The sequence below is a fragment of the Arvicola amphibius genome, chromosome 5 (genome assembly GCF_903992535.2).
Source record: "Arvicola amphibius chromosome 5, mArvAmp1.2, whole genome shotgun sequence".
Classification (NCBI taxonomy): Eukaryota; Metazoa; Chordata; class Mammalia; order Rodentia; family Cricetidae; genus Arvicola; species Arvicola amphibius.
Window position 1 is genome coordinate 19780449 of NC_052051.1, and position 71228 is coordinate 19851676.

A 71228-nucleotide genomic window follows, 5' to 3' on the forward strand; every position below is an offset into this window, starting at 1 on the left:
AACTCAGCACTTTTTCAAATTGTAGATGGTGGTGGTGCCACCTGCCAACAACCCTAACCCAGCACTGAGATTGGAGGGGGAAGGTCCAGGGTCTGAAGCCAGCTTGGGCTGCATAGCAAGACCTTGATACATGACAGGGCGGGGTGAATGTGGCAGACTCTCCTGAGAGTCTCTGGGGTCCGAGTAGGCATCACCTCGGGCCAGAGTACACCATGCCTTTTCAGATAAATCTGGTCCTTTCCAAAATCAGCCCTCAGTCAGTTTAGAGTTCACTACACATTTGCATCTGTGTCATTGTGGCTCTCTCAGAAAGCCACCAGGTGGCACCAGAGGACCTGCTGGCTCACTAGCCTATTCCCACACTGAGGGGAGCTAGTATCGACTGAGGGGTAATTCCTTACTTTCCAGTGTAGCTCAATACTGTAACCTCCCTACTTTGGGGGCCAGAACATGGGAAAGGACGCCAAGAGCAGGAGGCAAGTCTTTGCCAACACTCTGATCAACTACATCCCAAAAACACACGACCAAGAGACAAGAGCAAAAATGTCAACTGCATCGACCAACAGGGAAACACAAATCAAAACTGCTAGTTTGGCTTCCATTAAAAAAAAAAAAAGAAAAGAAGAAAAGAAAGAAAGAAGAAAAGAAAGAAAGAAAGAAAGAAAGAAAGAAAGAAAGAAAGAAAGAAAGAAAGAAAGAAAGAACTGGTGAGGATGTAGAACCAGAGCCTGGGCCTTCCTGTGGGATGTAGAGACGACGGCTGCTCTGCAAACAGCTTCCTCAGACTTGAAGTCCAGTGCCCACCAGCAGCCTTGAGTATTCCTAACAGCTGAGCAGAGGTGACCTCCGTGCCCAGCACATTGACAGAGCACGGTACAGCCGGGTGTGGTGGTACCACATATCTATCTATAATCTTGCATTCTGGAAGCAAAGGCAGGAAGGTTGCTACAAACTCAAGGCCAGTCAGCCAGGTCTACATAGTGAGTTCTAAGCCAGCCAATGACTGCCAGACCACTCAAGAAAAAAAGAAAAAGAAGGAAAGGAAGGGAAGGAGGGAGGGAGGAAGGAGGGAGGAGAGAGGAGGGAGGGAGGGAGGGAGGGAGATGTGAGACAATACAGACAGCTCAAGATGCCTTGCCGCCTGTGACATCACAAACCCAAGGACATGACATCATGCTAGGTCAAACAGGCCACTTACAAGATAAGCACCACATGATCTACGCTACTTTCACAGGGTACCTGGAACAGTCAAGATCCACAGGAGCCCTCCTTCCTCCCTCACTGACAGATGGGCTTACTTGGTGAACCTTTGTCGATGTCTCCGGGGTTGGGGGAGAGTTACATCCTCTTGTATGTTTCCTTTGCCGATGTCTCCAAGGTGGGGGCAAGTTACATCCTCCTGTATGTTTAACCACTTCCCACCTGGCCGCCTGCTCTGACAAATTATCAGCAGGAGAGGGGACAGAACACAATGTTTCTTCTTTTGAAGCTCTGAAGGCCAAGGTCCTAGCACCCTCTGAACTGTGTGAGACACAGGGAAATGTTGCTGCTTAGAAGGGAACCAGCTAGGGCTTAAAGCCCACAGTATACATGTTCTGGGACGGGGCAGGATTCCCTAAGTGCCATATGGAGGCCAAAAGGTCACAGGCATGTGTCACAGGGGACAAAACTAGAGAGCTCATGGCTTAGCCCCCTAGCCCATCCCTTCCCTCAGCTCCCAATCTTCTTCCATGTTCACCAACACCTAAAACGCAAGCAATCCAGCTTACTGAGTTTCACTGTGTGAAGTCCCAGGCTCGCCTGTCCAGGACCCTTCACCATCCACCTGACTCCAAGGCAGTCCCGTGACCTTGCTGCTCGGGCTGTCTGAACTGCAGACCGAAGGAAGACCAAGATGGCCCCTGCTTAGCCCATCTCTAGCCCTGGATGGTGCTGGGAAGGCTGATCCAGACTCCTCCAGCCATCCTGCCAAGCACAGCTGATGACTCAATAGGAAATGCCTTAGGAACTCATGGGTCGGACACCAGGGTCCCCCCCACACCCCACCGTCCCTTCAGGCCGGCAGTTTCTCAGTCCCTGAAGACTGGAGATAGATTACTCAGAGCTAAATGAGGCAGTAAGTAGGTTGTGTGGTGGGTACGTCATCTAAGTGCGCTCAGGATCCCTGGGATCCAGACATCCGGATTCTGATTCTGTGCTGCCATTAGCAGCTCTGGCTGGGGCTACCGGGCTCAGTTCTTCAGTGTGTCTGAGAGCTAAATTTCTTACCAAGAACCTATAAAAGAGGGTGCTTAGCAGGGTGTGTGGTGCATCACCTGGAAGGCTGAGGCAGGAAGACTGAGTTTGAAACCAGCCTGAGCTGTGCAGTGAGAGCCTGGGCACAGGGGAGGTGGCACTTGGCAAACGGAAAGTCCTTGGGATGGACTCTCCTCCATCAGTTCTGCAGAGTGGCCTGAAAAGAGCGTGGCGCCAACAAACCCACAAAACAGAAGAAAAGGCCGGGCAGTGGCGGCGCACACCTTTAATCCCAGCACTCGGGAGGCAGAGGCAGGTGGATCTCTGTGAGTTTGAGGCCAACCTGGTCTACAAGAGCTAGTTCCAGGGACAGGCTCCAAAGCTACAGAGAAACCCTGTCTCGAAAAACCAAAAAAAAAAAAAAAAAAAAAAAAAAAAAACCCAGAAGAAAAAAAACATTTCTGGCCAGGCTTCCTAGTGGGAAAGTTCCCACAAAGGAAACAGTAAAAGGACTGGGTCTCAAGCACCACTATCCATTCAGGACACGCACCAGGCAGAGGATGGGGGTGGGTGGGGTCTTTCCACTCCTGAGACTCAGGATGACCACTGCCACAACTTCAACACCACCTTTTGAACATTCGAGGCGGTCACAGAACTGCCACATGTGCAGAAGAATACACACTACACCAATAACTTCAGAGAGTTTTTTAAAGAAAACAACAGAGGCTTTCACGTGCCGAGAGAAACACCTCATGCTGTCCACTTCCAGCCTCCAGCTGTCTTCCCACACTGCCAAGGAAAGCGGTACCATAGCTTGCCTGCGGTTCTCATGCCAGAGGCCACTCTGTCCTTCACTGAGGGAGATCACCTGCTGTCCTCTGCTGTGCTCCCAGGAGAAATCCAGTCCGTGGCCAAACAAAGCTGGTGGACCCAGGGAGTGAAGTGGGGTACTGTCCTTGTCCCAGATACTGCCTGCGTCCTGCGTGAAGCACACAGCCATCTTGGAGTCCCCTCCGCTAGGCCTGTTCACCAGCTCCACTTCCACTGGCCCCGGAGCCCCTCCCAGAAGTCTGGGTCTCTGAGGCACGTGAGGCCTGTTTAGGCAGGCGGATGGGGACGTAGGTGTTGGAGGCACAATGCTCCTTGAGGTACTCGCCCCCCTTTTCTTCATAGTCCTTCCTGGTGACCCAGGCTCCACTGTCTTCCAGGTGATCCAAGGCCCAGTCTCGGGCACCGTACCAGGCATCCAGCACTGGGTTCGAGGCAAGCTGAACCTGGAACAAGAAGCAGAGGCACTCTGAAAAGGTATCTCCTACCAGAGCTCTAGGCCCAAGGAGGAAGGTCCTGCAGGCTCAGCCACACCCCATTCCCACATCCTCAGAAACTTTCAGAAGGGCCCAGGTGAGGCTTCCATTGTGTGGAACAGTCCCTGCATCCTCCAGACAAATCTAAGCCTCTCAGAAAGAGCACACAGTTGCACAGGCACAAACTCACAGGTCTAGCTTCTCGACAAAGACAGGCCATTCCAGGTCAGAGGGGACAGCTGCCAGGCCCCTGCTCTGTGATGCTGATAATCAAAAACTATCGAAATACAGGGGTGACCTGGATGATGCAGGGCAGCACTGACCGTGGCAACAAGAGAACTTGGGAGACACTACGGCAGAGCAGAGTGACCAGGCACTCTCTGATACTGCCAATGTCCTAGCAGAGCAAGGCTGGAGTTAACAGCCACAGGAGGCCCCTCAACTAGCCTTGCCCGATCAGTCACAGTAAAGCCCTTGCTCTGAACAGGTCTCCTATTTTGGAGTCTTTATCTCAATTCCCATCTGCCAACCATAGTTCTCAAGCTTGAGTGGTGGATCTGGAATTTCTGGAAATGAAGCACAGGCCACCCACAGCAGCAGAGGTGGGCACAGGCTGCGGGCAACAGAGGCAGCACAGGTGCAAGCCTGGAGCCTTGGCAGGGTGGCACAACTGGGAGATGAAGTATGATGAACTCCGTGCCATCCTGGGCAAAAAAGCAAGACCCAGTCTCAAAAAAGAGAGAGAAGGAAGAAAAGGAGGGGAGAAGGAGGAAAAAGAAAAAACGAAAGGTAAATGCAAGCTTGGGCATGAGACTACCCAGGCTGCCACACAAAAGACCTATGCATAGGAGACTTGCTATCTGGTAAGATGAGAGCCCTGCTCTGGCGAGTACAGGCCTGGCACTCTGCCTGACACAGTATTCAGTAAGTGGCAGCTACTGTGACTATAAAAACTGCAGTGCCACCAGTGTCCCAAGAGTGCTACGCAGCTATGAAAACAATGGCTCAAACCGATAAACTGTCACAATAATCTCAAAGTGGAAAAAAAGCCACAAAACAAGCTATCACTAATCTGTTTGGTTAAAATTATAAACATGACAAGAATATGTCCTGAAAATAGACAAATAATACTGGTGACAAACACTACTGAGTCCACAATTTGATTTTGTTAAAGATTTATTTATGGGGCTGGAGAGATGGCTCAGAGGTTAAGAACAGTGTCTGCTCTTCCAGAGGTCCTGAGTTCAAGACCCAGCAACCACATGGTGGCTCACAACCATCTATGAGATCTGATGCCCTCCTCTGGCCTGCAGGTGTACATGCAGACAGAACACTGTATACACAATAAATAAAATTTAAAAAAAGATTTATTTATCGCATGTGTGTATGTGTACCATATACATGTCTGGTACTCATGGAGGCTGGAAGAGGCACTGGATCCCCAGAAACCTGACCTACAGACAGTGGTGAGCCGCCATGTGGTGCTGGGACCCAAACCCAGGTCCTCTGCAAGAGTAGAATGTGCTCTTAACCACTGACAATCTCTCCACCCCTACAACCTATTTTCTTTTTTTCTTTTTTTTTTTTGTTTTTTTGAGACAGGGTTTCTTTGTGTAATAGCTCTGGTTGTCCTGGAACTCGCTCTGTAGACCAGGCTGGCCTCAAACTCAGAGATCCACCTCACTCTGCCTCCCAAGGCATGAGTCACCCACCACCTACTGGCCTCTATTTTTTATTTTTATTTTGGCTCATTTAAACTGTCTGATACTTAGTAATGCTTTAAAATGACTTAAAAGAAACATGACTGGATTGTGGCTGACTGGCAGCTTGCCTACACAGCAGGTACGTGGCTCTGGGCTCCGCCACCAGCACCACAAAAATAACAAATATCATAAAACAAGCAAAAGAAAAAATATACAATTTGTCCTGTTTGTAAAAAATCTTTCTCTTTCTCCCTCCCTCCTCTCTCTTAGCTTTTTGAGACTGAGCCTATGCAATCTAGGCTGACTTGAACTCACTGGTTATGCGTATAGGCTGATCTCACACTATCTTCCTAAAATGTAAATTAATCGCATGACTCCCCAGCTCAGCCTCCTTCCTATTCCCCCATGACCCAAATAACAGCTATCCAGAGAAGAGTCAACCAAGCACACTCCTGGTACTCCAGAAGAACCAGACCCTGTCTGGAGATCAGTAAACTATCAGACAACACGCGCCTCCTTGGGAGAACTTAGGATGCTCTTGCTGTGGTTGATGAGAATCTTCCTATGCTGAGGATGCTCTTCCAACTTCAGTATATGCTCAATCTTGTCGACTAAATGGAAGAGCAGAATGACACACAAGCAGGATTTCCATCCAGAATCCGCTGACTGTGGCTTAAAGACAAGGCCAGTCGCTGAACCTCTGTAATGGGTGACAGACTGCAGAATCCCGGTCACCACTCATCATCAGCCAGTGGCTGGACGAAATCACAGTGGGCAGGAGACGACACAGAGCAGCATAGGTACCTGGAAGGAGGACTGGAAGGGCCTCATCTCTAGCAGCTCCTTCTCTATTCTGGCCTTCATGCCCGGATACATCACGTTCCCACCAGTGAGGAAAACGTTCTGGACCAGGGTATCCTGAACAGCTTTTGGGTACCTAGGAGACAGAAAGGATACTCCAGCTTGGCTGCTGGAACACGCTGTAGACAGGCCAGGAAAGGTAAGTTCTTGGTACAGCAGTCAACTTATCAGTGTCTGCGTGACAATTAAAAGGATAAACCAGTATTCTGCTCTTCGTGCACAGCTCCACAATTCGCGGTCCATAGATTAGAATGGTTTTGCTTTTGTAACACTTTTTTTTAAGCCTTTTATTAAAGTTGGGAGGTAGGGGAAAAAAACCCACAGGGCAGGAAAGCTGTAAATCTCAGCAGCTGCCTGGAGAAGGGAGATAGAGGAGAGGAAGAAGTCATGCCTGCTGAGAGAGTCAGCTGGAGAAAGCCAGGACAGTCTTCAGAGAACAGGGAGAAAGCCCAAGGACCAGGGCAGCCATGCTTAGGATCACAATAGCCACTGCTCCAACCTATTGTAACCAAAGCAACCAGAGTGCAACAAACCACACACTCCACCTGCCCAATCGGAGTGAAGAACACTCACTGTGGGAACCGCCTGCACAAGTGGCAGGCACATTCGTATAGAAATGTAAGCGCTATATAAACATGTGCCTACAAGAAGAGGGGAAGAACTGCAGTATTTGTGGAGTGATCTAAAAATCACTGGTCTTGCTGGGTGTGGTAGAACACATTATTAATCCCAGCATCAGGGAGGCAGAGGCATGTGGATCTCTGAGTTTGAGGCCAGCCTGGTCTACAGAGAGAGTTCCAGGACTGCCAGGGCTACACAGAGAAACCCTGTCTTGAAAAAACAAAAATGGAAAAGAAAAGAAAACAAAACACTAGTCTTGGGGCTGAAGAGATGGCTCAGTGGTTAAGAGTCCATACCACATGCACACTGGTTGTTAAGAGACCTGGGTTCAATTCCTAGCACTCACATGATAGATTACAACTATCTGTAGCTCCAGTTCCAGGGGATCCAATGCCACATACATACATGCAGGAGAAACACACAAATCTAAGACTACACACTGCTTTTGCAGGGGACTCAAGAGGTCCCTGCACTCATGTATACATATCCCCCCCCCCAATAATTTAAAAATTAAACTTAAAAAATCACTAGTCTTGCTGGGTATGGTAGTATACACTTATGATCCCAGCTTCTCTGAAAATCTCAAGGTCACTGAGTACATAAGGAGCCCCTGGCTCAACAAATACCTAAGTCAAACAGTCACTGGCTTTTAACAATGTCAAGTTTCACATGAAAGCCAGGGTGCACTGTCTCTGTTGCTCAGACTCAAAGGTTAAGTTTGCAGAGCTCACAAACGGGGGGAGTTCAGACCTGTCCTCCCTGCAAGCCCGGGTCAGAGCAGACTACCTGAGTAGAGCCAGCGATGGAGAGAGCTACAGATCTTCCCATGCCCATCAGTCACCTTTCCCAGGCAAAACCCAGGAAGAGGCTCGGGTGAGGATTGGGTGGTCCCCCACTGACCTGTCCAGGACGTAATGAAGGGTCTCTGCAATCCCCGCCTGCTCTTCTCCTATGAGAGATGGCTGGAAGATAATTTCCGGAGCACGAATCCTTTCTGTCCCAACGAAGAGCTGATGATACGCTGCCAAGTTAAACACGGGCTTCAAACCCAAGGTTTAAGAGATGATTTTAGGCCATAATGACAGTCCCCTCGGCTATCAGTTCTCTCAGATTAATTCTCCAGCCCAGCTTCCCTGTCCAGGTTGGAACCACCCCGCTTCAGCTCTCTTCACTTCAAGACCCTGCCTTCCACCTTTGCTCAACCTCAGAATGACAAATCCCTACACACTGCTGTGCCCAAGCTGCAGGCGGGACTCTGGAGAAGAACAGTGAAGAAGCCCAGACGGGAAGATCTTGTCTCTCCCCATCCTGGTTCGGCACCTCCTCCCTCCCACGGCTCTTGTACAGTCAGTTTATATTGCCACCATCATGACAAGAGGCACAGATCCTAGCAGGGATGATAATACTGGCTAAAATGTAAAGGAAACCACCGAGAGCCAGTCTGTGGGTCTGGAGACCTCAGTCACTAGACAGATACCTCTGCTATCAGTCGCTCACATTCAGGGGGCCCTGCGCTGGCCCCTCCAACAACCACCAGGGAAAGCCTCTGGCTGACACTGGGAGTACTGGTGCCCTTGCTGAAGCACAGCTGCGGTTTGCAAGGCTCCCAGAGGAGCAGCCTGGGCCGGTCACGTATGTCAACAACTTCACAATGCATGTGTGGTAGCAGTGATCAAACCTGGACTGCGGGGACTGGCTTCTCCACTTCGGGTGCTTCCTCTGAGAACAAGGGCTCGAAATCATTGATACTCTCCACATCCTCCAGGGAGGGCTCCAGCTGTTCCAGGTCAGGAGTCTGAGGACAGAACACAGCAGTAATCAAACAGTGGAGAAACTGGTCGCCAGCAAATCTCAGCTCTGATTCTACCCTGAAAACGGATGGGGTCTCAGCCAGCATTCCAAACACCTGTCTGAAAACTAAACACTCCTCAGAGCAGTTCACACTGGAGGGGGTGGGGATGTTGAGTTAACAAAAGGCTAAACGACGGCCAGCAGGACGGCTCAAAGGGTGAGAGAGCTTGCCACCAAACTGACCACCTGAGCTCAATCCCTGAAACCTACAAAGGGGAAGGAGAGAATTAACTCTCAAAAACTGTCCTCTGACCTTCACGTTTATGTGCTACAGCATGCAAACACACACACACACACACACACGCACGCACGCACGCACGCACGCACGCACATGACCACACAACAACAACAACTTAAAAACAACAAGGTTAGGTGTGTCAATCCCATTACTTGGGAGACAGAGGCAAATGGAGTTTGAAGCCAGCCTGGTCTACAGAGCGAATCCCAGGACAGCCAGAGCTGCAGCATGAGAGCGAGAGAGAGCGAGAGAGAGAGAGAGAGAGAGAGAGAGAGAGTTAACAAGTCCAAGGTCTAGTCCGCATAGCATTCTCATGGATAATCCAGCATTAACAGCATTATCAATCCAATGGATTGCTCGGTGGGAAGAACACACGAGAAGATGCTGGTGGAAACTCCAGCTGCATCACTGGTTCAGCCTCCATGCCACAGCTGGAGTGCCCATACCTACCCACTTCATTCTAACTGAATCACACTGGTGGGAAAGACTAAGGGCAGAACAGGTCAGCCAGTGTCACGGCCACCCTTACCCAGGACGGGGACTCTAACTGCTCTGCTCTCTGATGCTAAGGGGTCTGCTGCATCTGTGGTGACGTAAGCTCTCTGCACACTGCGAAGATGCGTCTGTTTCACCTCACTTGCCTAAGGCACCTTCTGATTGGTTTACTAAAGAGCTAAGTAGCCAATAGCGAGGCAGGAGAGGATAGACAGGACTTCCAGGTAGAACTGAGAACTCTGGGAAGAATCTGGGAGGTGAAGGATCACCAGGGAGACTCAGAGGAAGCTGGGCATAAAAGTACTGAAGAGAGGTAACAAGCCATGTGACAGAATATAGATTAATATAAACAGGATTAATATAAACTAAAGTTTTAAGAGCTAGTTGGGAACAAGCCTAAACTAAGGCCAAGCTTTCATAATTAATAAAAAGTTTCCATGTCATTATTTTTTTTAAATATTTATTTATTATGTATACAATATTCTGTCTGTGTATGCCTGCAGGCCAGAAGAGGGCACTAGACCTCACTACAGATGGTTGTGAGCCACCATGTGGTTGCTGGGAATTGAACTCAGGACCTTTGGAAGAGCAGGCAATGTTCTTAACCACTGAGCCATCTCTCCAGCCCCTCCATGTCATTATTTAGAAGCTGGCAGTCCAAACAAAGAACCACTATATGCATCAAATTTGCTAGAGAGAGAACAACGTGTGTGTGTTTATGTGTATGCACACGCATGCAGGTCACTGCACATGCATATGGCCAGTGAGAGACAGAAGTCTGGTGTCTTCCTCTACTGCTCTCTGTCTTACTTTTAAAAAACTTTATGTGTCTATGTCTGTGAGGTTGGGTGTGTGTGTGTGTGTGTGTGTGTGTGTGCAGTACCCAAGGAGCCCAGTGGCATCTGATTTCTGGGAGCTGGAGATACAGGCAGTTATTAGTCACCCAATGTTGATAGTGAACACTGAACTCAGGTCCTCCGAAAGCTCTTAGCAACTGAACCATCTCTCTAGCCCCTCCACAGTACTTTTTTCTTCCTTTCTCCTTTTTTTTTTTAAGGGTTTTTTTGTTTTGTTTTGTTTTTTGTTTTTTTTTTTTGTTTTTTTTTTCTGAGACAGGGTTTTCCAGTAGCTACAGAGCCAGTTACAGAGCCAGTCCTGGAACACATTCTGTAGATCAGACTGGCCTGAACTCACAGAGATCTGCCTGCCTCTGCCTCTCCCTCTCCCTCCCAAGTGCTGGGATTAAAGGTGTGCACCACCACCGCCTGGCTTTCCATTGTACTTTTTGACAGTCTCTCCCAGAACCTGATGCTCCCTGGTTTGGCTAGACTGGCTAGTCAGTGAGCTCTGGGGATCCTCTTGTCTTTGCCGCCCTAGAGCTAGGATTACAGGCACACTCCATCACGCCCAGTCTGAGTACTGGGTATCCAAACTCACTCTTCATGCTTGAGGGATCAATGCCATCTCCCCAGCCCCCTAAAACAAGCTTTGAAACATGTCTGAAACCTCCTCAAGTCTATAGAGACTTCCTGTATGGCCCCAGAGCAAGACAAGATACAGAAGTACTGAGATGAGATGGGGGGATGCTGGAAGCACAGCACATAACTATCTGCTAGAAAATCTACAGGTAAGAAACAAAGGGAAGCAGGGCCCCAACTGCCGGGAATCCCATTTCAGCTGCTTGTTTTTCCTTTGGATTCAAAATCCATTGCCTGCACCTGACCTGTGACACTTTCAAGTCTAACTACCAAGTTAATAGATGAATGTGCAACAGACGACACAGTTTTGAGTTCCAGAAAGCCAGCTCTCATCTGAACATAGCATGCAGCCTGGAAAAGCGAATGAAAATGCCCAGTGGTTCAGTAGCTGTTGGTCTGGGGTGCCTGGTGACAGTGAGGGAAGCAGAGGTCCCCTCTTCCCTAGACTGTAGCACCCAAAGCAGGCCAGTCCCACACTTATGCAAAGCAGTGTTCTCAGCGAGCACTGCTCAACAGAATACCGAGGAACTCTGCATCCTACTGTATCACCACTCAGCCAGAATTTCAGTCTTATGTAAGAAATAAATGCGCCCTTCTTGTTAGCATGCAGTTTTGTTTTCATTTAGCAAGTGACAAAACTGCACCTGTATACCTGGGTTATGCAACAATTTCTCTGGATCCAGCCAGGGTCATAAGCAGAAAAGGATTTAAAAGGCTGCCCTATAGCTGTCAGTGGGCAGGGAGTGCAAGGCTGAGAGTTGACGCTACAGTGACACTCCATCTGGGAGCCTGTAAAGCAAGCTCCACATTGTCGCAGACACAGCTGTGATGTCACTGAGGAGCACTGCCCTATCTATACCCAGCACCAAACGGCACTGACCCTGACTTTTCCACAGCACCGTATCTTTCTAAAAATGCCAGTAATGAAGAGTTTAAAGCAAGCAGCCTTGATGGCTGGAGAGGTAGCTTGACTGACAGAGTGCTTGCCAAGCATTCTACCAGCCCCAGATTAGACTCCCAGGACCACATTAACTGGACACGGTAGCAGTTCACACTTAGAGTCCCAGCACTGGGGAAGTAAAAGCAGGCGGACCAGGAGTTCATGGTCATTCGCAACTACACAAAGGTTCAAGGCCAACACAGGCTGCTATGTGAAATCCTTCTCAAAAAGAGAAAGTGGAAGGCTGCAAAGATGGCTCAGGGAGTAAAGGCACTTGTTGTCCAGCCTAAGGACCCAAGGAGAGTCCCTCCCCAGGCCCCAGTCACCTCTGGCTTGCTGTCTACCACGTCCACCTCGAGGCTGGCTTCCGCTTGAAGGATTTTCTGCTTAGCCTGCTCCACTGCCAAGGTGAGCTTCTGTATGTAGGACTGCAGCTCTTCTGGGGAGTCCATGTTCAGCTCTATCAGAGCTTTGTGGAACTGGTCCATCTGGCCGTCCTCTAGGAGCTCCTGAAACCAGAGCAGGCACAGTCATCAACCTGGAAAAAAAAGCTCAGAAGCCAGCAGAGAGGTGTGGGGTGAGGAGGGGAGAGAGAGGAAGAGAGAGAGAGAGAGGGAGAGAGAGAGAGAGAGGAGAGGGAGAGAGAGGGAGAGGGAGAGAGAGAGAGAGAGAGAGAGAGAGAGAGAGAGAGTGTGTGTGTGTGTGTTCATGGGGCTCCCTAGCCAGCCCCCAGCAGAACCACCCCTCCTGCTCCCACCCCAGGCTCACACCTGCCCTCCTCTCCGACTGTCTTGGACTAGCTAGCACTGCTTCCTGGTTTGAGCACCATCTAGTAAGTGAAAACTAATCTACAGTGAGAGACAGCACAGACACGGCCACCTTTGAGGGGAAGGAGTCACTGAAGAGATGACGGTAGTGCTACTCCTTGGCCTGAGAGCTGCAACACGCACAGTGTCACTTTGTGAAACTCACTGAGATGCCCGTCCTAAGATCTGTGTACCACACAGGCTGCGCTTATGTAGAAAAGTTCGAAAACAACAAAACAAATCACTAAACAGAGCTGGAGGCAGCGGTCTGCACAGACCACCTGCTTTATGCATGTTGATTATCTTGATGACTCTGGACTCTGGGCTCTGGGCTCCAGTTCCAAAGGTTACTTAACGGCCACTGCACATTACAGCCAAGGAAACCAGAGGGAAGAGAACATTCTGGAAGCCCTGCTGCCATCACCTGCACATACAGCAGCCGCTCCAGCCGCTCCTGGTCCAGCTGCAGCTTCTCCTCCCGACGCCGGGCATTGAGCTCTTGCAGCCGTCGTAGCTGCTGCTGCCGCCGCTCCTGCTTCTCCTCAGCCGTCAGTGTGCTGCCCAGGAGCTTGCTAGAGAACGGGAGCTGCATCTTGTGGACATTGTTCTCATAGTAATCAGGACACCGCCACTTCTGCAATTCTTCAAAGAAATGGTTTGGGGGCTTTAGGGAGCCAAAGCCCTGTTAGCAGTGAATTAGAAAGTCGAGGCCAGGCACAAGTGACACTAACACACTCAGAATGCACGGAACCAAACGCAGCCGTAAAACCCGGGCACACAGACCGCTCTGAAGGGCTCCAGACAGAAAGCACATAGGAGGGAAGCTGCAACATCCAGAGTTTAAGTAAATCTGTTAAACACACGAGGCTAACTGCCTCATGAATCACTTATATGAACTAAAAGTAATAAAAACACTATTGTCTGCTGGGCTTTCAGTGGTCACAAGTTCAGCACTTTGACATAAAACATAAAGAAGTCTGCTGCTAACATTGCTTCCCTGAAGTTATCAATACTGAGTCTACACAGATGAGAAAAAGTTACACTCCTAGACTCTAGAGTAACCACCGAAAGAACACAGCCCGGCGGAGCGTGGTGACACACCCTTTAACTCCACCTTTTGCCTCAAGGATCTCTCAGTTCAAGGCCTGCTTGGGCCATATAATGAGTTCCAGGCCAGTCAGAGCTGCACAGTGAGACTCTGCCTAAAAATAAAATAAAATGGAAATCCAATAACCTAAAAGTCAGAGAGAAAGAGAAAAATTAAAACAGTAGTCCTAAATTCAAACACAAATGGTCTTCGCACCCACAGAGTGCTACTGAGAAACACAAGGTCTGGATGCCATCCTTGATGGAACATTTAGTATATCACGACCACTACAAGCTCATCTGAATTACACAGATAGAGAACAGAGCTAAAGGGATGCCAGCAGGGAGTGGTGGTGCCTGCCCCTAATCCTAGTACTTGAGAAGTAGAGGCAGGAAGATTAAAAATTCAAGGCTATCCTCAGACATTCAGGGAGTTCTGAGAATAGCCTGAGCACATGAGACCCTGTTGCTAATTAAATAAATGGAAAGATAAACCATATAAATCCTATTAAAAAGAAAGCTGGATTGTCTTTAATTTATTTATATTTGTTTGTTTTGAGGCAGATCTCACTATGTAGCCCTGGCTAGTCTGGAACTTACTAATAAACGAGGCTGGCCTCACACTCAGAGATCCATTTGCCTCTGTCTCCTTAGTGCTAGATTAAAGGTGTCTCACCACGCCCTGGCAGAGTGACTCTAAATGTTTGAGTATGCTTCAAAGAAAAAAATAAATAAACTGCTAGACTCAAAAAGGGACACCAATAATGATAAAAGGTCAAGGGACTGGAAGACGTAACAATGTTAAGCACGCAGCTAACAAGACAAAGCCGGACAACAGCAAACACTGACAGACGGGGGCTGGGGACAGCTCAGAAACAGAGTGCTTGCCTGGCATCGTAACATCGGGTCCTCAATTTAAAAACAAAAACAATAAAACAACGGACAGAACTGAAAGAAGAAATAGAGATACCCATGATCACACCTACTGACACCAGTACACTCTTCCTAATTATCAACAGAACTAGCAGAATGGGGTATCAAGGCTATAGCAGTGTTGACTACCATCACCATCAGAGACCTGAACCCTGCCACGCAGCAAAGCAAATGCCCTCAAATATGACTACATGCCGGGTCACACAATAAACAAGCTTAGCTGACATCAAATAACGTGCTTTCACCATAGTGGAATTAAACCAAAGATAAATCACAGAAAGGTGTCTTGCAACATATTTCTAAACAATCACTTAAAGAAGCAATCTTGAAGAAATTAGAAAATATTAAACTCAACAAAAATGAAAATCTATCAACATTCATGGGACACAATCACAACAGCAGTGCCGAAAAGGGGAATTCACAGAATTAAATGCTATTAAATTTATTTTATGTTATGTGTAGGAATGATTTTTGCCTGCATATATGTCTGTGTGCCACATGCATGCAATGTTCATGGGAGCCACAAGAGGGCATGAGATCCCCTGCATCTGGAGTGACAGGGTTGTAAGCTAGGATTACATAGTTACTTAGTGAGACCCTGTCTCATAAATAAAAGCAATAAATAAATAAATAGATAGATAGATAAATAAATGCTAACCTAGTATCAAAGTATAGGAAGGAAAGGGAACCCACAACTTTCTTTCTATGTCTAGCTCCCCAACTTCTTTGTGCCTCATGGACCACAGGTGCTTAACAAAGGTGTTCTGAACACACAGCTTGTAACCACCACTCAGCTACCCCATCACAGTTAAGATGAACCTCACGATTGGGAAGCTGAGGCAGGAGAGTCGCAAGTTTGATGTCAAAATGGGGGTACATGGGGAGACTGTCCAAAAATACAAAAGATTTTAAAGAGAGAGAGAGAGGAAAAAAGGCAGATTGTAAATTTTATGTTCTATGGTTTCTACCACAATTAGGGTTGGGCTTTGTTTTTATTTTCTTTGCTGGGTTTTCTGCGTACTTGTGCGTGGTTGGTTTTTAAGTTTGCCTATTTGTGTGTTAAGGACACTGTGCACACGTCTGATCCCCATGGAGGCCAGCAGATGCCCTGGAAGCAGAATTAGGTACGGTAGTGAGCCACTATGTGGGTGCTCCAAACTGAACCCAGGTCCTCTGCAAGAGCAGCAAGTGCTCTGAGCCAGCTCTCCACCCTCCAGGTTGGCTCCTTCTGAAACAGGGTCTCACATAGTCTATGCTGGCCTCAAACTCACCGTGAGGTAAAGATGACCTTGTATGTCTGATCCTCCGATCTCACCTCTACCTTCCAGTGCTGGGAAGGCCAACTCTGCTAACGTCTGATTCATTCTAAGCTAGGGATGGAAGCCGGGACAGCAAGTACTCTCTACCACTGAGCTACATCCCCACCCTCAATCTTTTCAACATTCGTGTATATGTGAGGCGTACACATGAGGTCAGAGGACAGCTTGCTAGAGTTGGTTCCCTCTTTCCACTTTGTGGGTTCTGGAAGCAAGCACATTTACCCAATGAGCCATCTTCAAAGATAATGACATCTGGGTGTGGCAGTACTCTTGCTACCTTCTACCACTCTGTCCTTAGAGTAGACCAAATAAGCTTTCTGTTCAAAGCATAAAAATTAAAAAAAAGGCATTATACTATTTTTGCCTTTCCAAAGCTCTGCAGTGGTCGGCTGAAGGCCAGTATCTTTAGTGACTACAAGAAAGCCCAGTCACAAACTGTGGGAAAGAGTATCTTACTAGAGCTACTAACCACAATTCTTGGGTTTTATCTGAATCATTTACATTTGTAAGGAAAACATTATTTGTCACATTTGTATAATAAGCAATATAGTAACCAAAAGAACATCAAAACAAATACAATCAGAAGTTCAGGATACTTAGAGGCCGAGGCAGGAACAGGAGGCTACACTGGAGCAGTGGCTAGTCTGGACTATGTAAGGAGACTGCCTCAAAAATAAAAACTCAAGATCTGTTGAAACCTGAGAGCTATTCTTACATCACTCTAAGGACGTTGGCTAAAGCAATTTCAATTGATCTCAAACCTTTTTTTGTTTTGTAGAGACAAGGTTTCTCCTCTGTGTAGTACTGGCTGTCCTGGAACTCACTCAGTAGACCAGGCTGGCTTTGAACTCAGAAGTCCAACTGCCTCTGCCTTCTGAGTGCTGGGGTTAAAGGCGTGCACTGTCATGCCCATCTGGTCTCAAACTTTTTAAGGTGGCACACCGTCCTCCCTCTCTCAAAAATGCTAACTTTTAAAACAAGCTGAAAGCTATACCAGAGGCACATTATAAAGCTATGGTGTGTGAAGGGAACCTGCTCATGGCAATTAGTTCACTGGCTAATCTCACAGAGTGAACAGCAAAAGGGGAGATGGATGCTGGGCAAGCAAGGGCCACACTGGCAACACGCGAAGAACCCTCAAAGGTCAACAGAGCTGGAAAACTGGAGCAAGGTCCCCTGTATCACCTGCCGCGTAGTCCTCAGCAATGTAGCTATGCTCCTGTAGGATCTCCTCCATGCGGCTGAGCGTGATGGCTGCCAGGTGCCCCGGGTACTTCAGCTGGAGGAGCCGCTGCAGGTAGCCAGCCGCCTGACTTCCTCCAAGATTGATGCGCTTGCAGTTTTTGGCATCCAGCCTACACCAAAGTAGGAAAGAACAACACTGAAAGTATGTACAGCATAAAAGACAAAATGTGGAATATCTTGGGGAAAGCAGGGGAAATGAATGCAAAGAGGCAGAATAGTGGAAGCTGGGGCACCTAAAGCTCACATCAGCAAGAGTCCCTTGGTGCATTACCAACGGCCAGAATCCCTACCGCACACCCAGACACGTGGCCCTTTAACTTCTGACCAGAGTCTCAAGGTGGCTTACGCCTTTAATCCCAGCATTTGGGAGTTAAGAGGCAGGCAGATGTCTTAAATTCCAAGCCAGCCTAATCTACATAGTGAGATCCAGGACAGGTCAGCCAGGGCTATACAGAGACCCTGTCTTGGGGGGGGGGGGGGGGGGGAAACCAAGAAAAAAAAAAGACAGTTCAACAGAATAAACACACATTCCAAAGCAAGATATTGATAGTGGCTCAGCTTGTACCTCTGGGAGGTGGGTGGTCCTAGAGTCAAGCAGCCTACAAGTAACAGGGTCAAGCATGCCAGTTCCAAGGGCATTTTATTAGATGTGTAAGCACATGCAGGGGCATGAGTCTCACTTTCGCAGGGCTGCAAATCCAAGCATCCAGCTCTGGAGGCAGAACTGCTGCCTGTGGTACACACTACTTTATATAGGAAACCTTTAGGGTCACAAAGGGAACCTCATCTCACAAGAGAAAATAAAACTAAACTCTGAGACAGGAACAGATTAGAACTACCTGCCTTTTATTCAACTCTGAGAATTTCCACAACTGCCTTTATGGGTTAGACAATATAACCGAAAATAAAGAGTTTACAATGCAAATATTCTTAATTAAAAAATGACTCCAGAAGCTGGGCGTGGTGGTGCACGCCTATAATCCCGCCTATAATCCCAGCAGCAGAAGCAGGCAGAGTTCTGTGAGTTCAAGGCCAGTCTGGTCTACAAAGCGAGTTCCAGAACAGTCTGTCCTAAAAAACAAAAAAATGACTCCAGAATACCAAGATGATCTAAACTAAATGTATTCAAGAGACAGTGAGATTGCTCTGCTGACAAAGGTGCTTGTTGTAAAGGCTGAGGGCTTTGAGGTTCAATCCCTGGGACCACCTACCTCTGCCTCCCCAATGTGAGGATTAAAGACATGTGCCACCACTGCCGGGTTAAAGAGAGAAATAAATATATTCAAATAAGGTACTCAAAACATGTTTACTGCTCGAAAAACCATAAATAAAAAAGTTTACTGAATGTCTACTATGGGTAGATACTGTGCTATTTCCCATAAATAAGAATTATAAAATTATATAACTGTCAGTTGGACACTTGAACTCCCTCAAGGAGGCCCCAAAGGACAGGTAAAATACCGTATGAAGCCACACACTGATGTAGGTCTGAGCTAAATTCAGTTCAGGTTATCTAGCGCCTGACAGACATTCCCAATAGGTATCTTTCCATTCCAGTTTTCCAGTAGGTCCTCAATCAAGGCTTCTTAAATGCCACAAGCACAACTCACCTTCCTTCCAAGACGGGTAAAATGTGTGTACACTGGTAGCCGGATGAAATGATGAGGCCGTTGGAAAGAGCATTCTTGGGCATGTTGTGGTAGAAGCTGAAGAGGCTGTCTATCCCATAGGCAACCTTCGGGATCCTGTAGCACTCAAAAAGGAGCTCTGACATCATTTGGCGCGAATAGAGTGGGTTGCACACGGCCTCTGTCAAAACTATGGGATGATCAACGCAGCCCTACTTTGAAAGAGAAGCACAAACAGATGAATGACGGCAGAACATGCATGAAATACAAAAATAACCCCAAATCCAAGCTGCAAGGCTGAATTTGTTTTAGAGCTCTAATTAAAAACCTAATGGGGGCTGGAGAGATTGGGAGCAGTGGACCCAAGTTTGTTTCCCAGCACCCTCATCAGGCCCACTCTGAACCACCTGACTCCAGCTGCAGACGGTCCCAGACCTAAGGCTGGTACACAAACACACTCGCACATACAATTTTGAAATAATTTGAAATAAATCTTCAAAAAGGTGATCAAAACCAATTATAAGGCACACATTTCAGTTTTGGAAAGCATTAAGGTATAGTCAATTTAAGCTTATTGTTTGTTTGGGATTTCTTTGTTTTTTGAGATAGGGTGTTTTGGTGTAACAGTTCTGGCTGTCCTCGAGCTCACAGCGATCTGCCTGCCCCTGCTTCCGGAGTGCTAACATTAAATTAGGTGTGTGACACTACTCCCCGCTCAGTTCAAGCTTATTAGGCCAAACTGTTAATAATCACGTGAGCTCTATCTTCAAGTGTACCCTCACACCTTAACTCCCAGCACAGGGCAGACGCACGGAAGCGGTTAGTACTAGACTGCCTGGAGTGACGTCCCGCCCAGCCCGCAGTCACCTGCGAGGAAACTCCCAGATGCTGGAAGCTATAGTCCAGCAGCAGTTCCTGCAGCTCCAGGTTGACCGGCACGTTGCGGTCGAAGGGAGAGCGCAGCATCCAACGCAGCGGCTCCAGGCTGCCCAGCGCGTTGCCCACCTGCGGCCCCGACCCGCCGCGCGCCCCGCCACGGCCGCGCGCGCACACGGCGCGGAACTGCAGGCGAGGCTCGGGGCCCGGATCCGGCCCGGGGCACGCCCACCCGGCGCGAGCCTGGAATGATCCGTTGTCCAGCACCAGCGGAACCGGCTGCGAGCCGAAGGCCACCGGCTCGGCCTCCAGCACCGGATCCGGAGCAGCGCGGGCATCTCGAAACCGGAACACATTCGTCTCCATCTTGGCCAGCGCCGGCCCCGCCCCGACGCCGCGTGCGCCACGCAGCCCCTCCCCTGTCTAAATTCAGGGGCCCCCAAGTGTCTGGAAGCCTCCTCCTTATTCAAGGAGCTGGTTTTTGCACCAGATTCCTTCTTGGCGATCCAGAACCTTCTGCGGGCCTCTGAGCTCTGTTGGTCCAGGACGGGAGCCCTACGCCTGGTCTAGGTCGTCCCCAAAGGCCTCCTGTGGCCACGCCTCTTCGTGCTAACTGGCTGGCCAGGAGCCCCGCCCCAGTTGTGTGCCCCGGGGGGGGTGGTCTCTGCGTGACCACGCCCCCTCGCGCTAATTGGCTGGCCAAGGCTCCGCCCCCACCTTGCTGCACTCCGCCCCCCCCAATTCTTCCACCTCACCTTGCTTTACCATATTTAGCTAATCTCCTTTTCCTTTCTTGTTTACTTATTTATTGAGTGATGGGTGTGGGAGCGTGCCAAAATGTACCAGTGAAAGTCAGAGGAAAAATGTCAGGAAGTCTGTTTTCTTCGCCCAGTAGGTTTCAGGGATGGAACTCAGTGCCTTCTCAGACTGAGCCAAACTCCAAGCTATAGGGTACTTAAGTTTCTTGGCGTGGCGTGGCGTGGCAGGTCACAGTGCACATTAATTGACTTTGTAAAACGTCATCAAGCTGTCTACTTAAGATTATGTATTTAAGTAAGTATATTTTACTAAACAAAACCTACAAATATATTTATTCAATTCCCATGGGCTGTCCTCTCAGGAAGACTTTAAATATTGAGAAAAGGGCTGTTAATTATTGATTGATGTATGATACATACACATATGCTCGCTCTTTCTTCCTTTTACTGCTCTAACTATCCCATGTGGTCATCTTATTAGATGTAACCTTGTCACCAAGTTCTGGCAACCAGGGTGGAGGGGAGGTGATGTGACTGACTCAGCACCAGTTTTAACAGACATGCACTAGGCATGCTCTTCTTTGCCTGCGTTCCTCTTACTGCAAGTTAAGTGGATCCCATTATTAAGGACCCCACAGCTGTGGTTTTTTGATAGCTGAACCCCAAACTCTCCACCAATTTTCTTAACATCCCTCAGTTATTTCACACACATAAACGAAAACAAAAAACAAAACAAAACAAAAGTTTCAGGTGAGGTGCAGTTGTTGGTGCACACCTGGAATCCCAGCGTGTCAGTGGTAGAGGTAAGAGGTGAGGAGTTCCAAGCCAACCTTATTTGCCTGGTGAGTTCAAAGTCAGCTTTGACTACATAATAACCTTTTCAAAAAATAAACAAGTCATTTAATACACAGTAAACCATGGCATTGTTTCTGCTTCCTTCCTAAGTCCCTAGCAGACTGCTCCAGCCTGGTCACAGGCCCCTGTGGCTATAGCACGGCTGTCAGCCTGAATTCTTGATTTTCCATCACGTCACGGTTCACTGAATGTCCACCCCATCTTGTCTTGTGTGGGATTTCTCTTAGTCACTCCCTTTACTTTCTAACCTGGTTTTAGTAAGAGGAAGGGATTGCTTTGGTTGTTGTAGGTTTTGTGGGGAATTTGGGGTTGATTTGGTTGATTGGTTTTCCATCTTTTTGTTTTTGTTTTTAGTCTGGTCTTGTTTTGTATCTCATGCTGGCCTTCTGTTTCAGCCTTCTGAGTGTTAGGGTTATAGACCTCTCTCTCTCTCTCTCTCTCTCTCTCTCTCTCTCTCTCTCTCTCTCTCTCTCTCACACACACACACACCAGCTTACTCCTTTGTTTTGGGGTGCATGCTCTAGCAACTTCTGGGATACAGCAGAGGGTATGAAAGGTAATTTTTTGAGACCAGATCGAATAAAATGTATTTTATCCCATTGTCTGATTGAACATTTGACTGAATTCCTGCCAGGCAGAGCTCCATCCTAGGAGGTTGCCCTCAAAGGCTGCTGACTGCCCACCGCTCTGCTTTCTGGAACTGCTGTTTGAGGGAGAGAGACCCTGCTTACCACTCCAACTCTCTTACTCTTCTCTCCTCTTTCCTCGAACAAGTACTTATGCGATGACGACTCCCGTTTTCAGTTTTCTTGATGGCTATATTTTCTTTCTTTTTTAAAGTTTAGCTCCACGTTTTAAAAGTTGTTTCATTTTCCATGACATTTTAAGAAACCAGAGCAACCCACTGTGTGGCACATACCTTTAATCCCAGCACCTGGGATGTGGAGGCAAAAGGGTCTAGAGTCTTAGAGTCATGGCCAGGCTGAGCTACACAGGGAATTGGAGCCAGCTGAATTATCTGAGATCCTGTCTCCGCCAACTTTTTTTTTAAAAAGCATTTTTAAAAAGAGAAATAAGTAAAAAGAGAGCCAACAAGATGGTGGAGCAGTTAAAGGCACCAACACCCTGACAACCCAAGTTCGATCCCCAGGTCCCACAGGGTGGATGAGGAGAACTGACTCCTGCAAGCTGTGGTCTGACCTCCACATTTCACATGGCTTGCAAACACACACACACACATGCACACATATGCACATGCACACACACACACACACAGAAAGAGAGAGAGAGAGAGAGAGAGAGAGAGAGAGAGAGAGAGAGAGAGAGAGAGAGAGAGAGAGAGAGACTTAAAGCTAAACACAGTATCGCTGAAACCCAGGTTGTAGCTTGTTTCATTCTTGGGCCATCGTGCATGCTTCCCATTTTCCAGGAAAAGCACCAATTTCTTGTACACTCATAGGTGCCTGCAGGTTTGACGGATGTTACTGGTTCAAATTCCCTGGCCCTTACTTCTGTTTCCTTACTGAGAACCTCTCAGGTGACTCTCTTTCCTGCCCAAAGTCTCCCAGTTTTCCTGAAAGTGCCTGGGTGACCTTCCAGATGTGCCCGCCAACAACTCTCTTCCTGAAATCCTTGAGGTCCTCTTGCTGTCTGTAGTTCTCGACCTTCCTAATGCTGTGACCCTTCAGTGTAGTTCCTCATGTATGGCGATTCCCAATCACTAAATTGTTTCATTACTACTTCGTAACTGCAATTTTGCTACTGTTATGAAACATAATGTAAATATCTGATATGTGACCCCAGAGGGGTCACAACTCACAGGTTGAAAACCACCGCCTTATGGAGACTTCCAAGTTTCTCTATCAGCACTGTTATCCTTGCAAGCTAATGCTCTCTCCTCTTTGATGTTTGTTGCTTGGGAGACCCAAGCCAGCATTTACTGTATGGTAAGGACTTAGGCTTAACAGCTTTGTGCTTAACAACTTCGTGTTTTTCTATGTAGCCCTTCTTTCTAGGGCCAGCCACACTATTTTTTATACCAAATATGCCATCCAGTACCATGTTGACTTTAGAATGTCCCCACTCCACACCTTCCTTTCCCACTGCCTCTCTCCCGAGAAGCATTTCTCTGCCAGGAGGCTAGACCACAACTTCATGCAAATCAACTAGCCACAGTCACACCACCAGAAGTCTTAGCCAGAAGCCTGGCCAGGGCGTGTGCTCCAGCTGCAAGAGAGATGTCATCCACCTGGCTTGGGAGATGAGCAGCACCTTCAAAGGTTGACACAGTGAGACAGCAGATGGCAGATGCCTCCCCTGTAGAAGACATACAGCCATGCTTTGTAGCCTTTAATTCTAGATTCTAGAACCTTCCCTAAAGCTTCTAAACTAGCATGTAGCAAGTCCCTAAATTACCACCTCATACATTTGCACCTTCACTAACCTGAACCCGGAGAGCCCCTCCTCTAAGGTCACTAAAGGAAGTCTTTGCACTGTGGGTTGGTGTTAGATCTCCTATCCTAGCTTCTCCCATGCTGATTAGCCAGTGTCCCTAAAAGCTACTGCTGAGAGTTCTCTTGAATTCTCAGTTGCCATTGGGAACCTCGTGAGCTTGAGGCCAAATGATCTGGTTCTCATTTTAGTCTCCGGGGCCTGTGCCAAGGCCTCTGTAACAAATGCCACTGGAGCCCTGGAAGGTTCTGCTAGGCACCGCCACCTAGGACAGCGGCACTTTGGCTCCTTACTGTTGATGCCTGGGCTCCGTATAACAGTTTCACTGGAAGTACCCAATAGTTACCACTGCTTCCCGGAACCTCCAGCTGGTGAAGGCCCAAGGATGACAATTCACACCCTCAGCTCCTCAAATATGCTCACTGGGGAACCTCTGCAGCTTCCGGTGGGCTGAACTCCAGGTTCGCAAAGGAGCACACCTGCCTATGATGGTCTGTGAGTTGATAATCATTTTCTGTCCTTCACTTCTCCGCTGTGCCACTGTCTCCCTAGCATTGACTCCCACATGTGCTGCTCCATTCAAAGACTTCAAATGTGACCCCTGCATCCTGGTTTATTGCAGAAGAACCCCGACTCCGGGCAGCCAAGCTTCCTGTGCAGTTGAGCTGCCCTTCTCTTTCCATCCCATTCTCCTTCATTTCTGGGTATTCTCCCCATTCAGCACCCTCTTCAGAGGCAGGCCCCGTTAGAACACCCCGTTAGCAAGCCCCTGCTCCACTGCTCTCTGAGAAGCTTCTTGGGTTTCCTTACCTCTGTGAATCAGGGATAAAGGATGTCCACACCTCCATGCCTGTCCCAAGGTGACATTTGTTCAGGGAAAAGAAACAGTCTTACCACTTCTTCCTTGAAGCCTGTTCCTCAGTTCCAGCACATCAGCCTATTTTAATTCCTACCTCTCAGGCTCCTTTTCACCAATCTCTTCTCTTCTTCCTTCGCCTGATCTTTAATTACTATTACCCAAAGGCCCTTGCCTAGGATTTTTGTTTGTTGTTTTTACATACTCCACTGGCTGATCACATATTTGTTTTCCCATAGCTTTGATGTAACAATGGTGCTGATAATCTTTGTAAATACAAGGATCTATCTATTAATTTACAAAACACATTTAGGTAAATTCTGTGTGTGATCTGTTAGTGAAGATGCAGTAGGGATCCAAGCAGAGAATACCTTCCCTGGCAGTTTACTATGCTTAAAGACTGTCGCCATGAAAGGGGTGTGGTGGCACATATTTGTTATCCCATTGTTCAAGATGTGCAGGCAGGGGGAGTTCAAGACTAGCCTTGGCTACATAGCAGGTTTAAGCCAGCCTGGACTAGGCTAGATTCTGTCTCAAATACTAAACAAGCCAGGCATGGTGGTGTATGCCTTTAATTCCAGCCCTCTGGAGGCAAAAGTAGAGAGGTAGCTTTGAATTCAAAGCCAGCCTGATCTGCATAATGAGTTCTAGGCCAGCTAGGGCTACACAGTGAAACTTTGTCCAAAAAAGAAAAAAGATGAAGAAGGAGAATGAGAATGAGAATAAGGAGGAGGAGGAAGAGGAGGAAGAGGAAGAAGAAGAGGAGGAGGAAGAGGAGGAGGAGGAAGAAGAGGAAATGGCAGTGGTTGCTATGGCTGCATCCTCCCATTTTCTTTCTTTTCATCCAGTGATCTAGCCACTAATCCTTTCCTTGGCTCCTCCACTGACTCATTTATCTGTCTACCCATCCTTCCTTCCATTCGCTCATCCACTTACCCATCTGCTCATTCATCCAATCACTGACATTTATGGAAGCACCCACCCACTTGTCCATCCATCCATCCATCCATTCATCCACCAACCCACTGCCTCAGTCTTCTTCATGCCAATGGTCCCAAGTCAATGACACATCAGGAAGAGGGGAGAAATTATAGTGGTTATTATCTCCGAACATCTGGGTGGAATGGGGACAAGTCTTTAAAGTACTTCCCATTTTATTCTGCTTTTTCCAGCCTAGCCAGAGTCTCTGAGTAGATACCTTGGGGGTTGGGGTGGGGGTGGTGGCACTACATTAGATTAAAAGTCTTGTAAATAAATGTCTTGCCTTAGATTTCCACAAAAGCAAACTGAGACAAAGACGCAAATGCAATAAATTTGCTTAGAGATCCCAGGCAGTCAAATAAAACATGTCTGATGAGCTACCAGATCCTTCTGGGATCTCTTTATAAGAGAGGTCTCAAGTCATTCCATCAGAGGACCAGAGACAGGACTCTGTAACTGGCTCAGTGTTGGAAATAACTCCTCAACTCCAAATTGTGTCTCCCAAGGTATCCTAGAAAGCCTGCAGGGAGAGAGGATGGCAGTTCAGGGGAGGCGCTGGCAGTGGCTTGGTGACGGTGGAGTTCTAAGGATGCACAGCTTTTGGTGACCTTGGGTGCATCCACCAGATGAAGGGATGACATAGACAATTGCTGTAGAGAGAGAGAGTATCTGTTCGGTTTACTGCTGTATCCTGGGGGATAACACTGTAGCAGGCACTCCATAGTTAGTAAGTAAATCCCTGGCAACCCCTGAAGCAGGAGCTATGCCACCTTGGCAATTCCTTTCATGTGCCCACCCCCAACCCCGCCATGCTTCCCTCACTAGACCAGAGGCTGCACCTGCCATTTCTCTTACAGTATCCTCAGTTTCTACGCTGCTCCCACCCCACCCATGTAGTTGGGCCCTCAGCACCGCTGATCATCTTCCTGGGTGCCTCTGGACAGAAGCCTGTTCCCCTTGGGGCCCCACGATGGGCAGAGGCACCCATAACGTCACTGTGGAATCCCTTGTTGACTTGGAAATGTTCAAGCCAGGTCTCTGGAGAGCTTTCCATGGCTTAGTTGTTCCCCTTGGACCTGTTTGGCTCCCTTCATCCCTCTAAGGTCTTTGAACAAGGAACATATCAGTCTCTGGGATAGGATGCAACATACAACAAAATACCCCATACTAGAGCATCAAGAGTTTGGCGAAATAAATCACCGAAGGCTCACTTTTGACAAACGATACTGAAGCAAAGCACTGGGGTGGGGAGGGAGAACAGAATTAACTCCAGGCAGTGAGGGTGGGTGAGAAGCAGTGGGAACTCGGAGACAAGCATCAAAACAGTGAAGAAGAAAGCCTCCTTGAGGGTCAGCAGCTCACGCTCTGACCACTGGGGAGGTGAGCCAGGGTCACTTCCAGACTCTGTGGCTGGCAGACATGGTCTTTGTGGTTCCTAAAGGGCACAAGACAGGTACACCAACTTATCTCTGCAGCAGATAGGGGCAGCTTATTAGAGTTAACAACACACGAAGTCAAGGGGTCAGGATTCGCAATAGGAACTGTTGGAAACCCTGGGTGTGTCGGGGTGGGGCTGATGCAGAGTCTTCATGTTCCTAGGCTGCTCTCCTAGGAAGCAGACAGCAGGGGTGAGTGCACTGTGGTTAGGGACTTCTTTGTGGTCTCTGTTCATGCACTTTGGAGAGAAGCAAGGAAATATGGAGCCGGATCCCATCTGCCTCCATTTCCCCCAGAAACCTGGATCCTAATTTGATAATTAGTGACCCACTCACTAGGGTGTAGAGTTCCATTTGTGACTCTAGGGGGCTCTATGCCAATGCCACCATCAGGATTTGCTCTTGGGGACCTGGACCCCTTCAAGTTGAGCCCAAAGATTGGAGCCAAAACCCACTGGAGAAATGCAAGCAAATCCTGGAGCTATCAGTTCCTGTCCCTACTGCTTGCTTAATCTCATTTGTCCTTTTACAGATAAAGACATAGCTGGCACAGTGGGACAGGACTACTGCCCCTGTATAGCCTTTTCTGAGCTGCAATGTGGGCTCTGAGTCTGAGCACACTCCTGGTCCACCGGGAAGCAGACACAAGGCAGGAGCATGGACACTCGGCACCCTCCTCCCCGGGTTTGGGAGACATCAGTGATCATGGAGGACTGGGAATAGAATTCTTTGATTTGTGCTGGGGCCTGAGCATAGCGCCACAGGGACAAAGGGAAATAAAGCAAGGAGACTGGGAGGGGGACAAGCATCTCAAACGGCCTTCTTAGCGCTGCTTGGTAGCCTACTCCCTCCTGCTCCGGTTCTGTGGCCACCTCTATCACAGGTGCATCTATGCCGTGGACACGCACACACATTTACTAAGGTGTTTGTGAGACACAGATACACTCTCCCTCCTCCCCCACTGCAGAGAGACTGGCACCCAGCTTAGTCATTAGATTCACTCTAGAAGCCTGCGCCTAGACGATGGCTCCTCCCACAATGAGGGGGCAGCCAACAGCAGACCAGCCCTCCAGCTCCTAACCTTTCCCAGCAGTCCCAGGCAAATGCCCTTCAAGGCAGCACGAAAAACAAAACACCACCCAGACCAGTACCTACCCCATTCCTTGGTTTGGATAAATCAAGCAATCACATTGGCAAGCTGTGCAGGGGAGTGGGGAATGGTCAATCCCTTTGGCATGGCTAGGAGGCTGGGGCGCTGGTGTGTGTGTGTGTGTGTGTGTGTGTGTGTGTGTGTGTGTGTGTGCTCCAAGCGTTTGTTGTAAATGGCCAATCCCTTTGGCTGGCTGCGTAAACCCCAGAGGGGGCTTGAGGTAGGGTGTTTTGGGGTATTAGGTACCTGAAAGACAATGGGTTTGGCGCCTGGTCCCAAGGGCCTGGAAATCCCACAACCCACTCCTGTATCCTTCTCCTCGCAGTTTGCAGCCCCTCAAGGGATTTGGGCTTTCGGTCCTTTGTTACCTGGCTTTCCCCTCTCCCTGAAATACGCCCCCTACTGTAAACTAGGAGTTTACTCTATTACCCACCTAAGCCCTAACCCTAAGAATCAAACATTTGTTCAGTAAATTTGCACCCTGCCCGCTTTAGGGTTGGAAGTTGAAAGAGTCCACCATATTCTCTATGAATTCCCCCGAATCCTAGCGGGAAGGGGTCCATTGGTTCTTTCATCCTGACATCGAACCAACTCAATTCTCCCTGGACCTTTTAATCACAATTGTTCCTTCCTCCCTCCCTGTTTTACTTTCTCAGAGCTGGGTGTCCCCACCACCTCCCTCCCACTTACCACCGCTGGGCAGCCGAACCGGAGGCCAGAAACGCCTTTGTTTCTTCTTTATTTGCGGATATAATTATTATGTACCGCACTCTAAATTAGAGATAGATTTTTTTTTCTGATATACATTTCATCTTATTCACCACGAGCACACCACACGCACAGTATACAGTTCCACAACCGGACACATTGCACAAGATGAGTTTGGGTTCCTGAAAACCGGCAGGCAAACAGGCTCCTGCCGCGGCTTCTCCAGAAGGAAGTCGCCTGCCTGAAATGGATTTCCCGACCAGCCTTTATGGCCGCAAGGTTGAAATGTCTAGGGCATGGGGAGCGCTCTTGCTGGAAATGGCTGGACGCTGTAGATTCCAAGCACTGGATGGCTGTGAAATGTCCCCCACCCACCCCCAAGGTCAAGTTTCCGAGCCGAGAGCTGCGTGCGCCCCTTTCCCCTCCCTTCCCACCCCTACCAGTGACTGGAGCCAAAGTTGGGGCGGAGGAGGCTCCAGGAAGGACAGAAAACATTCTCCACAAATATACTCTCCCTCCCCGCAAACCAGGGCGGTGTGGAATAGAAAGGACGACAGAAACGCAGACGCAGTGGACCTTGGATATCTATCCCCTCCCTCCCCTACCCCGTCCCCAATAATCAGCAACTAGGAACCAGAGGTGTTTAAAGCTCGGCCTCCCTAGTGCGGTGGTGCACGGGGCTGGGGGGTGGGGGAAGGAATGAGGGAAGGGATGGGGATAGGCGGGGCGGGAGCTAGAGGCAGGGGCCCCGCCCGCTAGTCCTCTGCGTTGGTTCGGTAGGCCTCGATGAGGCCCTCGAGTGAGTGCACGAAGCCGGACACGCTGCAGATGCCGCCGATGACGAAGATGGCCACATCGAAGAAGACCTGATGCCAAAGCAGCTTGCGCCAGAGCAGGCGCAGGTGGAAGAGGCTGGGCAGCAGGAAGCAGAGGCCGGCGCCGGTGAGACTGCCGGTGAGACCCATGAGCAGCGCGAAGTGCGGCACGTAGATGGCCATGAGCAGCGTGAAGACCACCAGCGCACAGCGCAGCGTCAGCCCCCACGACTTGAGGCGACCATCGCCTCCGTAGCAGGCAGGGAAGAAGGCACGGCTGCCTTCCTGGAAGAGAGACTTCTCCAGCACTTCGACGGCCGCGAAGAAGGGCAACGGGTAGGACAGCAGCGCCTTGGCCACCAGGAAGAGATTTACCACGGCGCGGATGGAACCGGGCAGGTTATCGGTGATGACTTCCTTGGTTTCGTCTGCCCAGGTGAGGTAGGCGACGAGCGCGAAGAGACCCTTGAGCACGCAGGCGGCGATGTGCGTCCAGTTCATCATGCAGTGGAATTCGCTGGGCTGCTGCATGTTACCTTCGAGGGAGGGCAGGAAGATCTGCGACGTGTAGCTGAACACGATGATGCCGATGGAGATGGGAAATTTCTTGACGTCGATGTAGAACTTCACCTTCTCCCAGGCCCAGTCACGCGCGCGCGAGAGGCAGTAAGCGATGACCAGGATGTTGATGACGAAGTGGGCCAGCGTGCACAGCAGACTGAACTTGGAGACGGCCTTGAGGTTCTTCAGGAAGGCGCAGGGCAGCAGCACGGCCGTAGCGATGATGGACCAGGACTTCTGCGACACGGGCAGCCCCGGGAAGCTATTGTACATGAGGTTGCCGCTCACCACCACGTACAAGATGCACGTCATCACCAGCTCGATGATCTGGGCCACATTAACCACGCGGCCACCCAGCGTGGGGAAACGGGGTGCACAGCACGCGTTGGCTATGGCCACATAAGAGTCCCGCACGCGCACCACCTCGCCGTCTTCGTTCTCCTCGTACAAGCATGCGATGAGGATCTTGCCGGTGTAGCAACACACCACTGCAGCAAAGATGATGAGGAATAACCCCAGGTAGCCGCCGTGGAGGATGGCGTAAGGTAGGCCCAGCACAAACATGCCCTGTGGTGCAAAGAGGCAACCAGATCTAGGAGCTCAGCCCAGGCAGCCTTGGAAAGGGACTGGGGGGTATAGTCCAAAACTTTCGCTAGGGGGAGCTAGGGGAGGAGGACTTGCTCCTAAGCGACCAGGTGAAAAGGATGGGGGACTGGGACGAATCCTCGTGAAAAGGGCCCGAAAGCAGAATCTGAGTGTTAAGTCAGAGGGAAAGCTAGTGCGGGGGGGGGGGGGGGGGGGATGGAGGAGTCTAAGGGTAGAGGGGAATACAGGAATCCTAGCTGATAGCTCCTGGGGATACAATCAGAAGAGGGGATGGAAAGCAGGGAAAGAAGGGCACTTTGAAAAGCTCCGAAGAGCCGGGTACCGGATTTAAGGTGGCCTGGAATGGGATGTTCATTAATGAGGTGTCTTAAGGGTCAAACTAGAGGAGTGGAGGCCGGGTAGAAAGGAACCGACTGAAACCCAAAAGAAGCCAGAAAGGAAGAAATATGCAGACACTTTGGCTAGACACAGGGCTTTGGGGAACTGAGAGGGAGTGGGAATATGGACTGGGAATCCTAGGTAAAGGCTGGAGTTGGGGCCGGGACGAGCCATAAGAAGGGTATTTTAAGTGGGATCTGCAGAGGGCATCAGCGTAAGGACACTTCCTACCCGGGAAGCTGGACCGCTGCTGCGGGAAACCAAAGCCGACAGGTCTCTAGAATCCGATCAGATGAAAGGGCCCAAACGGTGCAATGTCGTTTGTAATTTACATGGAGAAAAAAGCTAACGAAATACAAGATTCCCGAGGCCTGCCCACCTCCAGCCTACCTTTTTCCGGTTTAGAGAACGGAGCCATGAAAGACACAGGGAGAAACACCGGCAATCACGAAGGCCTGTAGGACTCCAACCCTATCCTGTATTCTTTCAATCTCCTGTCCCTGAGTGGGAAGTGCCACGGGTAGAGAGACACCTAAGCATCCCTCTGAATCTAAAGTCCAAGAAACCCAGCTGCCGTCTTCCACCCCTAAGAAACCTACGTTCTCTGTCTCAACGATTCAACACTCCAGAGAAGCTAGGGAGCCGAGACAAAGAGCCCAGGGGCTCCCAGAATCGAGGTTTCCTCCCTCCCAGAAGTTGGGGCCCATTAACCTCTGCCCGCTCCCGGGGTTGTTTTGAGAAATCCAAATCATTCAGCAGAGGAGTTCCGCGCTCCTGGTGGGAATGGGACTGGAATAGGGGTTGGGATTAGAGGTTACAGAGGACGAATTTGATGGCCTAGGGCAGTTCTCAGCCTCTGGAGCTGCTTGGCCCGAAGGTGGAGGAGGCGCTTGGGCTTCTACGGTGCAGCCGGGATTTCGGGCAAAAGGAGTCAATCTGCGCAGCTGCGTGGCACGGAGTCCTATGTGCTAGCCTGTTTGTCTCCAACAAAGCTGCAAGAGCCAAGTGGGTGCTGTGTCTGCCTGAGTGTGTGCTTGTGTGTGCATGCATTATAATCAAGCTAGAACATGGGCACTTGCTGTGTAAAAAGTATTGCTATTAGGGAAAGCCTTGAGGTGCACCAAGTACGTTCTCGGGTAACCTCGTCAGCTGTAAATCGATGCATGTCATGTGCCTATTTGTTCATAGGGAAGGGGACCGAGGAGACAGACGTGTCTGTCTCTGTACGTCTGCACGATTTCTGCGTGTGTCCGGAGGAGGAGACTCCCAGCTCAGCTCTCCCTCCCCCCCCCCGCCCCCTCCCCCTATCTCCTCCGGAAAATGCAGCTGTGACTCCATTCCGCAGCCCAAGGCAAACTGTCCCTTCCGATCCTGGTTTTCTTTCTCCCTCCCACCCCCACCTCCGCCCCAAGCCCTTTCCCATTTCTCCAGCTTTTGCAGGGTCTCTAAATTTGTGCCCCCCCTCTCCCCGCCCCAAACCTCAGCCAAGTTGTCCTGCAGTAAGGGGAGGCTATGTAGAACTGAACAGGACACCACCTGGGGGCGTAGATCCCCACACAGCTAGGAAGGTCGGAGAAGAGGAGATAAATTCTCCAGTCCTGGGAGGAGCGGGCATTGAAACCTAAACCTCTGCGGGGTTCGTGTGGGAGCAGAGTCTGGCAATCACCGCTCAGGTGGGGGTGGTGACAGTAAGAGCTGGGAATCCCGCGCTCACCTGAATGGCGTTTGTCACGTTCCAGCCCGCCTCCCACGCCGTGATCTTAGGCTTGTCATGACCCCCAAACTCGCCACCAGCTCCCACGGCTTGGTCCTTGGAGCCAGACGGTGGCAGAGGAGCGCCGCCGCGCTGGTAATGGATGTCTCCTTCGACGGGCGGCTCGGCGCCCTCCTCTCCGCAGGGCTCGCCTTCTGATTTCAGGATGTCCATCTGCAGGCCTTGGCGATGCTCAAAGTCGAGGTCGTCGCAGTGCGCGAAGCCCACCGCCTCCTCATCCGTAGCCGCCTGAAACCCCATCCTGGCAAACATGCCGCTCACCTTGGCCTGGGACTTGTTGGACACGGACGTGGCCACATTGGTCAGCTTGCTGCGGAGCAGGGTAGCCATGGTGGCGATGGGGCAGGAGGAAAGGACAGAAGGGTCTGGGGATGCGGCAAGCTCGTGTTAAGGCAGCGAGGGCCGCTATCTCCGCTGGCTCTTGGCGCGGCACCCCGGGGCGCTCTGGCTCATGACCCTCGCGCCCTGCGTTCGAGGCTGGCTTCGGGAGTGATAGGCTGGCTCTCGGTGGGACCGGCCCGAGAGGTGACGAGTGCTCTGCAGAGCTGGCGCGGGTGCCTGCTGGGCTGCGGAGGGCGGCGGCGACGGCGGCGTCAGAGCAGCTACGCGAGGCTGGCGCGGCGCCCCCACGCGGGCGCAGCCCAATGCGCTCGCACCCCTCGGAGTCAGGCGGTGCGTGGGCGGAGGGCGGAAAGGGGATACTGCCCAAGCCGGGGGACTTGAGGTGGGGGCTGGGAGGAGGGAAAGGGGCCACGGAAGGTTTCGGAAGTGTGATAGGGGCTGGAGAGAGGCACCCTTGGGAAGGCGGTGAAAAGGAGCATGGGGAGGTGTGGGTGGGGAGCCCCCCAAGTGCTGCATTTCTGGAGGAGGTGCTAAGCGGGCTCCCTGGCCCGTCCCACCTCGTCGCCGCCGCAAGGAGGGAGGAGTTCAGTGTGGGCTGGTTATTGAGGTCCTCCATCCCCAGACCAACCCTCCAGAGTCCCCCAAGAAGTTCGGACCCAGAACTTCTGGCTTGAAGTCCGGATAGCCATAAGGACAGTTGCCGGTCTTTAGCGGAGCCGGGGGGCTGTCTGTCTCCCTGCCATCTATTACGCGCTCTTAAATCTCGTCGCAAGTCCATCTTGGTGACAGAAGTGATCGTCTTGGATCACTTTTAAAGACGTTCAGCCCCGGACAGGACCACCTAAGCCGTTTCTGCCGTCCAGGGATGCCACGATGGAAGCGGGTAGCTCGCCACCAACTGCTCTCCAGATGCGCGCAGAGTGGAGGCAAAAGGCTGCCAGTTCGCTCTTTTCCTTTCTCTCTTTCTCTTATATGGAGACTTGGAAGGAGCAGGACTCAAAGGATGCCTCTCGGTAGCAAAGGCAGGATGGAGGAAAGGCGGGCTTCACGGTCCGGCGAACCAGGGCGCAGATACACGGGTGCGCTCGGCCAGGCTCAGATCACCGCCCCCTGGACTGTGAGAGCTTGGATGCTTCTGTTGAGTGTGCTTCGGTTGCGTATGTGTGCGAGCACGAAGACCAAAGAGATCCAGAGACAAAGACATCGCATCAGATACCGCTGTGGGTCGGCGCTGTGTGAACTCTGAGCGTGAGGTTCGGTAATCGTGTGTGTTCCGTGTGTGGATTTGTGCGCAGTGGAGACTCGGTGCGGAGCTGGTGTTCCTGAATGGAGTTGCCTGCGTGTATGCTGGCGTGAGTCCCTTTGTAGTCTCCATGAGGTGCGGGTCGGCTGAGGCTGTTCCGTGTGGATCCCTGCCTATGTCCTCAGCTAGGTTCTTTCTCTAACTCCAGAGGAATAAACCACGGGATGTAACCTACAGCAGTCCTAGCATAGATAGCGTTGTCACTGGGCCTACGAAAGCTGAAAGAAATGATAATGACCCCCCCATGTCCCCTCTGAAGACTCGTTCTTCCGTGGGAACCCCAGTCTCTCCGTCCGCTGCAGTATTTTTAGATTAGCCCAGGTCAGCGCACAAGTAGGGCGGCCTCAGGGCTTTGACCAGCGAGTAGGAGCTGCCAGGACTAGACGGGCTACCCTTAGCCCCTCCCCCTTCAACTCAAGCACCTCTTGGTCTCTGACAGAGGTCTCTCTCCCAGGTCTCTCTACGCGTCCCCTTCCCTCACACATGCCCACGGGAAAAAAAAAATCCACTTCCTGCCAAACCAAGATCAAACCCTTCCCCCCAACATGGCGAATTCTGGCCACCTCCAGCCATTTGAAAGAAGCAAAGACAGGACAGAGATTCCTTCCTGGTAGGTACACGGACATCCTCCCTTCCAAAAAAGCTTTGAACAGAAGGGACCCTCCAACCCAGAGGTTTGCCCTACAGATTCCTCCCTACAAGGGTTTCCATCCCTTCCTGGTCTCTTCTTCCTGGAGGAATTCCTCCGGCCCACCTGAAGTATGCAGGCAGAGGGACCTAGTGTCTTTGCGGTCACCTCTTGTGCCCTTCAACACACACTGTAAGATAGTGACGGATGCCTTCCTTGACAAGCAAGTCCAAAGCACTTATCTTCTCTTTTGTTTTCTTTACAGTGATTATTATTATTATTATTAATTATTATTATTGTTATTATTATTATTATTGGGACAGAGTGGGCTGTCGGGTTCATTGGTGAGAAACGAGGCCATTTATTTATTCACTCGTTTTTTTTCCATCCTTGCTGTGTCTGGCTATTGTGCTGGAGTTACCAGAGCAAGTGTGGTCCCCACCTGCACTCCTCACCCCAATTCCCAGCTCTGAGATCTAATTTTGAGGGACCACTTGATTTATCCTGTCCTTCAAATATCTGTCCAGACAGAGCCTCTTTTCATCCCTAATTTTACAGATAAGCAAACCCTCATCCCTGTAATGTATTGAAGTGTCCTACTCAAGGTCATCCAGAATCTAAGGGGAAGCCAGCCTAGAACCCAGGGAGCTAGTCAATTCCCCCAGAGAACCTTCCCCTGTGTAAACCTTCATCGCGTCTCTCGGACTGTTGTTGAGTCTTTGATCCTTCATTGCCCAGAGATGAAATCTGAAATCAGATCTTAGCTCCTCTGGTTAAAATGGGCTGTGAGCAGCAGCTGGGAAAGACCTCCTCTTCCTGCTGTTTGCAGTGAATGCCTCTTCTCAGGCTGGAAGTGGCTATAGCAAGCTCCAGAGCAGCCTGTCATTCACGGGGTAATCCTGCTTCAATCTATCCCAGACGAGGGTGTTGGCCTGCCCTTCCTAGTTCCTCTTATTCTCATTTTCTCATCCCTTCCGTGTGAGATCAGCCTCATATAACTATTCAGAGAATTCAGAAAACTCTTGTGTATAAACTACTTAATGTGTGTTTCATAGCTAATATGTGGCAGCCGTTGCCACTGCTCTTGTTATTGTACCCAGCTGCTACTTATTGTTGTCTGGGGCGTGGGTGTGCATACAGAAAGCATGTGGCTGAGTCTGAGAGTCTGAGCAAACTGGGCTAGGACACTTTTTGACTCAGCCCCGCCTGCCCCTTCCAGTTCTGAGCTGGCCTGGGGATAAGGGAATGGCAAGAAAGAGGGTGGAGGGCATGGGACTGAGCCAGCTGATGGTGAGTTAAGCTGGGCTTTAGTGAAGCCATTGGACTCTAGATTATTCTGCATGGCTTTTCTTGGGCGCCCACTATGAGAGGACTCTGCATGGGCTATGACCCTTAATAGAAACACAGCACATATGCAAACAAGCTCACACATACATACTCATTCACACACTCATAAACACATATACAATGGCAAACCAAGTGACAGAAACATGGAGAAGATGAAGTCCAACCTACAGGTTCAAGTACATTGGCAGACTCATGCAGATGGACAGAGCAACTGACAGAACTACATACAGATCAAGGACAGACCAGCACACACACAATGCAAGATTTGTACCAAGACTGGCCCCATACAAAGAAACCAGACCCTGAGGAGTCATTCTTCCAGGCAGGTAACAGGCTTAGACACATACAACACAAGGGTAGATACAAACATGGAGAAACATACATAAGCAGGCTCCCAGAAATGAGGACACATGATTCACACTGAAAACACCACGCAGGAGCATCCTTAGGTGACCACTGATTGTAAAGAAGCGAGAACAAAGGAGAAGACAAAAAGAGACGGGAAGGGAAAGAGTGCCAGGCAGCAGGACACAGGCAAGGAGGCTGAGGTGCCACAGTTTTCCCCTCTGACCCCCAAGTCCAGTGACTAAGAAATGGGGAGGGGGATTTGTGGTGAGGGAACTGAAGCTGTAGCTACCCTGTCTGGGGATGGGTACCTTCTCCTAGGGCCACTGTGGGGTCCCTCTGCCTTGAGGGAACCTGGAATTCCGGACAGAGTATAGACAGAAGCTCCCAGGACTCCTAGGAAGCCAAGGATCAGGGTTCTGGGGCCCAGATAAAGTGTGCCTCCTTTCCTGATACATGGGCACCATGAGTCATTGAAGCTTTTCAGGATCCAGGGAGTTAAATGTCTGCCCAGCAGAGATGGAAGCCACTTTGGGGGAAGAGGTAGGGTTAAAAAGAACTGGGCTTATCTCCCGGAGCAGGCAGTGACATGGGGGAGGGAGGCCTGGAGCCCTTGAATTAATGGCCTGGAAAGCCATCATCATGAGCATCATTTCGGGGCTGAATGATCACAGACAGACCCCCCTTTCCCCGCCCCCACTGTGGCTCAGAGCTCTCCTTTGCCTTTTCTCTCTGTGAGCCTTTTCCTGCTGAGGGACAAGGCTCTGATACCCTGCAATTGAAGCATCCTAAGGTGTTTCTCACAGCAGAAAGGAGCCGAGCGGGTTTTGCCCAACAGTAGAACGCAGTTTCTCCATGCTATGTGCACAAGCACAAAGGAGGGACTAGACAGCCAGGTAGAAGGCCAGTGGACAGTGCACACAGAGAACAAAGATCCCGACTTCTGCCTTCCATGGTACAAACTAGAGGGTGTATGAGCTGCCTTTGCTGGCTCAGGGTACAACACATTCAAGTACTTTAGTGACTGTAAACCTAGAAGGCTCCTTTGCTGAGGTGGTGACATATCCTCTCCTGGGGACATCCAAGCAAAAGCTGAATGTCCTATCAGGGACCATGCCCAAGGGATACTAAATTTCATTGACTGTTGGGCTTCTAGATTCATGCTTTCTGTGCTGAGAGTTTTGAAAGCAACCAGGAAGCAAGGGACATGTGGGCACACTCCTTACCCTTGGTAGCCCTGAAAGCCACAGGAAGCTGCCCAGAATTGAAGGAAGAACCCTGGACCTGGTTGGTGGATAAGACCAAATGATGTCTTGTGAAAACACAGCCTTTCTGTCAAGTCTGTGGTGTGGGGTGTGTGTGTGTGTGTGTGTGTGTGTGTGTGTGTGTGTGTGTGAACATAAAAACATGTCATCCTTATTTCTTGCTGTCTCCCATACACTGCACTAATATTCATTTTGGGTTGCTCTAAACCATACAAGAAACAATATCTAATGGCCTAAGTCTGGTCTTCAATTCTGACTTCTGTAACTCCTGGATGTAGATGTGGCTTCTATGTTCACATTCTCTTCTGTGTCCTGAAAGCTAGTTATATACACACATACCAGACATGACTCGTATTGAAACAAGCTTGGGGAACATGATCAGATCCAGGGAGTTCCTTTTGGAACCCGGGCTCACCACATACAACTGAGAGACATCATGATAGAGGCTCTGGTCCCAGCAAGCCTATGTGACAAGGACCCTGGACTCCAGGAGCTCAGAAGCACTATGGTCTGGCCTCCTATACCCCTGGTCCTGCTGGGGCAGAGTTAGTCTTTATTGGGGGCTGTGGGTGTGCTTGGTACTATTGAAAACTCTCTCTGGGGATTTTCCCCTACTGTCACAAGGTGAGACATTCAAATACGTCAGCGACTGTCTATCTCTTCGTGTTCTTCTGCCAAGGTTGTCCTCGACCACCACAGTTGGTTTTAAAGCAACACCTGCAGAATTGGGCACAGGGAGATGACACTGGATCGTTAGTGGCACCAACAAGGGGAAAGGGAAGGCAGAGAAGGAAAATGATGGGGTGAAGAGAGTGTTATTGAGGCTGAGGGAGTGGCCCTTGCTTCAGCTAGAAGCTTCTTTGGTCAGCCTATATTGGGCTTGATGGGCATAAGCAAATGGGAAATGGATTTGAAGCCTAGCCTGGGCTACATAGTGAAATTCTATTGCAAAAATTAAAAAGAGAGGGGAGGCAGTGAGATGGCTCAGTAAGTAAAATTGCATAAAAGAATTTTTCTTAATTTATTTATTTTTATTTTATGTGCACTGGTGTTGGGTCCCCTGGAACTGGAATTACAGACAGTTGTGAGCTACCATGTGAGTGCTGGGAATTGAACCTGGGTCCTCTGGAAGAGCAGTCAGTGCTCTTAATCTCCGAGCCATCTCTCCAGTCCCCCACATAAAAGAATTTACCTGATGATCTGCATTTGATTTCTAGACCTCAAGTAGGAAAGAGTTGTCTCCCTGGATCATCCTCTGATCTCCATATGTCTGTGTATACTAGCACACACACACACACACACCATACAAACACACATTAAAAGTTATTACATAAATCCCAAACAAAACAAACAAGGACAAGGCTGTAGCTTGCCTTGCATACACAAAGCCTGCATGAATGGGGTGTGCTATGACCTTCCTCTGCCAGACCCTAGCAGCTCAGGGACCAAGGCAAGGGTTCTTCTCAATCACAGCCCTGTGGACATCTGATGGGGCCATAGTCCCCTCTCCAAACCCAACCCTGGTGAGTCAATGGTCTGAGAATTCAATCTGGAAGCTTCTACTAGAAGCTTCTTACAGTTGAAAGCTAGAGTTAGTTGATATCAAACATAACATTTAGGGCTGATAAGATGGCTTTGTGGGTAAAAACGCTTGCTGGGCAAGCCTGGTAACCTGAGTTTAATTCTTGAACTCCACAATGGAAGAAACAGCTCTACTCTTGAGCTCTCCTCTGTCCTTCACACATGCACTGTGGCATGGGTGCCCTCCCTTTGTCTCTCTGTCTCTCTCTAACACACACACACACACAAAACTAATAAGAAGTTTTAGCTAGCCTGGCCTACAGAGTGAGTTTCAGGCCGGCCAGAGCTCACAGAGAAACCCTGCCTCAAAAAATAAAAATGTTTTAATATTTATTATTTGATGTGTATGGATGTTTTGTCTGAATGTATGTCTGTTCACCACACACTTGCCTGTGTCCTCAGAGGTCAAAAGAAGCATCATATATGCCCTGGAACTGTAGCTACAGTTAGTGAACCACATGTGGGTGCTGGGGGCTGAATCCAAATTCCCTGCAAAAGCAGCAAGTGCTTCTAACCTCTGAGCCACCTCTCCAGACCAATAAAATAACTTTAAGTAATAGTAAACGTTAACTCTCTACTAGGTCAAGACTAAATGCCAAATCTGAGTTATAACATCATCAAGTCTCATAACATTGCCTTGAGTGTGGATAAGTTTCCTGTCCACTTTGCAGATGGGGGCACCGGAATACAAGATTAGGTGACTTTCCCAGTGCTTCACAGAAAGGTAGTGGCGGATCTAAGATTCAAACCCAAGATCGGAACAGCTCTCATAGTCTTGGTGCTTCAAGCGAGTCTGCCAGGAGGAGCTTTGGTTTCAGGGCTCCAAGAGGGGTCTACAAACCTAGGATGACTCCCTCTGCCCCAAACCATCAGCTCTAGAGCAATTCTACCTGCATTGACTCTGTGATGCTCAGAGAAACTTGAAGACATCTGGCCTCAGTGGGTGGGTCTTATGTCTTGGGCTTTCCAACTTCAAGAACACAAGGCTCTTCCCACAGGGTAGCTTAGATCCCTGTGCCTGCTGAAGGGTCCTGAGGTCCTTGCTGGTTCCTAGAAAAACATGTGTGAGCTCATCCTGAGAATTGTCCAGTTTCCTATTTTATATCGAAAACACCTACCAGCAGATTCTAAATCTTTAGGGTGGCCCAATCCTGCTTTATTTGTCACAGGTCTTATGACAAAAAAAAAACCAGAGGGGGTCCAAACACAGAAACACAGGGAACTGTAGACACCGGGTGAGTGGAATTTAATTTCAGCGGCACCCCCATCCATCACATTGCATTAATTGTGTTAATGAATTTTCTGATTTCAAAGCTCTGTTTTGCAGTATTATGTTGTATTTGCATTTTTAGTTGTATGTTGCAAAAAGGATAAGATATCTGTACCCAGCTTTCAGTGTGTGCCTATTCCAGTAACATTATAATAAAGATAATGTGTCAACTGTTGGAAAGCAGCTGTGGATTCTCTCCCCACTTATAACTGGCTTGTGTGTTAGTTGAGTGTGAGAAGCATGCATTTAATTCGCTCTGACCAAGTAGAAAATAAGCTGCACACACTGGTGCCCCCCACTGCCCCTGCCACCTGGACGGGTCTCCATCCTCCATTCATCTCCCCCACTGCTGCCTTCGAGGGGAAGTATGACAGCATAATGAACAGTTGTACGACGTGCTATAAAAAGGCAATTAAGGGAACTATCAGACTGGGACAAGCCAGTGTGACCTGGTTAATAGCTCTGAGCTCTGAGTGGGGCCGTGGGGAGGTCGGGCTGAAGGAGGGGGAGGGGCTTGCTGTTTACAGCGAGGGGCTGAAGTTGTTCCAGCAACTGTCAGGGCAGCTAAGGGCACCTGGCTGCCCTCATGACCGCTGGGTCAAGGGACAGCCCTAGGGTCATGTTGGTTGAGAGCAAAGCTCTACAGTCACCCTCATTGCTGCTGATGTCCTTCTCCTGAGCAAGTGGCCCCTAGTCTCTTGGCTCCAGTTTCCTCTTGTGTTAAACCGGGTAATCATCCTGGAACTATGCCCCAGCAATGAAGAAAGGATGCGTTCACTGTCTCTGTTTGCTGTGCATGTGTGTGTCTTCACCCACGCGGGTGTGTGGAGGCAAGAGGGTGACATCAGGATATCTTCTTCAGTCATTTCCTAGGATTGCTTTTTGAGACAAGGTCTAGAGCAGCAGAACTTACAGAATGAACATATCTCTCTCCATATGTATCCACATGGATATATATGGATCTGAAGAAATCGGCTCTAATGCCAGTGAAGGAATGGACTCGCAAAGAAAGAGCGAGCAGCAAAGAGCACGAGCTTCCTTCTTATATCGTCCTTATATCGGCTTCCAGCAGAAACTGTGTCTAAGATTAAAGCTGGGTCTTCCTGCCTCAAGATCCAAATCAGAATCGTGTGTCTTCCTACCTCAAAAGTCTAGATTAGAAGTGGATTCACCCACTTCACACCAAATGAAATAATCTTACATAGGCGTGCTCTCCATTTCTGGATTGTAGTTCATTCCAGGTGTAGTCAAGTTGACAACCAAGAACAGCCATCCCAAGGTGTCTTTCCGAACCTAGAATTCACTGTTCCAGCTAGATTGTCTGCCCAGCAAGTGCCTGGAATCCACCTGTCTCTGCTCCGCAGCATGGAGTTACAGGCATGTGATGTCTCTCTCAGATTTTTACATAAGAGAACTGAATTCAGTTCTCAGGTTTGCATAGCAAAACACTCTAGCCAGTGAGCTGTCCCTCCAGCCCTGGTGTGTGTGTTGGGGCGGGGGATTATTGTTGAATGGCAGTGCAGGAAGTTGCCCATAGCATCCAAAGGAAGTTGGGTAGAGGTTTTCTGTGGTGTTACAGTGGGGTTCTCCAGTTCAATACAATCTCAGTTTGTGGTGGCTTCAAGAGGCTAATCGGCTCATCTGTGTCCTTCATCATACCCAGGATGTGAGCTCTCTGAGATTTCCTATATTCACCCAGGGGTCATTTATTTCCTCTTAGAACCCTTTGTCTCACATCCTCAACCCCCCAGTCCCTGCTGCCTCCCTGTTCCCGGCTTGTTGCTCACTTTCAGCCTAAATGCCCTGCAGTACGGGCTCAGCGAGAAACACCCACACTTGCCCTAATGCCTGCTTCACTTGGCTTCCTAGCACTGGTGGGAGGAGTGATGGCCTTCCTTCCCTGGAGGACAGGGACTCACCTCTTGATCCGTGGTAAGTACTAGTTATCATTTAGATTGCAGGACTTTGGGTTTGTATTTAGTATGCAGCTCATGCTGGCCAGAGAATAAGTGTTCGGTAACCGTCTTTGACTGAATTGGTGAAGGAAACTTCACCTGGGTCCTGTTTGTCTTCTATCAGATCTCCGAACCTGTTACCCATCAGTCCTAAAGGGACATGATCCTGCCCCGGCATTGAGAGATGTGCACCGTACTTGGAGTAGCCCTCACATGTCCCCCGCGCCTTCTGTGTCTGAATCTCTCAGAGCTGGGAGGGGGCGCTCCAGTCTCCTACCACACACGTTCATCTTAAATAGGAAGCTAGTGTGCACGGGGGTCCGCACAGTCCCCATCCCCCACCCTCGCCCCTGCTGCTGCAGATGGAAGTGGCTCTGACAGGCAGCCCAGTGACAAAGGAGCAATCAGCAGTCATTAGGGCTCATTTAAGGACAGCTCGAGGATTGCCTGAAAATCCCAGCATGCTTCTCACTCCAGATGAAGAGGGTCTGAGTCCCTGGGCTCTTTCTCTTCAACACCCACCCCGGAGGAGGGCTGTGCCAGGCAAGTGACCCAGGGCTTTATCACCCTGAGGCCTGTGTGCTGGCATCTTGTACCACTGCAGGCTGCCTCTGTGGACACAATGCTACTCAAACCCAAATTTGGTCCTCATCATGAAGCCGATCAAAGAGGCGGCTCTCCACAGGTCTGTGGAGAAACCACAGTGATGACAGCCAGGCAAAGACCAGAGGGGGCACCAAGCACTCACTGGAAGCATAGTTTACGTGAGGCTGGGCTTGGGGAAGTGGGAATGAATCCCTAAGTCACCCAGCTCTGTACTTCAGCAAGGCTTGCCTTTTATCCTCTCCCCTGCTGGGATATTTTCCTCTTCCTTTGGGCCTCCTATCTTATCCAGGGAGTCTTGCTGGACCGTCCAGCTCACGGTGGTCTGTAGAAATGTCTTCTGCCTTTCTCCTGACACGAACTGCCTTTCAGGGCATGCGTGTGGGCTTAGTCTGTGTTCTTGCCAGTGTTTGTCATAGACTGTTCTCATAAATCAAGGATTCTTCCCATCTAATATGCTGAGTGTCCCGTGTGCATCACCTCATTGTACCCTCAACTTCAGCCACTAACTCCAGTCCAAAGGAGCATACCTGAAGGGATCTGGAGCTTCCATGGCACTGCAGGAAGGGCAGAGGCATCATGGCTTTAGGGGAGCTGGGGCCAGAGCCCCTCTCTGCTTCTCTCTGATTACAAGAGGCTGGACCAGAACTGGATGCTTGGCCCTAGCTGGCCAGACTCAAGACAAAGAGACAGCCATGCCCGAGATATGGGGTTTGGGAATGGTTAGCACTGAGTTTGATGTCTTACTAAGACAAGCAGAAACAGATCACCCTGAGGTCCCAGAGCCTGGCACATCAGTGCTCTCAGTGACACCTGATATCAGGGCATGACCCCTGCAGGACTACTGGGAGCCTCTTGACAAGATGTTGGCTCTTCCATTGCTTCTGCAGGTGGGAGTGGGTAGGATGCAAGGAAATCAGGGGCAGGGGGTTTCTGTTTTGCTGCTCAACCTCCATTGTATTCAGGTGTTCCCTCTTTTCCTCTCCACCCTCTTTCCTAGGGTGGCCTCTGCCCTCCCCACTGAGGTCTTTCATGATGTCTTCATCTCTAACAGCCACCGCCATCTCTGCCCCTCAGCCACCATGGGAGCACATCCAGGGACCACAGGCAACACACAACAGAGATGTATAGTATAGGAAAATGACTTTGAAAAGCCAGAGGCTCCTGGGAATCCATCTAATGCTCCTGATCCAAGATCAATAGGTGAGGAGACCCCCCAAGCCCATAATTAGCTTGAGTGCTTGAGGAGAGGGAATGGATGGAGGTATTCACTCAGTGTCCCCAGTGAGCAAGCAAGGGAGACAGCCTCTTACTTAGCCTTTTCCCAGAGCAGAAAGTTTCCGTGTTCACTCCTTTTCTAAATTCACTTTTATTTCATGTGGCTCAGAAATGCATGCATCTATGTATGTTCATGGAATGAAATGCAGAATGTATCTATGCATGTACATGGTATGAGACGCATGATGCACCCATGTATGTAGATGGCACGAGACACATGATGTATCTATGTATGTTTATGGCATGAGATATACATGCATCTATGTATTGCATGGTATGAGACACACATTGCACCTATGTATGTGCATGGTATGAGACACATGATGCATCTATGTATGTGCATGGTATGAGACATATGATACAGCTATGTATGTTCATGGTATGAGACGCAAGATGCATCTATGTATGTGCATAGTATGAGATACACAATGCATCTATGTATGTTCATGGTATGAGATGCAAGCTGCATCTATGTATGTTCATGGCATAAAATGCACAATGCATCTCTGTATGTTCATGGTATGAGATGCAAGCTGCATCTATGTATGTTCATGGCATAAAATGCACAATGCATCTCTGTATGTTCATGGTATGAGACACACGATGCATCTCTATATGTGCATGGTATGAGATGCAAGATGCATCTCTGTATGTTCATGGTATGGAACGCACAATGCATCTATGTATGTTCATGGTATGAGATGCACGTGGTGAAAACGTTCCTCTAACTCCTGTTTCCTGCACATATGATTCAAACTGCTTGTGGCTTTTCCTGGAGAGGCTCCATTTGTCTGTGACTATAGTGCAGATGTCCCATTTCCTCCTCTTGTTTATTTATTTGGTTGTTTGGTTATATTTTTTTTTGCTTTTTTTATTTTTCTAGATAAAAACAATTTTCTAAAATTTTGCTGTATGTGTATATATGCATGTTCATGGGTGCACACATGCCACGATGAGAATGTAGAGGTCAGAGGACAACTTGTGGGAGTCACCTCTTGTTTATTTATTTGGTTGTTTGGTTATATTTTTTTTTGCTTTTTTTATTTTTCTAGATAAAAACAATTTTCTAAAATTTTGCTGTATGTGTATATATGCATGTTCATGGGTGCACACATGCCACGATGAGAATGTAGAGGTCAGAGGACAACTTGTGGGAGTCACTTCTGTCTCTTGAGCACGCCGGGTCCCTAAGACACTCAAGTGGCATCAGGTTTGGTGGCAGATGCCTTTATCTGTTGAACTGTATTTTGGGGCCCTTAATGTTTTTATTGGCATATATAATTTTGCATGATAATGTGATTCATATAATATGCTTGATCTACCTCCCCCTTCTCGCCCTCTCTTGTCCCCTTCCCAACGATGTTGTCCCCCTTGGGCATATATCTTTTTAAATTTTGGTTTGTTTTTTAGCTAGAAGAGTTTAATTATGATTGCTTATAGGGACATAGGTGAGAGGGGCTTACCACTGGTTACCCCACTGAAGAAAATCTTCCTTCACCACAGCCATTAACTGCTGTAGATCCTCGTGGAGGGGTGGAGTCTTATGCTAAACAACAGGAAACTGATGAGACCGACATTCTGCTGGTCCTTTCATTTATTTTTTTTATGCAAAACACAGAGTATCCTACACCCTTCGTGTACTTTGCTTTTAAAAAGTTATCCTTGGGCCAGGTGGTGGTGGTGCACGCCTTTAATCTCAGCACTCAGGAGGCAGAGACAGGTGAATCACTTTGAGTTTGAGGCCAGCCTGATCCACAGAGCAAGTTCCAGTACAGGCTCCAAAACTACAGAGAAACCCCATCTTAGAAAACAAAAAAAATTATCTTTGAATTCTTTAATTAAAATGTAAAAATTGGGGTAGGGATGGGACTAGAGAGATAGCTCAGAGGTCAGAACACTTGCTATTCTTGTAGAGAACCTGGGTGTGGCTCTCAGCACTAAGTGTCCATAACTGGAGTCCCAGGGGATTCAGCACCCTCTTCTGGCCTCTGTGGACAGCAAGCATGTATAAGTGCACATCTATACACATGGGCAAAGCAAGCATACACACAAAATAAAAATAATAAACCTTGGGTGTGTTTTGTTTAGTTTGGGCTTTTTAAATATTTAGTCAAGGTTTCTCTGTGTTGCCCTGACTGTCCTAGAACTCAGATTTAAGGCATGTGCTACCACCATCCTGGCAAAACAATACATCTTTCAAAACAAAATTTTCAAAAATGTAAAAATTATTTGAGCAGAGACTAAACAGTGGTCTTTACTTTTCCTTCCCTTTCCTCTTATAAGCTTTGTGTTCTGTAGCCCCAAAGTAGATTTTTTTCTTCCTTCTCCCTTGTTTTTCCTTTCTCCCCCTCCTTATCCATCCATCCCTGTTTCTCCCCTTTCCTTCCTTCTCTAGTGCTCTGCCCTACACTGGGCCCTGTCCTTAATGCGGGGGCTACAGAAAGGAACTTGCTCCTCTTCCTTCCTTGGAGAAGAGGGAGCAGACACAGCACCCCTAGTGAGCTGTGACTGAGGCAAGGGAAGTCCTGGCCTCCTGCCATGTTTGTGCCTTGTGTCTTGTATGCCACCAATGAGACTGGCATTCTTTTTTTCTTCCCTTTGCTATGCTGTAACCTTTATATGTCAATCTGTCCATCTAAATATCCAGAGGAACCAACTGTCCCCATTCAGGGACGATAATGGCCCAGTGAGACTGAAGGACTTCTAAGGACCTCTAGTAGGGGGACGGGCCTAAGACCATCTAAACTTAGTTTTTCGGAGTGCCTGAAGCTTAGGGCTTAATATGGGAAAAATGCAGACAGTGGAATAGGGGTAAAGGCATGCAGGGAAGATGGCTTCTGTCCAAGCAGCAAAGCCTTCTTTCCCAACAACCCAAGTCCACTTGCGGGAGTCTTGGAGCACAGTGTAGCATGAGTTCATCACAGCATAATTCATTTTTCCCTCTTGTCCTTTATGTTTTTGACAGTGTCATGGAGCCCAGGCTGGATCAGCTGACCTTGAACTCCTGACTATCCTACCTAAACCTTCCAAGGTTTAAGTTTTATGAAAGCAAATTTGTTATCAGTATTTAAGTGGGTCTCTGGGGAATAAACAAAAAAAATCCCTTGTATTTTTTTTCTTCTAGTGTGGGCACACGTGCATGTGCACAGGCATGTGTGTTCTGTGCTGTGTGTGGGGGGGTCAGAAGATAATATTCAGGGGCCAGTTGGATCTCTCCTTCTACTCTGTGGATTCTAGGAGAAAACTATGTCATTGTGTTGTCCAATAAAACACTTTTACCTGCCGAGCAGTCTCTTCTGCCTTCTGTTAGGTTCTTAATACCCAGAACAGAAAATGATACCCAAACAAGCTTGCTGCCTGGGGAGGGGTGCAAAGGACAGGATGAGCCAGCCCCAGTGGGCCTGGCCTTGTGTGAGTGAAATCTCCTAATTACTCGTGATGGCCATCTCCTGACACAGCCAGTCTTCCAATGTTACTTAGAGTAAGGCTACATCGGGGCCTCAAGACCCACACTCGCTATTTATTAATACTTGAGGTCAATCAGTGCCAGCAACCGTATGAGGTAGATATGCTTGTCACCCCCACTTCATAGATGAGGAAGCCAAGGCATAAAGACTACGTAGAGTACCCAAGTCAAATGACAAGTGAGTCCCATAAACAGGTCTCTTTGACCCAAGAGTCTGTCTGGTCACTACTGTGTCTTACTTTCCCCTCAGACTGGTCTACCTCTCTGGGTTTCAGCATAGCTTATCAGTAAAATAGGTTTCACAGGACATCAAAGGGCTGATTGAAGGATTTAAAGAGACAGTGCTTGTGGAGTAGCATGTCTAATGATGGCTATTAATGGGAGCTGAGATTATTGCCAGCAATGCTGCCATTCTCAGGCTGCAGGCAAGGGGTCACTTAGGGGCAGAGACCTGAAAAGCCTGTGTTTTGCTGCCAGGAGGTGGGGAAGGTTCAGAACTAGGAAAGCTCATTGTTTTAATAAACTCACTCTCCATCTCAATCCCCCTCCCCTCTTCTCCCTGAAGCTGGTCCTCTGCTGGCATGCTAGGCTCCCTCTGGGCAGGGGAGTCTGTTCTGGTCCCAGTTCCATTACACACTCCGTTGAGCATAGGAGAAGAGGAGCCAGCCGCCAGCCGGCAGTAATTAATTGCCTATTTGGACTCCTGCTGCGGCCTAGAAAGGAGGATGCTGGACAGCTCCCTCCTGGTCTGTGCCATAGAATCTGGGGAGCAGGGGTCCTTGCTCATCTGGCCACAACCATCCACTCTTGAATGCCCAGGCTGGGAGGGACCTGGACAGCACTGAGGCCACATCTGTTCACTTGGGACAAAGTCAGCAATACTCTCCCTAGTATTGTTTCCGTTACCTTTTCAGAGAGCACCACCCACCATAGGGCTTTCTAGAAGGCGAGGAGGGCAGCTCTCAGGCCGAGGAAAGAGGCATCCTGAAACTAAAGTTTTGAATTCTTGGGTTTCAGTCCTATTTTTTTCTACACATTGACTATGTGACCTTGGGCAGGACACCAGCCATCTCTGGATGGTCACTGTCCTCTGTGAAATGAGAACCAGCAATGAGAGCAGCCCTCCTTATCCAAGGTTGCGCTTTTTGGGGTTTAGTTGCCTGCAGACGACTGAGCTCTGAAAATGCTCTTTGTTCTGGCTCTGTCAAGAGAGGACACCACATCCCCTTAATGTCTTCTGTAACATACGTAAGAGCTGGGCAGACTGATAGCGGTTGTAATCAAGCTCTTTGTATTTCATTTGTAAAATAAAGTGTCCTGTATCGTGTACACACACGGAAAGACATTGTGCATGGGAATATAGCTCAATACCGCTGGTGTTTTAAACAGTCACTGCAAGCTTGGGACATTTCCCTCACCAACAGGGCTGTTGAGTTTCATGTCACTCCAGGGTCTATTCTCTTGGAGCATCTCCCGTTCCGTATCACACTGATCCTCCTCCAAACATGTGGTCTAGATGAGGTCTGCTCTTTAGGCTTCAGGGACAGGCTTAGACCCCAGTGGGGATTTTTCTACCAAAACTAAGGTGTATGTGCGGTGGTGGTGGTGGAATTACTGTTACTTTCAAGTTACAAAGGCCTAACTGACTCAATTTTGGTTTAATAACCCACGTCAAGCACCTCATAACAGCTTGTAAATTCCAGCAATGGTCAGAGACTTTCTTGAGGCTCTCAAAGCCCTGTACAATCTCCCCACCTCCTCTGATGTCTTCTGCCTTCTTCATTTTTCCCAGCCTGCTTATCCTTATTTCTCATGCCCTCTCTTGCTCTAGGAATCAGCACTGGCTGTGTCCCACACCTACAGTGTTCTCTCCTCTAGAACCCGCTGGCTTCCCCCTCACCCCCTTTAGCCTTTACTCAAATGCCACTCCTTAGCACTCTAGGTGATCCTAGGAATGGCCCAGTCCAGTTCTTTGAGAAGTGGTGTAAACTCGGCCCCTGAGATGGGCATTGGCCAATGGGCTCTGGAACTGTCCACCAAGGCTTGAGATGAGCTAAGAGGTGGGAGTGTGTGTGGAGGGCCTCAACAGCCTGGCTGAGGACATTACTAAACCAGCCACTCAACAGCCTTACCTTCCAGATAGCTTAAGTTTGGACATTCAAACTTAAGCCTGTTTGAGGCTCTCTGACTCCATCTATGCATGAACGAGCCCCAGGGCAAGGAGGGGGGCAGGCTAGAATGGTGAGCGATGCTGTGTGTAATGACACAAACTGGCACTTGTCAGAGGCTGTATAGCGCCCACCCTGAGACCAAACCTGGACTCAGATCATAGGGCTGACCTTCAGGCAGCTGGGTCCCATCAAAGAGGGGTCCTTTTTACGCCATACATTCCTGCAGAAAACTGCCAAAGCAGATGGCGGGGCTGCCCCAGGGAGGTAGACAGGCTTATCAGAGAGCAATACAATCTGATGGTGTCCACGCTGCTTCCCGCCCAGCCTGAGCAGAGGAATCCTGTCCAGATGGAACCGCAGGCAGGGCTGTAGCTGCTTGGGGTCTGAGCAGAGCGTGCCAGAGCTGCTGCTGCTGCTGCTTCCCAGCCTTGGGTTTTCAGGGCTCGCCCTGGCAAGGTGGGGACTGTGGGAGGAAACGCTGGGTGCACGGCTGTGGGGTGGGGTGCATACATAGCCCATGAACTCCAGAACAATACCTTTGAAATGGAGACTTCAATAGATAAAATGGCTCAGATACCTCATAGATCAAAGAAGACCAGGTGTGGTGTTTTTATCTATAATCTTAGCATTCAGAAGGTAGAGGCAGAAGAACCAGGAGTTCAAGGCCAGCCTTGACTACATAATGAGTTTTAGAGTAGCCTAGGTTATGTAAGACCTTGGTTTTTGGTTTATATAAGCATATTATATATCATATTATGTGATATATAATAATACATCATATATTATTATATAATTATCATGTATATTATATATGATAATGTATTATATATCATGTTATAATATGGTACATATTCTATTATACTAATAGATTATATATTAAATATATTTTATATTTCGGGAGGCAGATAAGCTGACAGGATCTTTGCTGTTGAGGCTTCCCTTGTCACCTTCCAGGGTGGAGTAAGGGCTCAGACATCAGTGTGGGAAGGGGTGGAGCTCTCCCTCACAGCCTTCTTTGCTCTGACAGCTCCTCCCACCACTCCTTGAGCCCCTAAGGTGAGGGATCTTGTGGGTCCATCTATTCGCTTGTCTTAGGAAGTCAGCCTTGAGGCAGCGGTGTGAGGGCTGCTCTTTTGTTGCAGGTGACTCTAAAATCACTGGCAAAAGAAAAAAACAAGCGAGGAAAGGAAGGGGAAAGAGCCACAGAACAGATGAGAAGGGGCCTTCTGGGCATTTTTTTCTTGCTTGGACTGCTGGGTCTCAGTCCCACTGGGGACCTCAGGAGACAGCATAAACTATATCCCTCTGAGTCCGGCTGCCAGAGGAATGGGGTGGAGGGCTGGTTTTTCACTCCCATCGTCAGCTGAGGGCTGCTCCCAGAGCAGGTGTTCCCAGCTGCTTTGTCACTGCATAACTGGGAGAGTTAAAAAGGAGGAGCAGGAGTGTAAGTTATACACTTACATGATAATTATATAATAACATATGATGTATTATTATATATCATATAATATAAAAATATATATTATATATCATATAATATAAAAAAACAAAAACAAAGAAAATGGAACCTTTGGTCACCTCCCTGGGAATCTTAAGCCAGCATCGCTGTGGTTCTGAGGATGTGGAAGCTGCTAGCACTGAAACATCTAGACTCTGCCCTGGGCTTGGTGGCCATCTTTGTTTCTTCTACAGGCTTTTTCTTTCCATCCGTCTCTGCATCTGATACCTCCTGGTGCCACCTCTGCCCTAGATGAACTGTCCTGGGCTTGCCCCTTCAGCTAGCAGCTGAAGAGAGGTGTTTAATCATCCCACCAGCACCTACGTACACTGGCCGGCTGCTCCTCAGAGTATCCCTGGCACATTGGGAAGGAAGACAGAGACTCGGGTCCTTCTCTTCACAAGATCGGTGACAAGGACTCCTAGCGAAGCACAGTGTTCCCTGATGTCGGTGTGCGCAGCACACAGCTCATAGCATCACGTGATCATGTTGTCGGAAGGAACGGGCTGTACAACTCAGCAGATGCATTGGTAATTTCACAGTGGGTGTGCAAACACACACACACACACACAAAAGTTCTCACAGTGAACCACCAAATTATACCCAATAATACACTGTTTCATCTAACACACAGGTTCAGTTTATTACAACACGGAAATAAATTCTGTTAGAAAAGTACAAGGTCCTCTGCCTATGATCTTAAAATAACAGTTACACACATGACATATGTTGTGGGGTGGTCGCCAGAGAAGACTGCTCAGCCCTGAGTTTAAGCCAGTAGAAAGTATTTATTAACCATCCAGTGACTACATTGTGTGTCCAGGATCCCAGTGTAGCCCTGAGCCTTTCTTAGGATGAGCTTTTCAGCACAAAACCATGCCCAGGATTGACATACCAGTTACCAAGGACAGTTAGCCAGGAGTTAGAGAAACTGAAGAAGCTGAAAAGCAAGGTTGAAACATTTAGAGACTTTTCCAGAACTATGGACTTTGATGGATTAGGTTTTTGTTTTCATTTTTTGCAGGTGATACTGTCTTTGCGCTGAGTTTTATAGCCTGAATGGTGCTTCTATCATGTACTCACAGTTGGGCTAATATCTGGGGTCCCGTTACAGTTATACACTTACACAGTAGGACAATGTTGCATGTGTCTTCCCATGAGTACACACATGTACACACACACACACAGTAACTAAGCTCACAGGAGCAGGCATAGACTCCTACACACTGGCAAAAAGAAACCCACCCTGATCATAGCCTCCACAGACCATGCAGTCACAGTCAAGGTCATGACCTCACACAAGGTCATGACATCACACAAGGTCATGACATCACAGCACCCTCTTCAGTGGCATGCTGTCTTGTGGCCTAGAGTGGAGAGAGGCAGTAACTCACAGCTTTGACTCACTAATGCAGCCAAGGCAGAGTAGGGACAGGGAGTGGATAAAGTCCAATGTGGGGAAAGGGTGGCTTTCGCTTGAACGGATGTCTTGCAAAAGAACCTGGTATTATTTCGCTGCTTTATTGAGCTAATGGATTCCAGTAGCTCAGGAGTCTGGGGGATTTATTAGTGGCCCCAAGAGCAGTTGCTTCCCCCCTCGCTGATTTCTTACTTCTTGACAGTAGCAGCAGCCTCCATCCCCAAAGAGATACCTTGTTTGAACAAGAAGGGCAGAGCAGAGCAAATATTTGAGTCTTTGGGCCTCATTTGGCACTTGCTGGGTTAGAGTTTTCTGCTGGGACTGACAGCAAGCCTTTGCCAGGCAGATTCTGCTCGGCTTAGCTTGGGAGAGATGCCAGGACCCTGGCTGGGGTCTGTCTTGCACCGTTCACATACTCCTGGGATGGCGAGTCTCTCTGCCTCCCTCGCTGCACTGCCTCCTCTTTGTTCATACCCGGCTTCTTCAAAGAATGCTCTATACTCATGGCCGCTCCCCGGCCCTGCTCCAGTCCTCTGTAATACAACGCCACTCCATCCTTCCGTGCCGTTTCGCGATGGACCTCTGGCATCACCCTCATTGTCTTCACTTCCTGGTCTCTTCTGCGTGGGACCAAATGCTTTCCTCTCTGACTTGTCGTGTGTAACAGCTCCTGTTGCTGTTCCTGCCTCTCAGGTCGCCTCTCCCATCTCTTCCCATCTCATCTCCATCTCTTCTCCCATGTCTTCAGTTTTAACCCACACCCTCCAGACCTCAACCCCATCCCTCAAGCTTGAGTTGAGGAAAAGACTAGAAGACATGTACATTGATACCCCACTTCCTGACTCGTGGCGCTACGGAAAGGAGAGAGCGTCCATGCAGGGAGGGGAGTCAGGGCCACAGGACTCACCTCAGAACTAGGGCTCCAGTGTGAGGTCTTTGCAGTAAGAGAAAGTGCTAGTGGAAAGAATCCAGAAAATGCGGATTGCAAGACTGGAGACGCGGCTCAGTGGTGGGGTGTGTCCTGGTTAGAGTTCCCATCGCTGTGACAAAATACCGTGACCATAAACCACTTGGGGAGGAAAGGGTTTCTTTCGCATCCACTTCCACGGCACAGCCCATTATTGACAGGATCTGTAGTGAAATACTAATTAGTCTCAATAATAAGAACCCAGAGTCAGATATCAAGGGTGAAAGTGGAAAGATCAGAGAAGCAGAGCAGCAGCCACTGGAGACTTCTTATCTCTACCGAATTCTCAGACCAAATGGACAAGATCCTATCTCTACAAATCCTCAGACTGAACGCCTCGAGATCCTGTCTCCACCATCTTATATTCCTGTCTCCACCTCCCTAGTGCTGGGATTAAAGGCGTGAGCCTAGCTTGTTTGTCTTTTAGTCTGATTCACTCTCGTGTTGCCCAGGGTGGCCTTGAACTCCTGATCTCTCTGTTTCATCCTCCTAAGTGCTGGGATTAAAGCTGTTTGCCACCACTGCCTGGTCTCTATGGTTAACTAGCAGATAGTTCCACCCTCTGATCTCCAGGCAAGCTTTATTCATCAGAAACAAACAAAATATCACCATGAGAAACTCAAACAGGGCAGGAACCTGGAGGCAGGAGCTGATTCAGAGGCCATAAAGGAGTGCTCCTTCCTGTTCCTTGTGGCTTTCTCAGCGTGCTTTCTTATAGAACCTGGGACCAGCCCAGGGCTGCCAATCCCTTCCACATCAATCAATCATCAATCATCAATCAAGGAAATGCACCACAGGCTTGCCCATAGGCCAACCGGTGGGGACATTTTTTCAATTAAGGTTTCCTCTTTTTTTTTTTTTTTTTTTTTTTTTGGTTTTTTGAGGCAGGGTTTCCCTGTAGTTTCTAGAGCCTGTCCTGGAACTAGCTCTTGTAGACCAGGCTGGCCTCGAACTCAGAGATCCGCCTGCCTCTGCCTCCCGAGTGATGGGATTAAAGGCGTGCTCCACCACCGCCCGGCTTAAGGTTTCCTCTTTTAAAACTACTCTAGCTTGTACCAAACTTACAGAATACTACCCAGCACAGGGCACTTGCCTAGCATAGGTAGGAACCTGGGTCCAATCCTTAGTACCTGGAAAAACAACAGCAATCTGAAATACTCAGAGGCTGCTGAGTAGGAGGGTTGCTGAAAGTTTGAGGTTAGCCTTGGATGTATAGTAAGATCCAGGACATAGGGTATGAGATCATGGAGGGGGGGAAAAGAAAGGGGAGGAGAAAGAAGAAGAAAGAAATAGAAAGAAAGAGGGAGGAAGGAAAGAAGGAATAAAGAAAAAAGAAAGATGATGGGAAGGATGGAAGGAAGAAAAGGAAGGATGGAAGGAAGGAAGGAAGGAAGGAAGGAAGGAAGGAAGGAAGGAAGGAAGGGAGATGCTGGGTGTTGGTTGCAGCCCCTCTCTGGGCACCCCTCAGCATGCTCATGATCCTGGAGAGGCTGCTGAGCCTGAGTCCATCACTTGAATAAATCTCTCATTTTATCCTGCTCACCCTGCTCTATTCCCTGGGCAGGTTCTGGGGTGCAAAGATGTGGAAAGAAAACCTCTTTTCTGCTGTCACTCATTAACACCTGTGCTCTAGAGATGACACGATTAATCCTTAAGAGTAGAGGTCAAAACATTTGGTAGGAGGTAGCTCTGGGGATCATCAGAGGGGATGGGGTCCTAGCAGCTATATGGGGCCAGAGATCATCTTAACTTTTGCTGCTTCTCTTTCCCCAGCTAGAGGGGCTGTTCTTTGTTCTCTTATCTCTGGGAGCCAGGGACAGTCTGTCCTCTAAGGCTGCTGATTACATGGCAAGTTATCTCTCGTGCCTGTCACCGCCAGGGCTGTGGGGCTGTTGATGTCTGATCAACAGCACCTGAGCGCCAAAGGGACTCTGTTCATGGCCTTATCTCCGGCCCTGGTATCCTGCTTGGGTTCCATGTTCTGGTCCCTATGGGACGCTCACTGAACCCACAGCATTCCCTGAGGCACCTAGATGATAAGGCACTGTCTGAACACTGGAGCTCTGAAGTCAAAGTCTGGGGGCGGGGCAGTGGCCAGCTGGCATTTCTGATCAAGGCCATTGTCTGTTGGATACTGCAGCTGCCCTGAATGTTTTCAGAATGTTTCTGGATTCAAGACTCAGCCCCTAATCGGTTTTTTTTTTTTTTTTTCTCCAGTCCGCTGAAGGAGGGAAACACGGGTCAGGACTAAGGACAGCGCCTGTGAGGCTTTTTGAAGAAAGGAATGGAGGGAGAGAAAGAGGGAAAAAGAAAAAGAAAAAAGCGGGCAGAGGAGGTGAAAAGGGGAGAGAGTGGTGAGGGAAGGGGAAAAAGAGTTCCTCCAAAGGTCAGATTGTGGGGACGCATTTCTGAATCCCCACTTTCGGACTGCCGTGTGGTTGAAGAAAAAAACAACTCAGCTAAGATAAGGAGAGGCTAAAGGAGTTGGAGACATTCAGACACATTAATGAAGACCAAAAAGGGCATAAATGAATCCAACAGATTGACATCTTGAATGAAAAGCCAAAAATAGCTCTCCAAGAAACAAAAGAGTGTCAGAGAAAAGTTTACAGAGAGTAGAGAAAGGTTTATTAACCACAGTGGGCAAGAACAAAGTCATTCCCAAAACAACCATGAACAAAAAAAGTGTGAATGCTAAGATCATAACTGAAGGACACAGTGTAGAACAGGCTCGAGTCAAGGTCAAGGAGTTCACGTTCACACGGTTAAAATGGCAGGTGGGAGCACGTTTGGAGGGCAGGAACATCTCTGGGCATTCTCGATTTCATTACAAGAGGAAAGAACACCCTAACAGAGTACTAACATGGGAGTTTTCCCCTAAAGTCACCTGCCTCACATAGCTGCTTGGAAAAGGACAAGAGGAAGCACAAACAAAGCAGGTGTTTACTCTGCCTTGCTCCACCTTTATTCCTTTGGAGACAGGGTCTCTCACTAAACCCGAAGCTCACCTTTTTTAATGAGGCTAGCAGTCAGCTAACAACAGTAATCTGCCTGTCTCTCTCCCTCAAGGCAGGAGCGACAGGCATACACAGACCAAACCAAGCCTGTCGAGTGGCTGCTGGGATCCAGAGTCAGATCCTCCTGCTTGCCTGGCAAGTGCTTTTACCCACTGAGCCATCTCTCCATCCCTCTTCCCTAAGTCTAACACAGAGTTGTTCTCTCCTTAAGTCCACCAATCCAACCCTGTTTGTTAAAACAGAACAGTGGTTTCCATTTCTCAGCTTACAGGAAGCTCTGGGCTTTCTCTGAGCTAGACCCATGCAGTACATGGTGTGACTCCAAAGGAGTTGCTGTTTCAGGACTGACCCAAGGTCCACTGTCACACTGCAGCTGATGTCCAGTGAGCAGGGAAGACTTAAATCCACGTGAATGGACCTATCTGGGTTATCTCAGGGGTGCTCCATATACTTTTGACTCTTCCAAAGTAAAGACACTAAGTCAGAAAGTGATGGGGTTGAGCCCTGGTGGCTGTCAACCCACCACAATCCTGGGGAAATCTCCCTTCCCTCTGGGAGCCCCAGCCACAGACTGAAAATCGGCACCTGTTACTGAATAAGTGCTCATCTTCTCCTTCTTCTTTTCTTTGGAAAGTGGAAAAGGCGCCATCAGTATGTGGCCTTGATCCACCTGATCACCTGAGCCTGTGTTCCCTCCAACACTGGGCCACAGGAGGGTGGCTGCAGCAGCTTTGATAAGTGACAGTTGAGACATCCTCACTCCTGGAGGACAATCAGATATCACCACTGGTAATCCACATACACAGAGTTGTATATATGTCCTCAGGGACCTTCATTCCTAAGTCATGGGACCTAAGAGGGAGGTATAACTTTGGTAGGGAGAGGTGATATTCCCACAGTGCTCTCTAATGAGCTCCCTTTGCTCCCGCCCTGCCCTGCTAATGACCAGGCTCTCTTCAGCTTAGGAGAGGGAACAGTTTGAATGGCTCCATAGGTGTCACAGTGGTCTAGGGGTGAGAGGGGAGGAGCTGGCAGAACTTATTTAGGGTATGAGCAGAGACTGCATATGGGATTATTAAAAATTATTTAATTTTAGTTGTGCGTGTTCACTTAAGTGTCTGGTATATATGCACATGGCCACAGAGGCCAGAAGAGGACATTGAGTGCCCCACTTGACCTTATTCCTTGAGGTAGAGGCTTTCCCAAACCAGAAGGAGACCAGCAAAGCTTAGCAATTCTCCTGTCTACAGACAATACTGTAAATAAACCATAACAGTGTATGGCTTTCCTCAGTGACAGCAGGTCAGCTGGGAAAAAGACATGCGTCAGTTTGAACAAGTCGATTAACGTGTGCCTCAGTTTCCTCACCCACAAAGTAGGGATGCCAATAACATCTACCCTGCTATTCTGAGGCTAGGATTGATATTTCTGGGCTCTACCTGTGCAGAATCTGGAAAATGCCTCACAAATGAGAGCCCCGTTAATCTTCAGCAAGACATCAAGCCATTGCCTCATTTAAAATACCATATGCATTGGCTGGAGAAATTAAGTGGTTAAGAGCATTGGCTGCTTTTCCAGAGGACCAGAGTTCAATTCTCAGTACTCACATGGCAGTGCAAAACTGTCTGTAACTCCAGTTTCAAGGGATCTGACACCTTCTTCTGGCTTCCTCGGGCACTACATGCACACTGTGCACAGACACACATACATACACAAAAAATAAAAATCAGTAAAAAATAATCACACGCAGTTTTATTTCACTGACTTTCCCTCTCAGTGCTAGCATCAAACCCAGAGCTTTAGGTGTGCTGAGCAAATGCTCTGCTGCTGAACACAACCATTCCCGGCTCAGACATGGCGAGCTTGAGGCTGGAATCTCAAGTTTCTCACTGCTAAGCAGGTCATTGCTGTCCAAGCAAAATTCAAGCCACATCCCCTGGCCCTATGGAGCAGTAAATGTTTTATTTTTTATTTTTTATTTTGAGACAGGGTTTCTTTGTGTAACCTCCCTGGTTGTCCTGGAACTCACTCTGTAGACCAGGCTGGCCTCAAACTCATACAGATCCACCTGCCTCTGCCTCCCTCAAGAGCTGGGATTAAAGGTGTGTGCCACCACCACCTGGCATGGAGCAGTACTAAGTAGACACTTTACTAGAAAGAAAAGAAACTCAGAGAGTGAACACATGAGCGTGGCCAGAGAAGACAAGGCTGGTCCTCAAAAAGACACTGTTGGGGGTTCTGGGTTCAGAAGTCATGACTGGTGAAAACTCATCCCCAGAACCATGCTTGGCTAAGGATACACGACCTCCCCATCTCATTAGTATGGAAACCTTCTAGACAGGCAATGATGTCAGTTATCCTGCCTCCTTCCAAGTTCCTGAAGCCGATAAGGCCAACTTATGCCAGACATGACTGAAAGCCATTTGCTTCCTCAGATGAACCAGTGAGGCAGAAAATGCGGATAATAAAGAGAGTTAATGACAGGCTTCTCCAGCTGCTGGAGTTGGCCCCCAGGGAGGAAGGAGTCAATGAGATCTTGAGCTGGGAGTCTCAATTTCTTCATCTTTACAATCGTGCACAGACCCCTTCCTGGGCTGGTTTTCTTCCCGGCACCATGAATGTGGAAGCTCATGTAGTGAAATGGAACCCAACAGGCTCTGGGAATATTTGTAGGCCTGTGGTGGGAGGTGGAGTGGGGCAGGATAACTTGGTTCTCTTGAGAAAGATAGCATGGCATTACCAGCTGCTTCCCAAAAGCAAGCATCCTCAGGCATCCCACCCTGGAGGTGGTGACCATGCAGGAGGGTCCTTCTCTGGCACTCTTGGTAATAACAACAATAAGAACTCACACAAAGGAGGGGATTGTGTCAAGTACTGGGCCAAGAGCATTACGTATGATACCCCAGTTAACCCCAGTAGCAATCTCTTTTAAAATAATTTTTTAAACTTAATTATTTTATTGTATTTTGATGAGTGTTTTACCTGGATGTACTTGTATGCCCTGTGTCATACCTGGTGTCCAGGGAGGTCAGAAGAGGGCACTGGTTTCCCTGGAGCTGGAGTTATATAGAGACAGTTGTGAGTTACCACATGGGTGCTGAAAGTCAAATTTAGGTCCTCTAGAAAAGCAGCCAGTGCTCTTAACTGATGAGCCATCTCTCCAGCCCCCACAACAGCCTTTTAGCCATGGTCCTTTAGCCATTAGTCTCATTTTGTGGCTGAGGAGACTAGGCTCAGAAGTAATATTATTCCCCAGGCTGGGGATATGGCTTAGAGGTAGAAGGTTTGACTAGCATACACAAAGTGTGGGTTCAAACCCATCACTGTATGAACTAGGCATGGTTGTGCACACAGAATTAGGAGTGGAGGCAGGAGTTCAAGATCTTTATCCGCTACGTAGTGAATTAATGGACAGCCTGGACTACATAAGAGCCATGCATTATTCTGAGAGCTGTATTATTTCTATGGGCCAAAAAAAAAATACTTGGTGGGTTTGGGAACCAAACATAATTCAGTGTAACTAGACTACTGTAAATAAAAGTTTTGTCCTGCCTGGTCCCGCATCTGTTCAGTCCCAAAGAAACACACAGAGGCTTACAGTGATTATAAACTGTTTGGCCTATTGGCTCAGGCTTTTTATTAACTACCTCTTGCAACTTAAATTAACCCAGAATTCTTGTCTATGTTTAGCCATGTGGCTGGGTACCTTTTCTTAGTGCAACATTTTCATCTTGCTTCCTCTACGCCTGGGTGATGACTCCAGACTGAGTCTTTCTTCTTCCCAGAATTCTCCTAGTCTGGTCATCTTGACTATCCTTCTGCCTGGCTACTGGCCAGTCAGCATTTTATTAAACCAGTATGCGTGACAAATCTTACAGGGTACAAGGTTATCCCACAGCAGACTGCCTCTTCCACCACACTCCGCCGTGTAAACCATCATTCCATTTCATTCATATTCTTTAATATTTGGCCACCCTTGAACTGAGCCTGGGGATGTAGCTCAGTGGTAGATCATTTGCCTAGAATGCATCAGGCCCTGGGCCCCACCCCTGGTATAGCAAAAAAGAAAAATATAGTTGTCAGGGAGGGAGGAGAGTGGTCATTAATCCAAGTCTCTGCTGCTGCCTTCTGACCAGGGGCACCTTGCCTTTCCTGATGAAACCTTGGGCTGTGCCTTCTTCTAACAGTGAGTTGTGTGAGCGACACTTCTGAGTTTGTAGCCAACTGGACGTCTTTTGTGTGAGGCAGAGTCAAGTCAGTGTTGACTGATCTCATTCACGCAATGTGCAATGGTGTCAATAGGGTTTAGTGGGTCTGCAATGTGATTCAGTGGTGGCATGCCTGCCCAGCACAAGGCCTCAAGTTCAATCCCTATTATTTCAAAAGAGAGAAAGACTTTATTTTAAATGTTCCTTCTCTACACTGCCTTCCATTAATTAATAGTTTGTGGAATGGTATTAATAATAATTTATGTCATCCACAATTCAAGTTTACAGAAACCTGCCACCTCACAAGATCAACTCTGAGGTTCACATCAAGATCAATGATTTGGGGTTCACAAAAAGATCAATGATTTGAGAATGACATCTTTTTGGTTTTCAGAGCAACCTTCATGTGTGGTGGTAAAATTGGCAGCTCACGGTTAGCCTGAGCTAGAATGACACTGTCTCGAAAAGCTGAGAGCAAACCATGTCAGAGGACCATGCATTGTTGGGCATGGAGAGGACTCTTAGCTTTAATGGCATGGGATAGCACCTGCTGGTGTGTTTCTCCTTGGACAGAAATGAATTTATGAAAGATGCCAAACCCCTGGAGACCACAGGCCAGGCATCTGTCTCTGGGCGGGGTAGATGTGATCAAGAGAGCCTCTCACTCCGTCGTCAGCACTTCGGACAGCTCAACCGCGATTACAGGCATCTCCAAGGAAAGCTAACCAAACAGAAACGCATTTTTACATTCTCTTTTCTCCGCTTCATTATTTAAACAAGCGCCTCTGTTCACACACACGCTTCTCTTTGCACTCTTAAGCCTCCCTCTCAGACTGCTGGCCTCGCAGTCTGCAATTCCCCAGCAAAACGGCTAGCTACAATCCAAGCTTCAGAAAGGCCAATTTTAATTAAAAGTGCAATTTTCAGATCTACACAAAGCTCAAATAGGATATGGCACGCTTGCCATCCTGTGATCTTTCTGGCTTCTTTGTTGATTAAAATGGGTGCTGTGCTAAGTGCCTTGTCAAATCTTCACCCAAAAGAGGACGGAAAGTTGACATTTACACCTTTATACTGGCAAGAAAAGTGATATATTAGATTCCTTCTTATTGCTACAAAAACTTGATATGGCTTAAAGAAGGTATTAGACCAAAAGGTCCCCGGTGATGGCTCTGTTTTGATGCTTCAGACTTTAGGGCTCTTGTTGGCTGCTGGCTCTGCTGGTAGCAGTAGAGGTAAAGGTGGTGGTAGGGATGGGGCTGATAGAGGTGGGTGGGGGATGGAGGTAATAGAGGTGATGGAGCAGATGAGATGGTTGTGGGGGTGAGGGTCACCATGTCCTTTTCGAATCTGTCTCCCTAGTCAGTATGCCCTTTGCTCCTATTTGAGGGCCTTGAGTAGGATCCTAATTCTCTAGTATTAGTGGCTACAAGAAAAACCTTCAAAAGCCTCTTTAAGTGTAGATTCTCCAAGTACTCTTCTAGAGATTCAGACTCAGTAGTTTGGCATATGGCCACAGAACACGGGTGTGTGTGTGTGTGTGTGTGTGTGTGTGTGTGTGTGTGGACTAGAGGTGAACAATGGGCAGTGTGATAGCTAATCTTGGTTAACAACCTGACTGCACCTGAAACCAACTAAGACCCAAGATGCTGGGCACTCTTGTGAGGGATTTTCTTAATCAGATTATTTGAAGCTGGATGCCCCACCCTAAAGCTGGGCCACACCTCTGGTGGCAGCCCGTATAAAAGGACACAGAAGAAGGAAACTGTGATTTTGCCTGTTTGCCCCCCCCTCACTGGCAAGTCATTACACCATGTTCCTGTGGCACTCCTTCAACAATATTAGAGACTATATCTTTGGGATTACAGCAGTCTAAAGACCAACAGGTCTCCAGGAATCCCCCTGTCCTTCGGTGCCAGGTTGGAGCTGTGGGACATCCAGGCTCATGGACTGAACCACTACTAGATTCTCAGCCTCCCCCGTGTGAGACAGTCATTGTTGAAATACCAGGACTGCATTATATAAACCAATCTAATAAATGCCCTTTATATATACTGCATCTCAGCAATTCAACTAGATGGGTTCACCAAGCTCTGCTCACTTCCTCTCCCCTCCTCCTCCCCCATCACTGGGGTTATAGGGATGCGCTGCTATGCACAACATGGCATGGTCCTAGGGATCCAAACTTGAGTTGTTTATCAAGCACTTTACTGATTAAAACACCTCCCCGGCCCCGAACCTGAATTTCAGTGAAGCACCTAGTGATTCTGAACAAAGCCTTTAGACGATGTCCTGAGAAAATCATTTTAATAACACCCAAAAAATAGACTTTAAGGGTCTGAGCTAAGGCATGGATCTAGAGATAACCCTATGAAGGGGACCTAGAAGCACGGCCCTCTCTAGCATTGATTCTTGCATTCTGTCATCTGCAGGAAACTCACTTCCCACTTTCCCTGTCACTATAAAGGAAAGATAGTTCACTGGACAACAGATTAATAATCATGGTTGCTTGTTTTAAGACAGAATCTCATGCAGCTCAGGCTATCCTGAAACTCACTATACACCTGAAGATGATTACACACTTCTAATGCCCCTGCCTCTACCTCCTAAGTGATGGGACTACAGGTGTTCACAGTCTGCATTATATGGTGCTGGGCACTGAACCCAGGGCTTCATGCCCTCCAGGGCTTCGTGCCCACTAGACAAGCACTCTGCCAACTGAGCTACGTCACCAACCTTTGGCTTCGTGCTCTAAACATGCAAAAAACCCTGCAAACCAAAGATGCAAAGAGATACCGTTTGACAGAAAGACAAAAAAGTAATGAGCTAGCATCCCCGAAGAAGAAAACATAGCAATAAATGGATACACGGGAAGATAATCAGCCTTCATAGTGGCCAAGGAAGGGAATTTAAAAAGTAACAATAATCTTGGTTTCCTGTGGAGTTTTCGCTTCTGCATTTTTTCTTCTTTGCTCACTTGTTGATGATATCACATCAGGTGGGTGGGTGGGAGGGTGAGAGTGGAGGAACACCCTGAGAACTGATAATACCCACTGTTGCAAAGGTGTCAATAAATAAGGATCTCCTGTGTCTGCGGTGAACGTGTGAATGACCGCAATCTTTGAGAGAGTGATCTGTCAGGGTTCATCAAAATCAAAGCGTGGATTCTTTCACTTAGCAATTCAGCTTTGGGTATCTGTTCTACAGAAAGAAAGGCCTGAGGATGTGTGGGTATAAACATCTATTGAACATTGTGTGGATGGAAACTGGAAATGACCCAAAAGTCAATAAACAGAAACTGGTTGAGTGAATTCTTCTACAACCAAACTGAGGAATATTCCATAGCAATTGGGTTTAAAAAAAAATCGATTAGTGCAGAAAAGACGATCGTAAATGATGTCCATGGTAGGTGAGAACATGAAAATATCAAATCACAGAGAAATTAGTATAATGTGTGTACTGGCTAGTTTTATGTCTCTTTAAGATCAAGCTGTAGGCAATCCCGTAAGGCGTTTTCTTAATTAGTTATTGATGTGGGAGGGTACAGGCCATTGTGGGTGGTGTTATTCTTGGCCTGATGATTCTGGTTCTATAAGAAAGCAGTCTGAGAAAGCCATGATGAGCAAGCTAGTAAAACCCCTCCATGGCCTCTGCATCAGCTTCTGCCCCCAGGCTCCTGCCCTGCATGAGTTCCTGTCCTTACCACTTTTGATGATGAACTAACTGTTCTATGGAACTGTGAGTGAAGTAGACCCTTTCCTCCCCAAGTTGCTTTTGATCATGGTGTTTCATCACAACAATGGTAACCCCAATTAAGACAATGTAATACCACTTTTTAAAATAAAAATAAGCCGGGCTGGAGAAATGGCTCAGTGGTTAGGAGCACTGCCTGCTCTTCCAGAGGACCTGGGTTCAATTCCCAGCACCCACATGGCAGCTCACAATTGTCTGAAAAATCCAGTTCCAGGGGATCTGACACCTTCACACCAATGCACATAAAATAAAGATAAATAAGTCATAAAAAATAAAAATAAAAAATAAAAATAAGCCCTGGGATTTGTTCATGTGTGTGAGAGAGAGCTTGGCATGAAGAATACATACTAATATATTTTGTGGAACATCTGGCTCATTGTGTGGGTTCTGGGATCTGAACTTTGGCCCTCATGACTGTGCAGGAAGCTCTATGAACCTCTGAGCCAGGCCTCTAGTTTTAATCTTGGTTCCTTTGTAAGACAAGGCTGTGAAGGGGGTGGGACGTGACCCTGCCTTCTGTATTTATGCCCACAGTGCAGTGCTTGTTCCAGAAGAACAGATAACTCTTATAAATAAACTACGTCTTCAAAGATCATCAGGCCTGCATTCAAGTGACCACTTAGCTCCCCTGAGCTCCATTTACCTTTGGACATTCATGGATCAAGCTCATTTGTGTCAAAGATCCCAAGTCACCAAGAAACAGCTTCATGGCACTTCCCATCCTGGTTGTGGTAGTTAATTGCGGCTGTTAGTATGACCAGGGTTAGAATTGCCTAGGAGATTGGCACACCTATGTCATGAGAGTGTGTCTAGATTACCCAAGGAGGAAAATCTATGCTGAATGTGAGTCTAATCCCATAGACTAATGGCCTAGGCAGAACCAAAAAGAGGAAAGAAGAAAGGAAGAGACTATCTCTGTTCCCTTTTTCCTCCTCCTGGCCAGCCATGACATGAGCTGAGATGTTCCACTATGTTCTTCCTCCAGGATGAGCTGAAACCTCTGAAATGATAAGCAAAAATATACCCCTCCTCTCTTCATTTGTTCCTGTCAGGCTGGTTACCTATTTTCCTCCTTCCCCTCGTTCCTTTTTGCCGATTGCTCGTTTAGATTGTTTGGATTCGATCTCCATCCATTGTTCAAGCAAAGAATCCTGATTTGTAAGTTTGCCCCTAAATAAATATCTATCTCTCAGTTCTGAGCTAGTGTGGGATCACCGTGACATCTATTCTTTACTTAAAAAAATATTTTACAGGTGTAGATAAGTTCAAGAATTTAATTGTGCATAGTTCATCAAATACTGATAAACACCAGCAAAACTGTAACTCAGATCAATAACTAGCACCTTCCCTGGACCTGCCCAGGTGATCTTCCTGTCCCATGTCCTCTTTCTCTTTCCAGAAAAAGTCACATTCTGGCTTCTGGGGTCAAGAACTCTCTCACTTCCTTTTATAGTCTGTTGCCATTGTGCACATTCCCAAACAATTTTTATTATTATTTAATTAGTTATTTGTCTGTTTTGCAGGTAACACTGAAGTTTGGATGCAGGTTCTTGCTAGGCAAATACTCTATCACTGAACTACATCCTTAGCCCTCCAAATAACTAGGCTTGTACTGAATATAGCTGAACTTGTGTTTGTTGGCGCTGCTGTAAGGAAGACTTGTCATGCTGGTGTGTCGTCTGTCCACTCATTTCCACTGTCCCTGCTGTATTCTGTGTGATGACCCCACAGTGTATCATTCTACCTGTGTCGGGGATGTGGGTCATTGTACACATGTCATCTCCTGCTGTGCACATGACTGCCCTTAGAAAGAAGTGCAAAGCTGGTCACAGAGCTTGCACACCTCCAACTTTGCTAGTCAATCTCCAGCTGGTTTTCCAAAATGGCTACATAGCCTTTTGTGGACACATTAGCAGTAAACGAGAATTCTCAACAATGCAACATCTCACCAGAGTTATCTTTACCTCGACATCTTTGAAAATGTCAGTCCTTCTTCCCAGAACATTCCTTTTTTGCCTAGGTCACCACCAAGGACTCTTCTTCCCAGAAGCCTTCTGTGACCCCTTCAGTCTGTATCCTCTGCCACCCTTGGCTCCCAAAGCTGCCCACACTGTCCATTCCACACTAGACATCACAGTGACAGCCTGTTTCCTTTCACCCCTGCTTCCCAATAGACTGGGAACTCCCTGAAGGCAGGGTGTTCATGGAGGACAGTGTTGGTGCACAGTTGGTGTTTGGTCCACAACTGGTGAACAAACCGGTTACAATCCCTTCCTTCTCCCAACCCATGACTGCTCAACCACTGGGAGGCCAGGTGACTATTAAGGTCTTTCATAGAATTGTTGCCAAAACAACAAATAATAACTCCAGGGAAATTAATTGTCAGATGTGCTCTTTCATTAGTGGCTCATCAAAGGACTGTGAGCCCCCAGGGAAACTCTTAAAAACAAGTAACCGATCAGCATGGGAGGAAAGACATCTTCTCCCTGGAAGCCCCTCCACCAACACAACATGCAAACAGACACACCTCCTGTGAATTGCCGGGCCTGGCCATTTAACACAGTTATTACCAACTCCCCCTTAGTGAATTACAGGCAAGAGCCTCGAGAGAGCTTTCAGAGATCTTCAAATGGATGTTTAAAAGCCTGCGGTTGCTCAGCCTGGCTCAGCTAATGGCATTTATTACTTGGAGAATAGGGTATTTACATAAAGCTGGATTTTTTATTAGAGCGGTCAGGTGGTTCCTGAGAGGGAGGGGGAGGAGAAAGAAGGATGGAGGTGCAAGCATCCTACTTCAGCTTCAGCAGATGCTGTCAAGCTCTTGATCCCCACAGGAAAGCTGGTCCTCTCACGTGCCAGCATAGGAACAAAGCCTAGGGGTTGAACAGGATGGCCCTAGGGCAGGAGGGCGCTCCACCCCCACATAATGCTTCTGAGTCTCTCTTGGAGTAAAGACTCAGTACCACGGACAGCTCATGATGAAGGCCATTGATTCCCTTGATGGGCTTTGTGTTAAAAAAATTATTATTAAAGCTAGTTCTTTGACAATTTCATACATTTATATAATGCATTCTTATTACTCTCTACCCATACTTTCTCTTATCTCCCTATCAATTCTTACTGCTCCCTACTCGTCCTTTTCCCAGAGCCACGACTTTCAGTTTTGTTCAGTGACCCATTTAGTACAACCAGTGCCATCTTTGTGGTCATTGGATTGGTTTTCTTCACCACACCCTCATGGGGTCACACAATGAAGGTGACGACTCTCCCTCTTTCTGACTGTATCAGTAGGCAACAGTCCAGCAGCGTGGGCAAGGGTCTCCTAAACTCTCCTCCCACCCCTGAGTTGTTGATGAAGGACCCACCCTTATGCAAACCCATTGCACTCACCCACAGTTGCTGGGAGTTCATGACTGCCGTGGCTGTGTGGTTCCCAGAAGATGACATTTCAAGGTCCTGTAAGGTCTTTCATTGAAGATTTGAGGGAGGTTCCCCACTTCTTTCAACCATAGCAGTGAGTGACAAGAACATCAATGTTCATTTCAAAGAGATGTGTGTAAGTAGATGCTACACCATGGACTGCTGTGGAATAATGCTGGCAGTCGAGGGAGGAACGTTCTGTTTATTCCCCAGAATAGTAATGCAAGGTAAAGGTAAACTGAGGCCACCAGATAATAGTTTAAGGAGCTTCTGTTAATTGTCCATTGCTATGTGGGACTTGAGAGATGGCTTAGAGATTAAGAGCGTTTGATATTCTTGCAGAAAACCAGAGTTCAGATCCCAGCGCCTACATCATGTGAGTCACAGCTAGCTGTAACTTAAGCTCCAACACCCTATTGTGGTCTCTGTGGGCACCTGTCTTCACACACGGATACTCACACGCACACACACACACACACACACACACACACACACTTTTAAAGAGAAAATTATCACACTTATGGGCTTAGAACAAAGCATCTTGTTATTCCTCATGAGTCTATGGCTGATCAGGAGATTCCTTTTCTGCACGTGGTTGGATAACCCACGCAATTGCAATCAGCTGCCAGACCACTTGGATGGAGGGTCAGATTAGGGGTACAGATTTAATAGAGGGGGTGATGAGAGGGATGAGGCTGGGAGAGGGGCGGGTATTTGGTAGGTGGGCAGCACGAGAAGAGCATTCTAGAAAGAATGAAAACAGAACAAAAGGGCTGCCAGGGGGCCCTGGGGATTTGTCAGTGGTTCTGATGGGGCAGTATAAGAAAGAATCGAGAGAGTGACTTCAGGTGACTTTGGCAGAAGAAAGCATGGCCCTGAATACCTGAGACTGTCCCATAGATTGAAGGGACTGGAGTGATAACTATTCTTTGAACATCCCCCACCTCTGAGATGCGGTGCTGAGCTCTGCAGGAGCACTGATGTGCTTTCTTCTTCTCTCAGCACCCCCAATCCACACATGAAAACACTGAGCTTCCTCAGCAAGGGAGATGTGATTCGGAGCACAGATGTTCTGGCTTCGGAACTTATGGCTCTGATTACAATACCCTGAATGGGTAGAATGCACAAACCTGACAGCACACACATGTGCAGACACTACAGATATACACCCAGAGCCAGAGGAGACGGCACACACCTGTAATCCCAGAAATCTGGGGGTAGGGTGTTGTGTGATTTTTCCTGGGGAGAGGGCATCATGACAGTACAAATAAATTATCAAATTAGGCCTATTTTTTTTGTTTTTTTGAGACAGGGTTTCCCTGTATAACAGTACTAGCTGTCCTGGAACTAGCTCTTATAGACCAGGCTGGCCTCAGACTCACAGGGATTCACCTTCCTCTGCCTCCCGAGTGCTGGGATTAAAGGTGTGCACCCACCGCGCCACCACGGCCGGGCCAGCCTATCTTAATGAACCAGTGAGTTTATCAGGGTTACTTATGGGAGTATGGGGTAGATGAGGGGTTATCTTACAGAAGCAAGGATGTCTCAAAGGCAGCTGCATCACTGATAAGCCCATTTCAGCATGGGTAATGAACCAAAAGTCGCACTAGCCCAGGGGATGATGCAAGAAACCTGCATCCCTGGAGCTCCCTGCTCAATCTGCAGGCAGCTAGACTGGCCGGGGATGTCACGAGCTAGTGCTGGTTCTAGCCTTGCTCACTCTGCTCACCCTTGCACACACCAAGTGCCTTGTGCTCCTCTGATAGGCCTGGCACTGGCCCTTAAGGATGAAAGAACCAATGATGAATGAGCATCCAGAAAAAAACTCCCTCAGTCTCCCTCCATCTTCCCTCAGAGGGAGGGCTGAAGGCATTGAAACCAGCCAGTCCAGTTTTTCTCTGCCCTTGCTCTCTGTGGGACATGAGCCGACAACCTTGGGCTGGACCCAAGTCTCTCAGAGCCCTTCTGCATGAAAGCACATCCTTTGCCTTCCCAGGGAACCACTCCCCAGAGGTTGGGTGATGGTCACGTGATAGGGAGAATGTCAGCGTGCCATCATGTGTCAAAGGGAGACCCAGACCATTCCTAGAGGCTCTAGGTGGCCTTCCTGGCATCCCAGAGTTCTAGAAGTAGGTATGCAGACTGCACACACTCAAATGAGACTCCTACAAAAGCATCCTGGAGAACAAGCAGTTAAAAGGGAGGGCCCATTGAAATGTGTCTTCTTTTATTAGTCTGATTCTCCAAAACAAACTGACTGACACCAGCAGGCTTAATTCAGATGAAATGCACGTCGTTTATAGATGAAATGCTATAGAAATGACTTTATCGCAGCAAGGAAGAGCGATTAGGAGAAATAAATATGTGTATGATTGAGGGCAGGATGCCCCGTGACAGGAGATGGAGGATGCAGATTGCTATCTTGCTTCAGCCTAAGCCAGAC

The 71228-nt window shown here is 48.3% G+C and overlaps 2 protein-coding genes across 2 annotated transcripts; both read right to left on the reverse strand.

The window, feature by feature from the left end:
* Positions 1 to 2925: 2925 nt before the first annotated feature.
* Actr5 (actin related protein 5) lies at positions 2926 to 20190 on the reverse strand. The gene is made up of 9 exons (XM_038331910.2): positions 19611 to 20190; positions 18726 to 18955; positions 17056 to 17225; positions 12957 to 13174; positions 12053 to 12235; positions 8403 to 8519; positions 7625 to 7764; positions 6047 to 6179; positions 2926 to 3509 (listed from the first exon to the last, which is right to left on the reverse strand). The coding sequence occupies exons 1-9, from the start codon at positions 19983 to 19985 to the stop codon at positions 3252 to 3254; spliced, it is 1824 nt and encodes a 607-aa protein (XP_038187838.1). The 5' UTR covers positions 19986 to 20190; the 3' UTR covers positions 2926 to 3251.
* Positions 20191 to 29569: 9379 nt separating this feature from the next.
* Slc32a1 (solute carrier family 32 member 1) lies at positions 29570 to 33278 on the reverse strand. Its single transcript, XM_038332180.1, has 2 exons — positions 32889 to 33278; positions 29570 to 30757 (listed from the first exon to the last, which is right to left on the reverse strand). Exons 1-2 carry the CDS (start codon positions 33276 to 33278, stop codon positions 29570 to 29572), a joined length of 1578 nt encoding a protein of 525 aa, XP_038188108.1.
* Between the last annotated feature and the right edge of the window lie 37950 nt (positions 33279 to 71228).

Bases quoted from the DNA above. Each gene is read 5' to 3' on its own strand.
- Slc32a1 (XM_038332180.1), bottom strand. From the start codon at position 33,278: ATGGCTACCCTGCTCCGCAGCAAGCTGACCAATGTGGCCACGTCCGTG. The intron at 30,758-32,888 runs GTGAGCGCGGGA...TTTGCACCACAG, and splicing joins ACGTGACAAACGCCATTCAG to GGCATGTTTGTGCTGGGCCT.
- Actr5 (XM_038331910.2), bottom strand. From the start codon at position 19,985: ATGGAGACGAATGTGTTCCGGTTTCGAGATGCCCGCGCTGCTCCGGAT. The intron at 12,236-12,956 runs GTGATGGCAGCA...CTCTGGTTTCAG, and splicing joins AGCGGCTGCTGTATGTGCAG to GAGCTCCTAGAGGACGGCCA. The intron at 7,765-8,402 runs GTTTGATCACTG...TTGGGTTTGAAG, and splicing joins AGCCAGTCCCCGCAGTCCAG to CCCGTGTTTAACTTGGCAGC.